This window comes from Oxyura jamaicensis, chromosome 26 (assembly GCF_011077185.1).
Source record: "Oxyura jamaicensis isolate SHBP4307 breed ruddy duck chromosome 26, BPBGC_Ojam_1.0, whole genome shotgun sequence".
NCBI classification, from domain to species: Eukaryota; Metazoa; Chordata; class Aves; order Anseriformes; family Anatidae; genus Oxyura; species Oxyura jamaicensis.
The window spans coordinates 372,689-440,811 of record NC_048918.1 but is presented as its reverse complement, the minus strand read 5'-3'; the positions used below and the strand labels follow the sequence as shown (position 1 = coordinate 440,811).

General features: G+C 56.0%; 2 protein-coding genes and 2 long non-coding RNA genes across 9 annotated transcripts in view; 3 read left to right on the top strand and 1 right to left on the bottom strand.

Annotated features, from left to right (window-relative positions):
• The window catches only part of SLC6A17 (solute carrier family 6 member 17), a 20,749-nt gene extending 1,098 nt beyond the window's left edge, over positions 1-19,651 (top strand). The window contains exons 2-12 of one of the 2 annotated variants that reach the window (XM_035347064.1): positions 5,452-5,858; positions 8,711-8,868; positions 9,135-9,261; positions 9,963-10,144; positions 11,238-11,348; positions 12,390-12,631; positions 13,125-13,317; positions 13,692-13,884; positions 14,079-14,238; positions 14,829-14,991; positions 15,424-15,792. In XM_035347064.1, the coding sequence (XP_035202955.1) occupies positions 5,573-5,858; positions 8,711-8,868; positions 9,135-9,261; positions 9,963-10,144; positions 11,238-11,348; positions 12,390-12,631; positions 13,125-13,317; positions 13,692-13,884; positions 14,079-14,238; positions 14,829-14,991; positions 15,424-15,792 (2,184 nt within the window). In that variant the 5' untranslated portion in view covers positions 5,452-5,572. Of the gene's footprint in view, positions 1-5,451; positions 5,859-8,710; positions 8,869-9,134; positions 9,262-9,962; positions 10,145-11,237; positions 11,349-12,389; positions 12,632-13,124; positions 13,318-13,691; positions 13,885-14,078; positions 14,239-14,828; positions 14,992-15,423 lie in introns of those variants that run through there. The other variant, XM_035347065.1, reaches the window with a different exon arrangement.
• A 3,263-nt stretch (positions 19,652-22,914) lies between these two features.
• Positions 22,915-47,596, top strand: KCNC4 (potassium voltage-gated channel subfamily C member 4). Of its 5 annotated transcripts, none has more exons than XM_035347177.1 (5): positions 22,915-23,228; positions 25,170-25,916; positions 32,531-33,467; positions 34,514-34,699; positions 39,975-40,111. In XM_035347177.1, exons 1-5 carry the CDS (start codon positions 23,061-23,063, stop codon positions 40,109-40,111), a joined length of 2,175 nt encoding a protein of 724 aa, XP_035203068.1. In that variant the 5' UTR covers positions 22,915-23,060. The 5 variants fall into 5 exon arrangements, with proteins under 5 accessions (XP_035203068.1, XP_035203067.1, XP_035203070.1 ...); XM_035347176.1 differs by lacking the exon at positions 22,915-23,228 and adding an exon at positions 23,849-23,995 and having other exon boundaries at positions 39,975-40,656; XM_035347179.1 differs by lacking the exon at positions 22,915-23,228 and adding an exon at positions 23,890-24,186.
• A 10,067-nt stretch (positions 47,597-57,663) lies between these two features.
• Positions 57,664-60,898, top strand: LOC118178572. The gene is made up of 3 exons (XR_004756200.1): positions 57,664-58,001; positions 59,563-59,709; positions 59,795-60,898. It is a non-coding gene; the product is annotated as an uncharacterized LOC118178572 (long non-coding RNA).
• A 3,273-nt stretch (positions 60,899-64,171) lies between these two features.
• Positions 64,172-65,356, bottom strand: LOC118178574. Its single transcript, XR_004756202.1, has 2 exons — positions 64,705-65,356; positions 64,172-64,504 (listed from the first exon to the last, which is right to left on the bottom strand). It is a non-coding gene; the product is annotated as an uncharacterized LOC118178574 (long non-coding RNA).
• Positions 65,357-68,123: the final 2,767 nt, after the last annotated feature.

Sequence of the window (68,123 nt, the reverse complement as noted above, 5' to 3'; positions counted from 1 at the left end):
TGTTGGGACTAGGTCAGGGAAGCTGGATGGTGGCTTGATTGCAGCTCAGCTGCTCGGAAGTGAAATAAAATTTGGGTCTGTCTGTCCTCCAGGATAAATTGGAGAGATGGCTCCACAGAAATCAATAGGAATAAATGGGTTTGGTTTAAATCTAGAGTGACTGGAGTGCCACTTCATGCTTGCACAGAGCAGGGAATCTGGAGTCAGAGCAGAGCCAAGCCAGGTGAGAGTCACGAGGATTAAATTTACCCCAGATCAGGCGCTGACCTACGCACATCCAGACTAAACCATTGCCTTGGGTGGAGGGGCTCCGGTTTTACCCCATCCTGTGCTGCATTTGGATTTGTTTGTTTACAAACATGGATGCTTCACGAACTACAGAGCAGTCTGCAGAGGGATTTAGACGCTGCCCATTTGCTGCCTTTCAGGATAAACCTGGGCTGCTTTTGGGTTCAGTCACTAACCTTCAGCCAGATCGGGTGAGCTAAGAGGGACCACTGAGAGCTAACTGGAAAAAGATCATCTTGTGAGCCTGGTGGAGCCCTGAAGGAATCATATGATGGTTGGCTTTGATATGGTGTCACACTGCTGCAGCTGATGTGTGTCTTCATGATACTAAATGAGACATGAAAGGAGACCAAATCCAAAGAATCAATGGGCTCATACACTTCCTGACAAACAAGGCGCTGAGGCTCCCCCTCCTCTGGTGTTGTTGTGTCTGTCTCATGACCCATCTGCAAAACTGCCCTTTCCGAGGGTTTCTGGCACCCACTGAAGACAAGAGTTGCACCAGAACCACAGCCTGCCGCCGGTAGGAGACCAGAGCCGGGCTGTGGGGAATGCACCCACCTCCAGGATGAGCAGGTGGCAAGCAGTGGCCAGGCTGTGGTAGCCATCCCTCTGCGTGCCTTTAAGGGAGCTGGGGACTATTTATAACATCTGGACGCTCCGGCTGTCGAACGGCACTTGGGTAGGTGTAAGACAGAAGCGGAGGCAGCTCTGATTCATCAGCGAATGTGAATCGATCCTGTGTCACGGTGCTAAAGCGGGTCTGAACGTTCGCACAGGAAGGATGGCGCAGAGCATCCCGCTCCTCCGGCAGGGACGTTCCTGGTGCGTGCTGCCGAGCTGCTTACGAACGTCTGCTGGGGCTGGAAGTGGGCTGTCCTGCAGACCTCCTCGCATGTGTGTGGTCCTCGGCTACCCTGTGCTGTCGCGTGTGCTCGCGCTGTCCCTGTCTGAATTTTGCACCTCCTCACGTGTGGGTGCGAGGGGTGAGCACCGTGGGACCCCGCGAGGCGGGGCTGCGAGCAGTGCGGGTGGTGTGACTGAGTCACCGCGTGTCGGCTCTGCGGGGAGGCAAGAGCCTGGCGCTAATTAGCAGGGATTGTTTAAGGAAGGGGAGAGAGGGAGCAGCCCTAATGAGCCCAGATGGCAAAAAACTTCCCTGTGGAGCCAGTGAGGATGAGCAGGGGAGAGGAAGGTCCGAGCTGGAGCTCTGAATTTCCTGGTTTGTAAGCAAGCCTTGGCACTGAATAGCTTTAAGATGGAGGCAGTTCTTCCTGGCCTCTGCTCATGGCAGGAGGTTTGCTTGAAGGAGACTGCAGAAAGGCCCCTGGAACAGGGCTAGGGGGATCAGGGCTGAGGTGTCTCCCTACGGGGCAAAAGTCTCTTCCTGGGGCTTTGCAGTGGAGTTCAGATGTTGCCTGGAGGGTCCTGCCCCTGGTTTCTTGCGGCCAAGGGGCTCCACAGGCCCGCACTGCGACACCTCACAAGAGAAGCAGTTTGCAGAGCTGATCTTGCGCCCAGCTGGGCTGCGCTCCCAGCCTCGGGCAGCGGTATGGGGCAGGCAGGGTCCTGGAGCTGCTTTTGTCATGGTTTGGTCTCAAAGCTGGGACATGCACCCCGAGTTCCTTCCCTTTGCTGCTTGTCTTTGCAGGGTACGGGGGAAGATGGGAGAGGTGTCTGCTCTGTCCTTCTGCCTCTCCTTCCTGGGCCCGCTGGCTCCCTGGGTGACCTTGGATTCGTCCCTTCCCTGCTTCAGCCTCCCCATCTGCACCAAAAAGCCCAGCCCTCGGTGCAAGGTTTCCCTGTCCCTGTGCATGTCAGTGAGGACAGGGAGCTGCAAACAGACGCTCAGATCTCACAGCCTGAACCAGAGAATGGCATTCCACCTCCTGCAGTTCCTCTGTGCCCTGGACCCTTTGCTCTCCCTTTTCCTAGCTCTGCGATCACGGTGGAGCAAGCTGGACCTTCCTAGGTCTGGAGATCCAGGGGCTGTGCTGGGAGCATCATCTCCTCTCCTTTAGGAGCTGCTGGGGTCTGGCCTGGGAGCAGCAGAAGGAGCAAAGGTGGTGGGGTAGGGAAGGACCAGCGGAGTGCCCATGGTTTAAATATTATTTTGAATTCACCAGATCCCAGTCTGTTCTTTTTTTTTCTTCTTCCCCTGTTCCTGATCTGTCTCTGGGAGAGGAGAAACAGGCACTAGTGCTGACCCCAGCACAAACTGGTGCCTTGCCTGGCCCCTCTCCGAGCACCCCCGCTGGGGGCATCAGCGCGGGTCGTGTCTGGGAGAGGCAGCCGGCCCTGCAGCGCAGGGGAGCTCTTGCAGCTGTGGGCTCTGGAAGGCCCCAGTCTTCCGTCTAAAGAAGGAAAAATGCACATTTAAGAAAATTAAGGTCATAGGGGCTTTGTAAACAAGCTGAATTTCCATCTGCCAGTGACAAGGGGTTTCTATCTTTCTTAAGCTGAAAGCTCCTGGTTGTCAGCTGATCTGCCTTGTCTTTCTTGCATCGTAGTTATTATTTTGGGAAACAATTTTATTTTATTTTTAAATTAAATTCCCCATTCAATCAAATGAATGTGCAGAAATACCTTTCTCAGATGGATTCGAACTGCACTTTCCAGTCTGAGAGGTGCAGGCCTTGGGGCTGGTGTAACATCCTGAGGAAATTAATAGAAAGGGCCCTGCTGTCCCCTGGATTGGGTCCCGGTGCCGTGCGGGGCAGCTGGTTCTTACCCTAGACCCAGGAGAAAAGCTCAGCACCCATTTGGATCCCCAAATCCTTTTGGAATGCTGCTCTTACAAGGAGCTGAGAGCCTTTGTGGCTTTGGAGGTGCCTGAAGCCTCCTTTTCCAGGACCACCGTGTCCTGATGCCCCGTGACTCCTGAGGATAACACTGACCCGAAGTGGGGGGGGAGAGGCAGAGACCCAGAGAGGTGCTGGGGGTTTGCCCTGTCCCCATCGTGCTGGCCTGGCTTCAGGATCTCTTCCTGGAGCTGGGCATCTCCCAGGCTTTGCTTTAGGGGGTTGAGTTGTCCCAGGAGAGCCATGGGGCGCTGAGCTTTGGGACTTGGCCAGCAGATCCTAGGGCTTCTAGGCTCAGTCCCTAATGAAAGAAGAGATTTTAGCCCCCAAGGCTGAGTCCTCCTGAGGGCTGAGTCACCCGTGGAAGGAGCTGAGCAGGCAGGGAGCAGCAAACTACTCATAGGCAGTTCCGCTGGGTGCCTAAATTCAAAGTCCACATTCATCTGCGCAGAACCTGATCCAAAATCGATGGAAATCCCGGCGATTTCCTGGCTGCTGGATGAGACCTTCTCTGCCCTCTGTTCCTGGTACCAGCAGCTGCCAGCCCCTGGCCAGGGGCTGAGGATGCTCTGCCACGGGCAGCCGCGTGCGGTAATTGCTGCTGCCGAGCTGTGAACAGTTTAGGTGAATGGCTCTTGTTAGGAAATTAAACATTGCTGGACCAGGCTGGAAAGAATAATTCCATCGGCTTCTCCGGAGGAGCTGATCCAGCCAAGGCGGTGGAGCCGATGCTGTTGCCTGGCGACGGATGCAGCTTTCAGCTGAAAATAGCTTTTGTAATAGGAACGGGGCTGGCAGATGGGGAACTTTCTTCAGGGTGAGAAAGCAGCAAGGTGAGGGAGGGTGAGGTGTCCTGCTGTGGCTGACGCTTCGCTCCCCTCTGGCACCAGGGCCGCTGGCTGGGGATCGGCTTTGCTGCCTGGCCTGGGCCCCCGCTCTGAAAGGGTTCAGGATTGTGAGATTTGCTTGGGGCTGAGTCAGAAAGTCGGGTGTTTCTGTGAAGGGGAGAGCTGGGGACAGCTGAGGGAACGCATGGGGGGGGGGGGGGGCTTCTTCCTGCTTCAGGATGCCACATGGGTGCTGCACCAGCCTTGAGCTACATGAGAAAGCCACCGGTGAGGGTGAAATGACCCCATGGCCAGCTTGGGGCAGGATGCGTCCCTGGGCACAACACTGTTGCTTTTCCAGGGACTGGTGACCATCCTGAGGTCCCTAGAAAGCTGAGATGGACAAGAGAGAAAAAGAGCAAGTGTGACCCTTTGGGAGAATCATTTTTCCAAGACTTGGGATTTCTTGTGGGTTTTTTCCATCTTCTCTCCAGCTGGTGAAGCTCCATGGTCCCAGCTGGGGCAGGAACACCCAGCCAGGCCCCAGTTCTTCCAGTATGGCTAAGAAGGGCAGTGCTTGGTGCTTTCCTGGGTTGGGGAATGGCGTAGACCTCCCTGATGCCTCACAGCTTTTCAAGGGGGACGAACACTGTGGGGCTAAGCTGGGCCATGGGCACCCTCCGAAATGCCTGCTGTTGGGGTTGCTCATGCAGCCAGAGTCACCCCTGGTGCAAACACGTGGGCTGTGTTTGCCAACACACCCCTCCTCACCTCCTGCTTGTCCCCGCACCGGCAGCAACCCCACGCTCACCCCACGCCCCCCTCTGTGGGTCCAGAAATAAACCCACCTGTGCCTGTCCCAGACCTGCACCCGCAGGGGCTGGTGCAGGAGTTGTGGGAATGAGGCAGGTGAAGTGGGGGGACAAACTGGTGTAGCTGGTTGAAGTGCACGGATCCTGAGGCATGGCGTTCTCTGGCCAAGTATGGCCCACAGTGAAGGCTGGGAAGGCAGACGGGCTGGGACGATCGATGGCTTTGTGTTAGCCATCGCTGTTTTGCAGATTTTATCTGTTGTAAAGCTGCCCAGGAAGATTTAGCTGCAGGTTCCCAGGCTTTTAAGCTGCTCCTGATAATGTCCAGGGAGGATGTTTGTCACTGTCACCTGCACGCTTTTGAGCCCTCGCAGGGCTGAGGCCAGGCTTGGCTGAGGGGCAGGGAGGGGAGATGGGGGCAGAGCCCTTGCTGGTGATGGATGCAGGATGGCAGAGCAGGGACCAGCCGGTGCTGCTGGCCAGGAATGGGGTTGTTAGAGGATAAAAGGTGTCTCTGTCACCTGCCACCATTCCCCTGTGCCTGGGGAAGGTCCCTCCTGAGGGTCTAGGAGGCTCTTCTCTATGCATGAAGAACCAGGGGAGTGGTCCCTGTTAGCACCCCCCAGCCAGGGATGCTAACCCTGGCTACATGGGGGTGAAGGAGACCCTGCTGTGCCTTGGGGCTAAACCACCTCCTTCTCTGTTGACCTCTTCCCCGTGCAGGTCCTGCTGATGAAGAGGAGCTGAGCGCTGAGGTGTAGCTTGCACGGGTGTGTGCCCTGTGGGACATTTGTCTTCTCCTCTTGCCCCATCCCGCCCCCCGGGGCCACACGGAGCCGTCCCGATGCCGAAGAACAGCAAGGTGACGCAGCGGGAGCACAGCAACGAGCATGTCACCGAGTCGGTGGCCGACCTGCTGGCTCATGAGGAGCCTGTGGACTACAAACGCAGTGTCCTCAACGTGACGGGGGAGGCTTGGGACAAGCAGAAGGACGGGGAGGAGGAGCTGGATGCCGAGAACCGGCCGGCGTGGAACAGCAAGCTGCAGTACATTCTGGCACAGATTGGCTACTCCGTGGGGCTAGGCAACGTCTGGCGCTTCCCCTACCTGTGCCAGAAGAATGGAGGAGGTGAGAGATGAAGCAGGGATGGGCTCAGGCCCTGGGTGGGTTTAGGCATGGCCCTGCCTCCATCAGGGTGCAGATTGCTGGGCAAGGAGGGAGCAATGTGGTTTGTTTGGGCTCTGAAGGAGGAAAGGGGCAGCTGGGAGAGCTGGAAGAGCCTGGTGTGGGTGCTGCTCGCTGCAGTGTGTATTGGTGCAGTGAGGCAGGAACCCCCAGGGTAGCCTCTTCTGAAAGGGTGCTCGACTTGCTGCCCAGCTTGCTGCTTTGCTTTCGCCTCGCGCTCACTGTATTCCTGGCACTGCATCGCTCAACGTGCCCCCAGCCCCAGCAAGCCCGCAGTGCCCTCAATAATTAAAACATCTCTGGTGTCATCTTTGTGATGAGTCAGCCTCCCAGGTGGACCCATGCTGTCCGGGCTGCCCGCAGCCCTCGCTGGCCTGTCCTGGCTGGGGCGCTGCGGCTGTGGCCAGCCCCTGCCCCCTGCATGTCCCCAGCACCTGGTCCCTGTGGCGAGGGGACACCCACAGCTCCCAGTGCCCTGCTTTGTTTCCAAGCAGAAGGTGCACGGCTGGGTTTTGGTGCAGCGCGGCTTTGCGTGATGCAGCCGCGGTATTGCAAAGCTTTGGGGGGGGGTGGAGGGGGCTTTTGCACATAGTCTCAGGTTGCAGCTCTCATCTGCAGGTGTGCGGGGCTTGAACGCATGCATTGGCTGCATTGCATGTGCTGGCACACGTCTGCATCACCTGCAGCAGGACGGGTTTTGTGCGTGGCACGAGGAGGTTGGAGGCTGAGCCTGGGGCGAATGCAGGGCTGGGATAGATTGATGGAGCACTGCTGCCTGGGGTAGAGAGCTCTCACATCTGTCATTTCCTGGTTTTCTTGATTAAATGGGATCAGGACCCAGCTTGGGGCAGGAGGTTATAAACCAGGCTTCTCTTAACCCATCCATGCCTCAGTTTCCACATTGCCACAACAGCCAGTAATTACCTGTAATTAGCACAAGGAATGAAATTTTCTCAGCTTACTCTGACATCCTGGGGTTTTAGCCTCATCCACCTCAAGTGCTGGCAAACGGGAGGGGCAGTGAGTGCTCCCAGGCTGGGGTGATTCCTAATCAGAATCACCTAGCAGAGCCAGAGCTGAATTTGCTGACGGTGTTTGGGGAGCACTAAGCAGCTGCTTTTTAGTCAAAAGGCCACATGGGATATGGTGTCAGGATGGGGAATTGTACCTCCGACAGCTGTGAGACCTGCTGTGGTGGAGATGGGTTTGAACCTGACTGCTTGGCCACATCCTGCACTGGGACATATGGGCACAAAGCCAGGCGGGTACCAGGGCAAGCAGCAGCTTTTAGGAGCTCCTTGCTATTGTATAATACCTTCCTGCAGCAGGTCTCCAGACAGGCTTTAAAGGCTGCCTCCATATTTTACAGATGGGGAAATTGAGGCACGGAACTAGGAACTGGCTTGAGCAGCAGAATGCTGAGCTCTCCTGAACCCCACTTTAGTCCCCTCAGCTTTTTGGACAAGTGGCACCATCGTGCCTGTTCCCTGGTGTGGATGTTGCTTTTCTGCCTTTCCTCCCCACCACATTTAACCCTCTTGGCCCCCGGGTGACATTCCTGCTGGGCAGGGAGCCTGGTGCCAGGCTGACAGCTGCGGGAGCTGGGCAGTGGTGGGCAGACCGCTTCTGGGCTGCTGAGGTGGTGGCAGTGGCTGTTTTCTCTCCCGCTCCCCTTACAGGCATCTGTGGGGGAGAGCGGCTGTGTGCTGGCAGCAGGATGGGTCGGAGCCAAATTCCCAGGACTTGGTGTGCTGGGAGCCACTGCAGGCTGGTGATGATGCATGGGCATGAGATGGTGCCCATCTTCCCAGGGATCACAGCAGGAAAATCTCTGATGTTGGAGAAGTTTGCCTCCAAACTTGTCCATCTCTTTCTTGAGTCTGCTGATGGGTTGGGGTGCAGATGCACCGGAGGGTGTTGTGAAGATGGGAAGCTCGTGCTTGTTCCCAGGGTCCAGCTCTGTGCTGCACTCTGCCTTTGCTTTCACCCTCCTAATCGCCCTGGGTGGCTGCATCTTGATTTACCTCCTCCCTGTTTGTAACGTCCATCCCTAACCTGCTGCGAGGGCACTCGTCCTGCGAGCAGAGCACGCTGCAGCCTCGTGGCACTACCGTGGGTTGAGCTGCTTTGCAGCGCTGCAGCTTGGTGGAGCATCAGAACCAGGTCCTGCCCTGGCCCAGGGCTGATGCCTGTCACTGGGGCGTAAATCCAGCCGGGAGCTTGCCCACAGCGCCCGGGCTCCAGCATGTGCTTTGCAGCCACGTGCTCCAAGCCCCATCCCGCAGCCCCTGGCAGCAGGCTGGAGTAATTCATCAGCCAGGCGCTGCAGCGTGAGTCATCGCATCCTTTACGGCCATTTGGTTATGCTTCATGAACTGCTAATTCCTCTCTGCTCTCCTCAATTAGGCAGAGATTAACCGCCTTTCTATTTTGAGCTATTTCTGCCCCTACCAGAGGACCTCGCTGTGCAGGGTGGCACGTGGCGTGGCCAGAGTTGCCGTGGGGCTGTTGCAGTGCAGGGGGTTCGGTTGTGCTCAGGCGTGTGTGCAGGCAGGACCCGTCGGTTTCCTGGTGTGTCCTGAGGTCTGCACGGGCGTGGTGTGCTGTAGGGGTGTATCCTGCACGTACCCACCCTGTCGGGGATGTTGCACTGTTCCCCTCCGTGTGTGTTTGTTACTGCGAACGAATGGACCAGACGGAGCCTGTCCGAGCTCTGCCCGTCCCTCCCTGTCTGTCCTTGGCTGCATGAGAGCAGGCAGAGACGGGTCCTTGATGAGCTTTCTCCCCCCTGCCAGGTGCCTACCTGGTCCCGTACCTGGTCCTTCTCATCATCATCGGGCTCCCCTTGTTCTTCCTGGAGCTGGCGGTGGGGCAGCGGATCCGCCGGGGCAGCATCGGTGTCTGGAATTACATCTGTCCCCGCCTGGGGGGCATCGGCTATGCCAGCTGCCTGGTGAGTGCACCCATGGGCCCCCTCCAGCCCCCACCTCAGGGTGCACGGGACGCTTAGCAATCTGCAAAGCGGGGGGTGGCCTGGAGGAGCCCAGAGTGGGCATTTGAGAGGTTGATGGCAGCATTTCCAGCTCCATCCGTGGGTCCAGGGCTGGTTTGGGTACAAGCCCATCCCTGTTCCCCTTTGGTCACTGCCCCACGGGCAGTGTGGTAGAGACTGTGTCACTGCCCCGTGACTTCACACCGTGTCCTCCTTACTCCCCCCAGGTCTGTTTTTTTGTCGGTCTCTATTACAATGTCATCATCGGCTGGAGCATCTTTTACTTCTTCAAGTCCTTCCAGTACCCTCTTCCCTGGAGCGAGTGCCCCATCACCAGGAATGGCTCGGTGGCTGGTGAGGATGGGGGAGGTGCAGCTGGGAGGGAACAGTTCCTGGGGAGGGGGGGGCTGCAGGACACTGGGGACCCCCGATGTCTGCATCTGTTGGAGGCTGGGGACACTGGAGGCTGGGGAGTCTCCTCGGGACATGGATTGGATGGGAGAAGGCACCACTGGGTCCTCTGCAGTCCAGGTGCCTTGGCCCCATGGAGATGTTTCCTGGGGTCAGACAAGTCCTGGCCATGCTTTCAGCTGGATTCTTTCCCCGTGGCTGGGGCCTGATGCCTGTTCAAGGACCCAGTTTGAGTCTCCCAGCTGCTTTGGTGCTTGGGGCCAGGATCTGTCCTGGGCTGTGCAGGAAACTGAGCTGGGGTTGTCTGGCTGCTTCGTCAGTGCCCGACCGAGACTCTGGTGGAAGTAGTGGTGCTCAATAGCATCTGAGCACCTCCTTGGGATGATCTGGGAAATTTTATAGCAAATGCAAATGTCTTCAACTGTATTTAACATCTTGTTTTTGACATGACAATGGCTTTATGCCCTATTCCCATTTTCCTGCTAAAAATCAGCGCTGTTATCCTGTCCCTCAGTTCCCAGGGATGCCTACCTTCCCTGGCCAGCTCTAGCAGGTCTTTGGCATTAATTGATGTTCATCCCCTAAAAGACAATGGATGACTCTCCCCCAGCCCCTCTCTCTCTGGTGCCTCTGTCCACTTGCAGTTGTGGAGGCTGAGTGTGAGAGGAGCTCAGCCACCACCTACTTCTGGTACCGGGAGGCCCTGGACATCTCCAACTCCATCTCAGAGAGCGGGGGACTCAACTGGAAGATGACCCTGTGCCTGCTGGTGGCCTGGAGTCTTGTTGGCTTGGCCATGATCAAAGGCATCCAGTCCTCAGGGAAGGTGGGTATCTGCAGTCCATCCTCCAGACCAGGCTTTTCCTATGACATGAAGGCAGAAACCTCCAGGTCCACACTCTCCTGCCCTGCTCTGGGGTGCCTGGAGGATGCCGTGTTCTTTGGGATGATCACACCTGCTCTAGAGCTGGGGACATCTCCTGGGAGCCCAGAATGAGATCAGAGAGGGTCACAGAGAAGGGGTTTCATCCAGCACACCTGCAGCAATGCCACCGCAAGCCAGCCAAAGCACGTGTCCAGGTCCCTGTGTCTGGGGGCCGTCAGATGTCCGGCCCATCCAAAGGGATGCTCTGAGCAGCATGAGCCTTGTAACTGAAAGAGGTGTGGAAGATCTGAATGAGGCAGCAGCTCCTTCCCTTGCAGATCCCATAGGACATAGGGGCGGGAGCAGAGCCTTCCTCCATGGGGGAGGCACTGGGACTGCACACCAGAAGCAGGGCAGGGAGGAGTGGGAAGCTTTGGGAGAGGGATGCTGAGACATTGCTGGAGTTGTTGATGTATTAAGGAAGGCTGTGAAAGAAGTGGGGTCAGGTGCAGAAGGGTACGGTCCCCCCGGGACCCTCAAACATCCTCATTTCCAGATGTGCTCTGCAAAACATCTGGCACGTCAGCAGGTAGCACAAGGCAAGGAGACTGCTGCCTGCAGCACTGAGAGCTGCGGGATGGGAATATAGCACAGGAGCGGGGCCAGGGCAGCACGTCCCCCCTGCTGAGGGTGAAGCCCCAACCACATCTGCTCTGCCTGCAGCCCTGGGCTGACGCTGGGGAAGAGAATGGGGTGGGGAGGCAGATCTGCCCTTCCCTAGTGCTTGCCAGACACTGGCAGTTGTGTTCAAGGGATTTTCTGAGCCAGTGCTGACATCTCTGCATTCAGCAGCCCCAGCAGATTTTCCTTCTCTCTCCTAAGTGTGTCCAAGCACTTTGCAGATCCACCCAGGCTTCAGCATTTGCAATGTCCTGCCTTGGACCATGCCCCCCTTCTCACCCCTGTTGTGCTGTCCTGTGGATGGATGGGGAGGGAGCTGAGCGTGGGGGGCAGTAAACGAGGTGGTGCCCACACCGCATCCCTCTTGCCCCAGGTGATGTATTTCAGCTCGCTCTTCCCCTACGTGGTGCTGGTTTGCTTCCTGGTGCGGGGACTTCTGCTGCGCGGGGCAGTGGATGGGATCATGCACATGTTCACACCCAAGGTAAGAACCCCGTGCCCAGGTTATCCTCTGGGCTGGTGACACCAGCTGGGTTTGCAGGGGGGAGGTTTAGCTGCCCCAGAGGCTGCAGTCACTTCCCTGTACCCCACAGCACACCCTCGCCGTGCCAATGTGCTCTGGTGCAAGCGAGTGTTGCATCCTCAGCTCTGAGGCTGGGTAGCAGCTGCCTGCAGAGGGCTCCTTTACCCTTCACACACGCATCATTTCACAGAACCCCGCTTTTCCTCTATGATCCCCACCTCAAAAAAACAGAGCATCAACCCCAGATGACCTCGCAGGTCCTGATAAATCAGCCAGGAGGTGTTAGCAGCACCCTGGATACAGCAGGACTTGCAGACTGCCATCCCAGTGCTGCTTCGAGCCTTGGCATCGCTCCTGTTGCCTTCAGGTGTCCAGGCACAGGGTGGGCAAGAGGGCCCCCCTAGGTGATGTATTTAAAGACTCCATGAGATGATACTGGCTGGCAGCAAAATCTCCACTGGTGTTATGCAATTAACCAACTAATTAATTAATTAAGCAGAGACGTAGATGAAACAGCTGAGCCAGGGAGGCTGTTACACTATATTAATTGTGGTCTCTTGATGAACGGTGCTTGGAGGCCTCCAGAAGGGCAGGGGGGATGATGTCCAGGGGATGGGCAGTTACCACCCCCCCAGCCCAGCCGCTGGGTTCCAAACGCTCCAGGCAATGGAGGTGGGCAATGGCAGGGGCAGGATGCGGCCCCGTTGCTGTGCAGCATGTGGCACCCTTGGTGGGGGAACTGGGATACTGGGTGGTCTGTGGTCCAAATCTTTGCTTGCCCTTCTCCATGTCTCAGTTTCCTTCTGTGTGGGAAATGGAAAAAGGACCTCCACGTGCTGTGTAATGCAGAACCTGATTGTGGCAGCACAAAGCCAGCCCATGGCTGCTCCAGAGCCAGCCCAGGTTGCGGACACAGCAGCCTTTTAGTTTAGCTCTGGCTCCAGAAGGATGAGTTATGGCACCACCAAACCACCTATTTTCTTCTTCTGTGTCCCCGCCAAGCTGGACAAAATGCTGGACCCCCAGGTGTGGCGGGAGGCAGCCACGCAGGTTTTCTTTGCCTTGGGCCTGGGCTTTGGGGGGGTCATCGCCTTCTCCAGCTACAACAAGCAGGACAACAACTGCCACTTCGATGCCACGCTCGTCTCCTTCATCAACTTCTTCACTTCTGTCCTGGCCACCCTGGTTGTGTTTGCCGTGCTGGGCTTCAAGGCCAACATCATGAACGAGAAATGTGTGGTGGAGTAGGTGGATTTGCTTTCTGTCTCTCTGGGGTGGGGAAGTCTGTGCTCCTGCCAGTTGGGTTTCCCTGGCTTTCTACTCGTGGTAGGGTCTCCTTGTCTGTGAGAGGTTAAGGAGCTACTGTGCTGTACCCCAAAAACAGCTGGAGGAAGGTGAATTTGTGCACCTCGTGTTATTGTTAGGCAGTGAGCTGAATCCATAAAAATCCTGACTGTGCCAAAGCAGGAGAGAAGCCACAACAACGTGTGGCTAAGCAGGGGCTGCAGAGAGCCTGTCCCCTGGTAGGGTCCCAGCTGCATCCTCTGTCATGGGGCATAATGCAGTGTCTGCTTGTGCAAATTGCTAAGAGGTTGGACAGCACATCGCGGCTGGGACCTGGGCAACGTGGCCCAGGCAGGTTTATCCTGCCTGATGCAAAGGACTCCCGTGGTCAGGCCCTGTCCTCCTTCCCAGGAGGAAGGGGACATCGGGTGACTGGGCTCTGCTCTCCCTTAGGAACGCTGAGAAGATCTTGGGCTACCTGAACACCAACGTGCTAAGCCACGACCTCATCCCTCCCCACGTGAACTTCTCCCACCTCACAGCCAAGGACTACAACGAGATGTACAGGGTGATCATGACAGTGAAAGAGGGGCATTTCAAAGAACTGGGCTTGGATGCCTGCCTGCTGGAGGACGAACTCGACAAGGTACCCGGTGGCATTCCTAACAGGAGAAGCAGGTCGCCTTGTCTATTGCCAGTCCCAGGTAGGAGCTACTTTATTTGGGTCGCTCCTGGCACATGGATCTGGAGAAACTGTTTCTGTAGACCCTCCACAGGGATGGGAATTCCCTTTCCCTGTGGTCTTCCCAGTGCACAGGGATCTTTCCTGGGGTGCAGAAATGGTCTGCCCATAGTGAGTCCGACAGGCACATCATCACTTCCAGGCTGGGGTGCAGGAGTGGATTTTTCTTTCCTCAGTAGTTGTTCAGTGGGACAAGAGAGCCCTGAGGCCTGCAGGGGCTTGCAGGCTTTGTCTCTGACATGCTTCTTCTCTCCTTTTGGCCTCTCTCCCCCAAACAGTCAGTGCAAGGAACTGGGCTGGCCTTCATCGCCTTCACGGAAGCCATGACCCACTTTCCAGCCTCACCATTTTGGTCTGTCATGTTCTTCTTGATGCTGATAAACCTGGGGCTGGGCAGCATGATTGGGACCATGTCAGGCATCACTACGCCCATCATCGACACCTTCAAGGTGCGGAAGGAAGTGTTCACAGGTGAGGTCTTCTGCATCCTCCTGGGGAGGGGGTGGAGGGTCCCCAGTGCTCTGGGGGTCATTCCAGAAGGGCGTGGATGTGGTGGAGGTGTACCAGGTCCTGTTAACAGAGGGAAAGGGCCACCTGGTTCCACAAGGGAAGGCCTTGCTTCCCCTTTGGGTGCTCTGCTAACCGTGCCTGTTTGCTCCCTGCAGTCGGCTGCTGCATCTTCGCCTTTGTGGTCGGCCTGATCTTCGTGCAGCGCTCTGGGAATTACTTTGTCACCATGTTTGATGATTACTCAGCCACGCTGCCGCTCACGGTTGTAGTGATCCTGGAGAACATTGCTGTGGCCTGGATATATGGCACCAAGAAGTAAGGCTTTTGCACAGGGAAAAGAATATCTGTGCTGTAACTCCTGACTAAAAAACAAAAAACAAAACAAACAAACAAAAACAAACAAACAAACAAAAACCTACCTTCCAGCTGTTTCCTGTAGGACTTTTTTCCCAGGAGGCAAGCTCTGATGGAACAAATACCCTGACAGCAGTTACCTAATAGAGGAGGGATGTTTGTTCGCTGCTGTTTAGGATCAATCCTCTGCCTGTCCCTAGGTGTAACACAGCCCCAGGAACACGTCCTTCTAGCGCGTATCTAGCTTTGGTTATGGTGCTCTCTTACTTGATAGTATGCTTTTGTCCGAGGCTCCTGGGTCACTCCCTAGGGCACCTTGTCTGCCCCAGTGCTGGCCGGAGCAAGGGAGCCTCAGGCTAATGTCAGGAGACCTTTTCCTTGAGAGGTTCCCAACCAGTGCTACAGGTTTGAAGGACACTGAGACACTTGCCTGGATCAGCTGGGCTCTTCTTCAGGCTCTACCTTGAGCACAACCCACAACAGGGTCTCCTGGGAGGGAGTTTCTCTATTGAAAGCAGGAGCACTGTGGTTCCATCTCTTTCCCTTGGCAGGTTCATGCAGGAACTGACAGAAATGCTGGGTTTCCGGCCCTATCAGTTCTACTACTACACCTGGAAGTACGTCTCTCCCATCTGCATGGCCGTTCTCATGACCGCCAGCATCATCCAGCTGGGAGTCAGCCCCCCGGGCTACAGCGCCTGGATCCGAGAGGAGGTGAGCACAGCCCCGGCCCCCACTGCTGCCCCCCCGGGGGCCTGGGCTGAGCAGGGGGGAGCTGAGGGCTGCAGACCACCCTGCTCTTCCCTCCTCTGCTCGTCTCTCCTCCCGCTGCGGGATGTCCTGTCTGAGGCTGCTTGTCCTCTGCAGGCAGTCAGGTTTCTCAATGCTGCCCAGAAGTCTCGAGCTCTGACCACGGGCTGAAGTTTGACCTTTGGGTTTTGGCTTGGTTCCGCAGCTACCCTCTGTGTGCAGGACCATGCCCTTTTTCCTGTTTTTAGCTTTCTTTCTGCTAGTTTCATGTGATGCCCCTGAAGATGAAGTCTGGCAGGAGGCAGCAGGGACTGCCTAGCACGCAGGATATATTGTACCTGACGTGCATCACCTTTGCTGTAACAATCCCTTGACACTGACCTCTCTCTCTTTCAGGCTGCAGAGAAGTTCCTTTTTTACCCAACCTGGGCCATGGCTATTCTCATCTCTCTGATCATCCTGGCATCCCTCCCTCTGCCTCTGGTTTTCATCCTCCGGCAGTTCCACCTCGTGTCGGATGGCTCCAACACACTTTCGGTCACCTACAAGAAGGGCCGGATGATGAAGGACATCTCCAACTTGGAAGACAACGATGAGACCCGCTTCATCCTGAGCAAAGTGCCCAGCGAGACCCCGTCCCCCATGCCCACACACCGTTCCTACCTGGGTCCGGGGAGCAACTCCCCCATGGAAATGAGCAGTGCCCCCAACGGACGATACGGGAGCGGGTACTTAATGGCCAGCACCCCTGAATCCGAACTGTGACAGTTGCCTGCCGACCACCCCCGTCGGGAGAGGAGGTCACTGGGGAGTGGATCCTGGCTTTCCAGGCAATGGGAAAATTAATAAAGACAAGACAAAGAAGAAACCCCTCTTAAAATCGTAACCCAAAGCAGCCATTTCCAAGATGACATCGGGAAGAATGGATTGCGGGAGGGGCAGGACTCCTCTGACAACCCTGGGCTGAATGGCAGGACCTCCAGGGCTTGCCTTCGGGGAAGGGAGGAGGAACAAGAGGTGATGCAGGACCTCTCTGAGGGTCCTTCTCTCGCAGCCCAAATCTGAAGCAAAGAACCTCTCTTTCTAAGCAGTTGATGGTTGGAAAAGGACCTGGTGTCAGGTGGAAAGCCAAGCACGCTTCCTCCTGCAACCCAGTGCTCTGCCCTCCCTGTCCATTGTCCTTCAGCCGGGAGGAGTCAGGGCCTTATTCCAACGAGCACAATTAACCATCGATGTTCATGGCACAAAAGGGTGCTGTTGTTGTTGCCATCGTTGTTGTTGTTGTTGTATCTCCTGTAGTTTTTATAGCTGTGGACAGATAACCCCGACATTTTGACCAGGGTTGGCAGGGAGCAGTGTGGGGCTGGCTGAGTCATTGTGGTGTGTGGGACTGCAGCCGGTGGATCCTTGGTGTCTGTTTGTTACCACGGGCATGGTGACGGTGTCTGCGGGTTGTTCTGAGACATGGAGATATCATGTCCATGGGACAACGTGGACAGCATGCTCTGTGGTTGGGCAGTTATTGTGCTGAGAGGCAGCAGGACCTCTGAAGTGAGTGATTTTGGATGTGTGAACATGTGTGAGGTCTGGACCAGGGTTACAGTGAAGGGTGTCAGGAGCATTCTCCTGGAGTGACTCCTGACGTGGGATGCTCTGCTGAGCCAAAATCCCTGGCATGGGATCGTCTGCTGTTGCCGCTTACTTTAGATGTCCCAGTGGGACAAGCAGAGCTGTGGGGCACCCAGTCCTACCACAGTTCCTGGTAGCTCTCAGGAAACCACCCCCTGACTGACCTCCCTTGCACCCACCAGCTGAGGTGAGCTGGGCGGGGATTATCTCTGGACATGTCTTCACCTCTCAGAGCATCGAGCCGGTGCCTGCATTGCCTCGCTGCTGCACCTCCGCGGGGGCTCACCAGCCTTTGGAAGGGGGTAACCAGCTTTTTGGGACAGCAGATGGAGGACATGTCTTCTGAGCTGCAATGACCAGAAGTCGGTGCCAGGTCCCAGTGTCCCTGCTAGCTCTTGATCCAGGCTGGTGAGCTCCTGTTAGAGCCCAGGAGCCTCTATCATGCCCATCCATGTTATGGGGACCAGATGGAGGTGATGCTACGTTGTTTCTCCCCAGGCTGTCTAGGAAAGTTTGGGGCCTCCCAGCTCAGAGTTTTTCCCACTGGGACTGATGTTTGTTTCCCTGAAGCATACATATAGCCAAGCGTTTCTGTCAAGGGTACCAGTATTACGTGGCCTTTTCCTCCTTTCCCAGTGGGTTCAGGGGAGAAGCAGCCTGCTCGATGCCCTGTCTCCCTCTCAGCACATTGCTACAGTCTCAAAAGCTGAGGGAGCTCCTTAGCTTCAGTCCTGCTGGACTTAGATGATGTGTGGTAGTATTTCAAGCTAGTTTGAAGGACAAGTTCATGGTTGCTTGTCCATGAGCCCTTCTCTCCTCCGCTTTCCTATCAATAGACTTTCTTCCACCTTGATTCTCCTTTTGGCTGAGAGTCAAAGGCAGACAGTATCTGTCCCATTTGCCACATCCTTGACTTCTCCTGGCAACCCAGGGTGCACAACGTCCCCCACAGTGACGTTTGTCTTGTGGGTTGTAATTCTTTATTTATAGTCCTTCTCCTTTCTGTCATGAGCTCAACTGGTGGCTTGGGGGCTCTGTCTGGGAGATCAGCACAGGACCTTCGTTAGCCATTTTTCCAGGTGGAAATGGAGGCATGGATTGAACCAAAGCAGCTCAGTCTTTGCTGATGGCTCTGAGAAGCACCATCCCCAGGATCAGCCATGCTCTCATTTCTCATCTAGCCTCTTCACCATCCTCTCCACTGTGAGTTTGGTCTTTCTCTCCTCCCGCCCCTACAGAGGAACACAGAAATATCCCCACTGCACCACCTCTGAATGGGAGAAGCACAAAACCTATGCATTTCCCCCCAGCGCCAGGCAAGATGTTCCCTCCCATCTCTTATTTCTCCCTCTGTCCCTGATTTCCTCCTCCTGACCAGCAGAACAGAGGATGAACCAAATCATTGCAAAATGTCACCTTCCTGATGCAAGTCAGACTCATGCCCCTGAGCGCAGGGGATTCCCACCGCAGCTCCCATGGAGTTACTGGGGCAGGACACCTCCCGCAGCCAAGGCATGTGGTTCCATCAGTTCCCATGGCACAATGCTCCTCAAACCCTGGGGGAAGGATCCGGCCCTCCATCTCTCCCATCACTATTCCCAAACCAGCCAGGGAGGCATTTGCTTTCCTCCCCTCTTCTTGCAGCACCAATAAGAGGCAAAGTCAATAAGAAGGTAACAAAAAGCTATATTATATATATATATAAAATATATACAGAGAGAGGAGATGGAATAATAACCTAGAGATTCTCTATTTCTATTGTATATTTATTCTGTAAATGTCACTGTAAATGATGTTAAATGACAAAATGTATTCCAAAGTGGCCCATGACCTATTTTCATTCCCAGTGCTGTACAGATCAATTCTCACTGCATATCAGACATATTTTTACCTTCTCATTTCCTGTGCGTGGTGGGTGGCCATCCCTCCCCCCGTGCCCCTCCCCAGCCCCAGGGGGTCCCCTAGCATGGGGACCCCGCAGAGAGGAGGAGGGGGGAGGAAGCCTTTCTTTTTATCTGTGGAAGTACTGTATTTCTGTGTGGTATTTGCTTGGTGTTAGGCACAGGGGTCTGTGGGGGGTAAGTTTTAGGTGATCCGTGTCGTGGCCGTGTGAGTGTGCGCATGTTCGTCCGTAGATGCTGTGCGTGGGGGTGTGTGTGTGTACGTGTGTGCGTATGTGTTTTGTTCGGGGTCACTTCTTGCTGTTCCTGGCCACTTCTGGAGCCTGCGGTGGGGCTTTGTCCCACCTGCCGGGGCAGGCTCTCCCCTCCACGCACCTTCTTGGGGTCCCAGGGCTGTGGATCAGGCCAAACCCGGTGACTTTTAGCCCTGGCAACCACTTCCCGCCCCCCTTCCCCAGAGGCACAGGGAATAGCTGCTAGCTGTGGGCACAGGCACTTTTCAGTTTTCATCCAGGCAGTCAGAGCAGGAGGGGGGAAACGCTGCCCATATTCCTGCCCCCTCCTCTCACTCCCTGCCTAGTTCCCAGCCTGGATCCTGCTGCTCAGAAGGGGACGGTGTCCTCGGCAGGGGATGCTGTCAGGAGGGGTTGAAGTCCTGACTGGGGAGAGGGGCTTACCCTCCTGCCCCCACACAGACCCTGGCAGCTCACATGAAAGCCCAGCTCCTCCTGGGAGCTGCTCCCGCTGCCTCCCTCCTGTCCCTGTCCTCCCCTGAGCCTGGGTCTCACCAGCCGGAATGGGGCACAGGTGGCAGGGCTGGGTGGCCTCAGTGGCACTGCCAGCCCCAGGGGACACGGCCCAGCCTGGGCAGAGACGTGGCAGCACACAGGTTGTGGCCGCTTTCCCTGTGGGTAAGCACAAGGCTGGCAAAGCCCTTCTGTACAGGTAAAAGCACAGATCTGGTAGAAACTCGTCCCATGTATCCTCGTAGCCAGTGTATTTAACACTTGTGCCGTGCTGGCCGGACTCTGGCAGTCGAGAGAAACCCTGTAAGAGCCGTAACAGAGTCCGATTAAAAGTCTCTTCTTACCAAGTCTCTTTGCCTGTTTCCTTTCTTGGGGTGGGCTTTGAGGTCTCTCTGAGGTTTGGGGTTGCAAAGCGCTAAAGCAATGGGCTCCAGGGCTGCCAGCACCCATGGACATAGATGTCTCTGTCCTCCCCTGTCCTGTCCAGCCACCCATATCGTCCTTCTGGCTCCCCTTCTCCTCTCTGATCCCCTTCTTGTGCTTCCACCAGCCCCTGCAAGGAGCCCGCTCTGGGCATGGCTGCCCACAGGCTCTCCAGGAGCATCACGGAGGTGATCTTCCACACTAGACCAGCTCAACCAGTACACACTAGCATTATGGGGCACATACACTGGTAAGACATATGTTCCTCTTCCGATGCCCTGCTAACATTGCTGGTGTCTCATTCAGAGCACTGTGGGTGCTGGGAGTCTGGAGAGCCACCTTGGAGAAGGACTGGAGCTTTCCAGCAGACCTAAATGACTTCAGCTGCTGGGTATCGGCTTAGTAACGAGCGTGGTGGGAAGCTTCCCTTCTCTTGCAACTTCTGTAGCTGCTTTGGCTTCCCCAGGGCTGATACCGGGGAGCACGGAGAGAGGTAAAAGAGCAGAGGCTGGCTGGGACCAGCTGAGATGTGCCAGCAGAGGGGATGCCAGCAGGGTACTTCACTGCTGTGAACTGTGCTCATCCCCTCTGTGGCGGCAGCCGCATAGGAGCAGGTCAGGTTTTCTGAGCATCTCCAGTGCTGCATTGTCTGGAGATGGTGGGGTGAGGACCTGCACTGGGGGCTGGAGGAGCAGCACTGCCCACGGCGGAGGCAGGAGGAGGCACACAGGTCCCTCCAGGACCAGGCTCTGGGGCAGCACATCCTGCAGGGCAATGGGACACAGAGGACAGCTCTGGCCCCAGCACAGCCCCACCTGCGGGAGCAGAGATGGAGATGCTCCCAGCTCCTCCCCAGCCCCAGAGACATCCCCAATGAGGCAGAGAAGAGAGGGATGAAGGAGTACGGGTGCAGAGCCCATCAAATCCAGCTCAGGGTGATGTCCGAGGCCCTGCGGTACCCACTTGTGGCTGCTCACTGCTGTGCTGAGCTGTCAGGCCTCAGCCTGAAGCTGTGCTCACTCTGCAGTGTGTGCTGCATGGTTATGGACTTGGGAAGAGGCTCAGACCTGGGGAGGGGACACATGTTGCTACTGCTGGGCTGTGTGTGAGCAGTGGCTGGCTGGCACGAGGGCCTTGTCCCCAGGCCACCCCACAGTGCAGAAAGGGAGTCATTTTGATTTATCCCCTTCTCTCTCAGGCAGGGACATATTGCAGCTATCTGCAAAAGCAAACCCAGGAAAAAAAACAAACAAACAAAAAAAAAACACAAACAGCAGCAGGTGATGATGCATCTCTGGGACTGCAGTTACTGCATGGGCTGGATGAGCTGCTGCCATGGAAAAGCCCCAGGCCAGGAGGGTGAGAGCGGGGCAGGCTTTGGCTTTGTTCACTCTGGGGAGTCCCAGGGCTGAAAGTGAGTTGGGGAGAGATGGGGGCAGAAACATCCAGCTTCTGATGCGGGGGCTCCACGCAAAACCTGCCTAAAACAAACTGCAAAGGGTGATTCTGGCCCACATGGGGCTGGAAAAAAGCCCTGGAGAAACATGGTAAATTTGAGCCACATGTGTGCTTTAAAAAAAAAAAAAAAAAAAAAAAAAAAAAAAAAAACTATTACAGATTCCCTGTGACAGTGAGGCACAGAGCCTGGCAGGAGGCAGAGGATGGTGCCACTGGATCAGGGGGTGATTTCTGGGTGTCCCACCTCAAAACATCCCTGGACTGGAGTGTGGACATGGGGTGGGTACAGACACAGTGCAGGGGTGCCCCTGTGAATGAGTAGAGTCTCGCCGTGGGTCTCTGAGTGGCGCTGGAAGAAATCCATAGCTGTGATCCTGGCTCTTGCAGACAGGGAAACCGAGGCACGGCACGCGGCCAGGAGCTGCTCGCAGCCATCCAGACGGCAGACGAAGGCGACTGGAGCACCGCTGCTGCTCCCGCTCCAGCCCCAGCCTCCTCCAGCCCCGAAATTGCTTTGACGGAGCAAAATTGCATCAGCGACGCCACGGATGGAGCCAGATTCGCCGCCGGCCCCAGCCGCCCTTCGCCGCCCGCTTTCCCTGCGCGGCAGCCCCGCCAGGTGGCACTTGTGTCACAGCGGCGCGGGGACACGAGGCGGGGGCGGGCCTGGGGCTGGGGCTGGGGATGAGCCGTGTCCCCTCCGAGGCAGAGGTGGCGGGGGGACGGGGAGGCAAACTCGGGGTGCGCTACCTGCTCTCCCAAGGGAGCGCAGCCCCGCTGTCCGTGCCCGGCCGGCGAGGAGCAAGTTTAGCTGAAAAATTCACCCCGACAGCGGTGCACGGCAGAGACGTACCTTGCTCACAGCCTGCAGTAGGTTCTCTGCGAAAACCCATTTCCGAGACAGCATCTTGAAAGTTTGCGTGGGCTCGCACCCTGGGGAGCTGCTCTGCGGTAGCAGCACCCTGGGGTGCTGTGGGTGCCACCACCCCCTGCCCAGAAGCTGGCCTGCCCCACCAAAAGCATGAAGGGAAGAGGGCTGAGACCCTGGGGCAACATGTTTTTCTAGTAATAGGATCCTAGTCTTGAAGTACATGGTGTGGTTGGTTTGTCCATCTCTACCCCAAAGCTGGATTGTCTCCCTATGCTGAGATGCAGTTCCCCTACCTCCTCTGTCCCTCCATGGGCAGAGATGCCACATGTTCCCAGCATCTCCCTGTCCTCTCCTGCAGGTCATGCAGCCCTCCGAGCACCCCACAGGCTGTCATGCCAGTCTCTGGGTGCCAAGCTGGGGATGTGCCCCTTTCACTGGGCTGTGGGCCCTGTGACAGTGCAGAGACCAGTTGGGGGAACCTGGGAACCCCTTACCTCATCCTTGGGACCCACCCAAGGGCTCTGGCTTTTCAGGTTGGAGCTGATCCTCCATGAAATCTGCCAGATCTTACTGATCCATCCCTTACCCGGAGGTTGTCTGCCAGCCTTGCAGTGGTGATGAAGGAGGTCCCCGCAGAAGTGACTCCCTCTCTCTCCAAAAAGACCCTTATTCATCAAGCACTTGCTATTTTTTCTCTCTCCTTCTTTTTTTTTTTTTTTTTTTTTTTTTTTTTCATGGACATTAAAAATCTGAAGGCATATTTAGAGAGCAGACAGATTTGGGCGGGTGTTGCTGGCTAAAAGATCCTTTCCTTCCCCAGATACAACCCATTTGTCTGCCTGGCCACCCCCTCCCGCCCCAGGAGCGGCCGTGCTTGGGTGCACGGCGATCTCTTGAGATTAAAGTCGCTGTATAAAATATTAGCATCAGGTCGCAGCTTTCCTTCCTCCTGGCCAAACTCACATTACCGATGATGAGGAGCTGAACTGTGATGCCTGGCCGGTGATGCAAGGCTCGATTTTTCCAGCACGGCTTTCCCTCGGGCTCTGTGCTCCCCTGCTGGTGCAGCCCCGGGTGGTTTGGGTGTGGAGCCGTGCCAGCCTCCACCCGCTCAGGATCCGGCCCTGGAAGCTGTGGAGTTGCAGCTACAGTTGGAGCAGGGCTTTCTTGGTGGTAAGATTTTAAGCGCGGCTCTGATGTCTCTCATGCCTTTTGGGTGGAGTGTCCGCCCCAGCACCCCTGGCAGGGGGGTGATCATGTCACTGAGGGGACAAACCCGGGCAGGGGGTGAGGAGTGGGCTCAAGACCCCGTGGGGACCCTCTGCAGAGCCCAGGACGGTGCAGATTGGTGCGGGAGTGGGGCAGTGTTCCCCACTTGCTGTCCCCTCACTCTGCACCGAGGACTCCCTTAGCCAGGTGCTGACCCATTGCTCAGTCGTGTCCCCCCCCTTCACCTCCCCCCCCCCCCCCAGTAACAAGCCTACGTTGGGCCCTGATCCCACTTATAACCCCAAAGCACCCACCTGCAGCCCCCTCCACCTCCCCCCCTCCACAACACCAGCAGTGCCAGTGCTGGAGTAAACAGCACTGACAGGACCGGGTCCCTGGGGTCTTTGCCTTGGTGACAGGCTTGTCCCTCTTCACCTCCTCCCCAGCCCCAGGAGAAGGAGCTGAGCTTCACCAGCCCCCGGGGGTGGAAGAGCCTTAGGGGAAGGGCCTGGGGGCTGGGGTGGGTGATGCCCTGCGTCCTGCGCTGTGCCCAGTCCCAGCACCCATGGGCACAGCTCCGGGGAAGGGACAAATTTCATGCGGGAGCCGAAGCAGGGCAGAGGGATGCTCGGGGAGAGGGTTGTGGGAGGGAAGGGCCGGGGCTGACTGGTGCTGCCGGGCTCCCATCAGCCGCGGATCCGCACCTGGGGTCGGTCTCTCCTGACCTCTCGGTGAGCGAGGGATTGCGAGCCAGGGAGGGATGGGATCTGCTCGAGCCTCTGCCAAGAGCTGGCTCCAGATCCGCAGGCAGCTCTGGGCTGCATTTCCCCTCCGGCGCGAAGCGGAGCTGGGGTGTCCGGGGCTCCCTCCGCACTGACACAGAGCCCCCCGAGCCTCGCTGCGCAGCGCGCCCCGCGGGGAGGTGAGCGGGCGGCTGGGGTCTGCCGCGGGGATGGAGGGGGGAGCGGAAGGGATGGAGGGACGGGCGGACGGACCGACGGACGGATGGGTGTGATGGGGGGGTGGATGGCTGGGAGGATGGAGGGAGGGATGCGGGGATGGAGCGTGGCGGGGAGGGAGGGAGGGAGGGAGGGAGGGAAGGAGGGCAGCAGCGGGGGGTGCCGGCGGCAGCGGGGGGCCGTGGGGCTGGGCGCTGGGGCGGGGGGGGTCCCCGGCCCCCCGGCGGGGCGGCGCCGGCTCCTGTAACCCCGCCGCTCGCTCCCAGCCCTATAAAATCCCCGGGCGGCGGCGCTTCCCCGCCGAGCCCCGGAGCTGCCCTTGCCGCCTCCCCGGCCGAGCCGAGCCGAGCCGGGCGGCAGCCTCCGGGGCGCAACAGGCCCCCCCGGGCCGGCCGCGCGGGAGCACCCCCCCCCCCCGCCCCCCCCCGCCCCCCCCCCCCCCCGCGCCGGCCGCGGCCCCCCCTGGGGGGGGGGGGGGGGGCGCCGCATCCATTCCCCCCCCGCCGCCTCCACCGGGAATCGGGGAGGGGCCCCTGCCCCTCGGCCCGGGGGGGCGGAGGGAGCGCGGAGCCGCTGGAGCGGGAGGGGCGGGCGGCGGCCCCCCCTCCCCCGCGGCCGGCGCTGCAGGTACCGGGGCTGCCCCCCCTCCGCCGGCCTTGGCGGTCTCCTCCTTCCCGGCCTGGCCCCCCCAACACTGCCCGCAGCTCCCCCACCGCGCCCCCCTCCCTCCCCACTTGTTGCTGCCCGGCGGGGCTGGGCTGCCTGCGGGCGGAGGGCGGTTTTATTCCGGGGGGGTGGTTTTGGAGGGGGTGGAGGTTGCAGCCTCCCCTGCCGGCCCCCGGCAGCCAGCGGTGTCCGGCTCGGCTCCAGCCTGCTCCCCCTCGCCCGGCACTGGGGCTGGCGGAGGCCGGAGTGAAGGCTGAGCCCCCCATTTTCCCCTCCCCAGTCCCATCTCTGCTCCCCTCGTCCGCCTCCGCCGACCCCCAGCTCCTCGCCCCGAGGAAGGGTGCGCGAAGCGTGCGTCTCCCATCCACCGAAATCTATGATCAGCTCGGTGTGTGTCTCCTCCTACCGTGGACGCAAGTCGGGGAACAAACCACCTTCCAAAACATGCCTGAAGGAAGAGATGGGCAAAGGGGAAGACTCGGACAAGATCACCATCAATGTAGGGGGCACCCGGCATGAGACCTACAAAAGCACCCTGCGGACTTTGCCGGGCACCCGTCTGGCCTGGCTCGCCGACCCCGATGCCCAGAGCAACTTTGACTTTGATGGTAAAAGCAATGAATTCTTCTTTGACCGCCACCCTGGGATCTTCTCCTATGTGCTCAACTACTACCGCACCGGCAAGCTGCACTGCCCGGCCGACATCTGCGGGCCCCTCTTCGAGGAGGAGCTGACCTACTGGGGCATCGACGAGACCGACGTGGAGCCCTGCTGCTGGATGACCTACCGCCAACACCGCGATGCCGAAGAGGCGCTGGACATCTTCGAGAGTCCCGAACCCGGTGGAGGGGCTGGTGGAGAAGAGCCTGAAGAGGAAGGGGGTAGGGAGATGGCCCTTCAACGCCTGGGCATGGAGGACAGGCTGCCAGGGGCGGCAGGGGCTGCCGGAGGGGGTGGCTGCTGTCGGAATTGGCAGCCCAGGATGTGGGCACTCTTTGAGGATCCCTATTCATCCAAGGCGGCAAGGGTAAGCTCCCGAAAAGTGCTGGCGGATGGGGATGGGGCCGTGCTGGGGATACCTTCATCTCCCCATCTCCGTGGGTGAGATGGATTCTCCACTGGGTGTCCCCTTACTGCCATGGGGCATGTTGGCCATCTCCCATCCTACGGGAAGCCTTTTCTGTCATCTCCCTGTCCCCTCCCAAAGCACTGCACATGGGCTGAGACTGGGGGCCACTTTCACACCCTTGGGTGCTGCCAGGCACCTTCTGGCCTGTCATGGAGGTGAGGGATTTTCTGGGAGAGCCTATGGCAGGGCTGAGCCCCGGTGGAGTTTTAGGATGCTCTAGGACAGGCAGGACTGTCTAGTTTCCTCTTCCTTGTATGAGTGCACACACCAAAAGCAATGTTTAATGACACAGGAGAGGGCCTATGCCCTGGCACGTGTGTGAGCGGGTAGGGAAATACTAAAATTGGGTCCTGAAGCAAATGGGATCCTCACATTTGTCCCCAAGGAGCTCATACCCCTCTTCAGGCCCAAAAGATGCCCCCTCCATCCCTGCCAACACCCTTGTCCCTGCACCCATGTCCACCACCATCACCACGTCGATGCAGCCCACAGGCAACATATGGTCCCCATCAGCATATCGAGCACAGGCTCGCAGCTGTGGTTCTCATACAGAAACACACCTTCACACACCCCTCTCAGAATCGTATAATCACAGAATGGTTTGGGTTGGAAGGGACCTTAAAGCCCACCTAGTTCCAGCCCCCCCTGCCATGGGCAGGGACACTTTGTCCTAGACCAGGTTGCTCAAAGCCTCATCCGACATGGGCTTCCAGGGATGGGGCATCCACAGCTTCTCAGGGCAACCTGTTCTGGTGCCTCACCAGCCTCACAGTAAAGGACTTCTTCCTATCCAATCTAAACCTTCCCTCTTTTAGTTTAAAGCCATTAGCCCTTGTCCTATCCCTACACCCCCTGACAAAGAATCCCTCCCCAACTTTCCTGTAGCCCTCTATAATTAGTGGACGGCCACTGTAAGGTCTCCCTGGAGCCTTCCCTTCTCCAAGCTGAACAACCCCAACTCTCTCAGTCTGTCTTCATAACAAAAGTGCTTCAGCCTCTGATCATCCTCATGAGCCTCCTCTGGACTTGTTCTAATAGGTCCATGTCTTTCTTGTGCTGGGGACCCCAGAGCTAAGCGCAGGGTCCAGGTGGGGTCTCACAAGAGCAGAGCAGAGGGGGACAGTCCCCTCCATCACCCTGCTGGCCACGCTGCTTTTGGTGCAGCCCAGGGTATGGTTGGCTTTCTGGGCTGTGACCACATATTGCTGGCTCATGTTCAGTTTTTCATCCCCCAGTACCCCCAGGGCCTTCTCTTCAAAGGATGTTCTCTTTCCACTCATCACCCAGCCTGTGTTTGTGCTTGGGATTGCTCCAACCCAGGTGCAGGCCCTTGCACTTGGCCTTGTTGAACATCATGAGGTTTGCCCAGGCCCACCTCTCAGTCCTGTCCAGGTCTCTCTGGATGGCAGCCCGTCCCTCCAGTGTGTTGACCACACCGTGCAGCTCAGTCTCATCAGCAAACTTGCCGAGGGTGCGCTCAGTCCCACTGTCCATGTCACTGACGAAGATGCCAAACAGCACCGGTCCCAGTACTGACCCCTGAGGAACACAGTTCATCACTGGGCTCCAGCTGGACATCGAGCTGTTGACCGCAACTCTTTGAGTGCGACCACCCATCCAGTTCCTTACCCACTGAGTGGTCCAGCCATCAAATCCGTATTTCTCGAATTCAGAGACAATGATATTATGGGGGACAGGGCCAAGTGCTTTGCACAAGTCCAGGTAAGTGATGTCAGTTGCTCTTCCCCTATCCACCAGTGCTGTAACCCCATCATAGAATGCCACCAGATTTGTCAGGCACAATCTGTCCTTAGTGAAGCCACGTTGGCTGTCACCTCCTTACTTTCCATGTGTGTTAGCAGAGTTTCCAGGAGGATCTGCTCCATGACCTTGCCAGACACAGAGGTGAGACTGACTGCCTGTAGTTCCCTTAGTTCCCTGGGTCTCCCTTTTTTCCTTTTTAAAAAGTGAGTGATATTCTCCCTCTTCCAGTCACTGGGAGCTTCATTGGACTGCCATGACTTCTCAGATATTATGGACAGTGGCTTAGCAAATTCATTCCACCAGTTCCCTCGGGACTTGCAGATGACATCAGGTCCCATGGACTTGTGCACCTTCAGGTTCCTCAGATGCTCTCGCACCTGATCTTCCCCTACAGTGGGTGGCTCTTCACTCTCCCAGTCCCTGCCTTTGGATTCTGTGACTTGGGCGGTGTGACTCTTCATCCATGCACATCTCTGGGGACTCAGTACAGCGTGTGCGCACACTGTGAGCACATGAAGGTGCTAACACCCACCTCATGACCCCTTTGCACATGCAGACAGTCCCTGTCCATAGACACCAATGTGCCTGGGACGTGTTCCCCATAACCAGGAACATCTTTGGGCTTCCAGCCCAGCCACTATCTTGCATGGGTGTCTCCTTTCGCAAATAATCCTTAGATCATCCCCAAAGTGCTGCCCACTGACCCTCAGACACCTGCCCACGCAGTTCCAGAGCCATCCAGTCCCATCCATGCACATCCCCCCTGTAACGCCCAGCTTTGAAATCTGCCACACACGCACGCATACATGCAGCATTTGGGATCTAAATGAATTCTGGATGCCTTTAGAGGTGTAAAAAAACATCAATGGTAAGAAATCCTGCAGGCATTTCACACCCACCAGCAGCTCAAAGGGCAGGGGTTCGGTTTCTCAAGGAGGTGTTTTTGCAGCTAACCTAAGAACAACACATACACACACACACAAATGTTCGGGCAGCAAGAGCTTTACTCATTTTAAAAGGGGTACCTGATCCTTTCCCCATCTTCGAGGGCTCATTGCCTCTGAGAGATGTTCTCAGCATTGAAATGCTTCAAATAAAACACAGAACAAAGCAAAACAAGCAAGCAAGCAAGCAAACAAACAAACAAAACAACCAAGAAGAATAATTCAATTCAGATTTTTCATGTTATTATTTGCTTCTGCTTTCAGTGCGCGCTGAGGCTGCTCTCAGAAAGGCATTCGCTAAACAGAAGCGGCGGGAGTGCGTCGGAGGCAGCAGGGAGGGCTGTGATGTGAGCTCTGACTGGGGAGATAATGGTGGGATAGAGTGGGACCAGGCTGCACTGGGAGCTCCCCGCTTGCTTCTGTTTTGCCTCTCTAGGATAAGGGCTCAGCTTGGCACTGCTGTGGGGATGGCCACCTTCAAGCCGCTCCAGCAGTGATGCCCTCAGGCTCTCCTGCGTCATATTTTCCATGCTGAGATATCAGTGTGGTTTTGCAAGAGCTTAGGAAAAATGCCTTGGCAGAAGGGGAAACTGAGGCACATGGAGGTGCACCCGACCCAATTGACAACAACCTGTCTAGTGCCCCCAGTTATTGGTGCACTAGTTGGGTGCACTGGTGGACTGTGGTGTCACTGGTTTGGTGTCACTGCCTGGCACAAGGATGCTCTGAGACCCACGAGCACCTCTCCAGGTGCAGCGTGCAATGAGCCACCCCATTTGGGAGTGGCTGAAATGGGACTTTTTTCTGCTGCCCCATTTCAGAGTTTCTCTGTTCTTTTTCCGAGCGGAAGCAGAGGGTCAGTGCCGACCATCAGCATTTGGCCTGGGGATGCACTGGGCCCTCCCCGGGGCAGCTTTGGAGCAGTAGATCCTGCGGGTGCTCGTTCTTGGAGCAGCCAGTCTGGTGCATCTTGCCAAATCTTGGCATCAGCAGGAAGGAGAGACGTCCCAGGTTGAGTGCATAAAAACCCTCCCTAGATCTTGTGACAGCAGTGACTAAGAGTCTCAGGGTTGATTTTCTCTGGTCCCCAGAGAAACCAGAGGGTTCTCTCCTCCCCAACCCCAGAGCAGCCCCTCGGGCCCTGACTCAGTTGGCTTGTGTCTATTTCCATCTTCCCCTCTTTCCAGCATCTCTATCCCTGCACCTCCAGACCTGGCAACTGCATGAGTGTGTGGTTAGAAATCCCCCCCCCATGTTTTGAACTGCTCTTCCTTGTAGTGTCAATGCCCATGGGTTCATTGCCTGCTTTATCTAACCGAGTCTCAGAGGTGCCAGTGAAAATACAGTGCCTGGTGTAGTTGCTATCCCAGCTCAGTGTAAAACTCTGCTGCTCCCCATTGGAAGCTGCTCTGCTTCTGGTGTTTGGTCTGCTTCCAGGCTCAGCTCATGTGTAGCTCCTATTTTTTGTTTTTCCCTTTGCAGCTAAACCTGACCTCACATCCATTGGGAATTCCAGGCTAGGGCCACCCTGTAGGGTCATGTTTTTTGGGAACACACGTCCCAAATGGTAGAGACTGTGTTGAGCCACCATTCAGATCATCAGCAGGTTCTGGAGAACTTCTTTGGTGGGATGTTTAGTGCTGTTTTGGTTACTGCTAGGTATAAGCATGGATTTTATGTTATTTTAAAGACGTTTTGGGGGGCAAGACAGAGGTTAGAGCTGATGTAAGATGTCTCAGATCAGATCTTCAGCTGACGCAAAACTGGGGCAGCACTGTCAGCTTTGGAGGGGGAACAGTGGTTGGCACTGGCTGTGAACGTGACTCTCCTATTTTTAGAGGATGCTGTTGCACCTGGGGCTAAATCAGCTCTCACCTCCACAGTTCACACAGCAGGGCTGTTTCATTGCCTGTGTGTTTGCTCCTTTGGGGGAGTGGCAGCAGGGTCTTGCTATCTTCCTTGGTAATTTTTTTTCCTACTTTGCTTTGAGCCTAAGTTTTTAATCTTTATGTGTCCTTGAAATTATCCTTATGGGCAAACTCCAGAACGTTACTCAGGATCCAGCTGAAAATTAGATTATTTTGGCCATGCCACCACCTGTGTAGACACTCTTGTCTGGTTAAAATGGCCTCAGTTTAAGATCCCACTTTGATTTGGTCGGATTTGCTTCCCCAGTTGTGCAGGGTTGGGCGCAGCTGGCCAGCAAGGGAGGCCTCACAGCGTGTGGTCCAGCATGCTTTGGTCTGGGGGGTACGAAGCATCTCAGCCCATCCCTGGGCAGGTGTCCATCATGGGGTGGGGGAGAATCACCTTCCAGAGACTTCTCCCTCGATTAGAGTCTGGCTTAAACTTCACACCTAACTTCTGGAGGAATGATTCTCCTACATTGGCTTGCCCTTGGGGACACCCCGTGAGGATGCTCTCACGTTACTGCCAGTGTCTGGGGCTGCTTTTTTCTCCAGCGTGACTCAGGCTGTCTCCACTGCTGAATCACTCCAGCCGAGGACCTGGGTTGTTGTCTCCAGCAGGCTCGTGGCGCGGCTGCCTGCTGAACGCAGCCGGACGGCTGGTCTGATGGCAAAATGAGCCGCGAAGCACTGCGAGCAGCGGGTCGCATCCCGCCCAGCGTGGGCAGCCTGTGTCAGCAGCAAAGGTTCTGCTCCTGAGAAACCAAAGCAACCGTGCTTTTGTACTGGAGGGAGGTAGAAGGAAGGTTTTTCTGCTCAAGAGGCTTTTTTCAGGGGCTCTTGCAAACAGATGCTCTGGGGAATGGACTCACCATGAGCTCATCCTGTTGGGGAGGAGAGGGCTGAGCAGGATCGATGGGGGGGACAACAAAGTGTTTTCTGTGACACAGCTGCATGCTGCTGGCCCCTCCTAGCTCACACCTGAGGCAAAGTGGCATCATGACGTGGGGAGGAGACCAAGGTCTCTCATGTTGGAGAGAGGGAAGCAATGGGAGCCACCGGCGTGTCACTGGGTTTGAGCATAAGTATGATGCTGGGCTGAGCTCTGCCAACTGCTCTCCGTGTTCTGCCCTCCCAGTTCCTGGGGCTGCTTGTGAGAACAACACCCAACACTGACCCACAGGGAGTACTGAGGGGGCAAAAGGACATACATCTCTGGTCCACGCCGAGACCTCCCATTAGAGTCATAGAATCTAAAGAATATCCTGGGTTGAAAGGGACTTACAAGAATATCTCAGCTGGGGGACTTTGGATGAGTGTGGGGGAAAGCTCTTTGAATCAGTCCTCTGAAAGTTGCCTTTCATGTGTGTTCCTTTTCATGTGCTCATGTGGAGGCTTGCTCCAAACACAGGCTGCTGCAGGTCTCCCTTCATTCCCATCCTTGTCATCTCCAGCACATCTCCAGCCGCAGCTGGAGCCCAGCACACCTTCCTGCATCCGTATCACAGCACTTGGAGAAAGGTCCTGGATCGATGACCCCAGACTCTGAGGTTTGCTGACAACTGATGGGAAAGGTCCAGGGAATGCTCCCCATTCTCTATCCTTGGTCTTGAGGAAGCAGGGACTGAGTGGATGGCAAGCAGCACAGCTCCTGGGGTGTCTGGAGCCTCATTTTTGTCAGATGAGGCCTTCTCCCATCCCTGCTGGTGCTGTTCACTTGCAGGGATTAAAAGAGATGTACCAAACACAGGTGACACCAGAAGTGTGCCTCAGCCTGCTCTGCAGTTACCATCATCGTGGTACATAAAATTACTGCTCTCCCCCACCAGTTGACCCAAATCTTCCTACATATTCCCAGGAAGTTCAGCTAATGGCCCGTGTGATTTAACTTTTGCAGGTAGTTGCTTTTGCTTCGCTCTTCTTCATCCTGGTCTCCATCACAACCTTCTGCCTGGAGACACATGAGGCCTTCAACATCAATGTCAACGTGACGGAGACCCTCGTGGTTGGCAACACCACGACAATCCTGCTGACGCATAAGGTGGAGACAGAGCCCATCCTCACCTACATCGAAGGGGTCTGCGTCCTGTGGTTCACCCTCGAGTTCTTGGTTCGCATCATCTGCTGTCCAGATAAGCTTCTCTTCATTAAAAACCTGCTCAACATCATTGACTTTGTGGCCATCTTGCCCTTCTACCTGGAGGTAGGTCTTAGCGGCCTGTCCTCCAAAGCTGCCCGGGATGTGCTGGGCTTCCTGCGGGTGGTCCGTTTCGTCCGGATCCTCAGGATCTTCAAGCTGACACGGCACTTTGTGGGCCTCCGGGTGCTGGGCCACACACTCCGGGCTAGCACTAATGAATTCCTGCTCCTCATCATCTTCCTCGCCTTGGGGGTCTTGATTTTCGCCACCATGATCTACTATGCTGAGCGGATTGGAGCTAAGACGTCCGACTCCAGTGGGAGCGACCCGACTCACTTTAAGAACATCCCCATTGGGTTCTGGTGGGCTGTGGTCACGATGACGACCCTGGGCTATGGCGATATGTACCCCAAGACCTGGTCAGGCATGGTGGTGGGGGCTCTCTGTGCATTGGCTGGGGTGCTCACCATCGCCATGCCTGTGCCCGTCATTGTCAATAACTTTGGGATGTACTATTCCCTGGCCATGGCCAAGCAGAAGCTGCCAAAGAAGAAGAAAAAGCATATACCCCGTCCGGCCCCACTGGACTCCCCTACCTACTGCAAATCTGAGGAGAACTCCCCCCGCAACAGCACCCAGAGCGACACCTGCCCCTTGGCAGTAGAGGAAGGGGTGGCTGAGCGGAAACGGTCAGGTGAGACCCCAAAGGTAGGGCAGAGGGAGCGGGAGACCTCTGGGAGCCCCCAGGGCTATGCCTGTGTTCCCCTGTGTCCCAGAGTCCCTGGGGATTTCCCCACTGCAGGATGTGGCTCCTGGCTCGCGGGGCGACAAACTCATGGTGCAGAATGGGCTGGGACGCCTGGGTACTGGGGGCTGTGTTGGTGGACCAGGATGCTGAAGATCAGGACCCTCCACCTGCGGTGGGCATGGCCCCAGGGGAAGGACCATATTCTGCTCTCCAGAAATGCACTAAGCCCCCTCGGTGTGATTCAGGGTGTCCCTGCCTTGTTCAGCTTGACAGAGATTGGACCATTGGCTCAATTCCCATCTGAGTTTGGCAAAGTCCTTGGGGTAGATTATTTATTTATTTATTTATTTTTACTTCCCATGACTGTAAATCGGGGCCAGCTTCACCAAAATGAATAAATCCATAGATATACCCTGGGGCCTGACCTCACCTTCCCATTGATTTTCTAGTAGATGGCAAGCCCAATGCTGCTCAGGCAGGAGCAAAATCAGCCTCTGTGCATTTTTTCTTTGTTCTCATGTACGGAGCTGAAGTCTTTTCCAGTCTTTTTTCTTTGGGTCAGGATGAGAGCTCCGAGCCCAGCTGTGGGCAACTGTTGGTGGGTAGCATTGCTTGGGCTGGGCTTGGGGGATCGAGGGAGCCTCTCCATGGTGTCTCTGCTTGCCACGGAGGCTGCTTTGCTGTGGGGATGGTTTTCAAAGACCAGGGGTGTTCCTTCCTGGCCAGCCCTGCTTGGCTTTGTGCAGGGTATATAATCCTCAGCAGGAGCAAGAGATGCTATTTGCTGCTTGGGATTAAAATTCAGCATGGTCCTTCTTCCCTAGTTAGCACATCCAGCTGGGACATGCCTGAAGTTTTGGGAGTTGCTCTCAGCCTTCTGCAATCTGGTCTTCTGCACCCCTGCATGGTCTAATCAATGCCCTCTGGCCACCCTGAGCATGTCATCCTGTGGGTTTATCAGCTGCTGATGGGTGTCTGCCACCTTCTTGCAGACTCCAAGCAGAACGGCGAGGCCAACGTGGTGCTGTCGGACGAGGAGCAGCCGCTGTCACCATCTGACGAGGAGAAGCGGCCCATGCGGCGCTCTAGCACCCGGGATAAGAACAAGAAATCCTCCACGTGCTTCCTCCTGGCCACGGGTGACTTCTCCTGCACGGCGGATGGAGGCATCCAGAAAGGTACGGCTGGTGCTGGAGGTATGGGCTGGGGAGGGCCAGATGGAGGAGGGTGGTGGAGGTTTACTGCATCTGTCCAAGACTGTGGTTCATCTCCATCTGCCCAGCTGGCTGTTGTTCTCTGTTCCCCCCAAACCCACTTGCCTTCCTGCCTTTCCATCTGCTTCATCCCTGTCCACCACATCTCTCTATGCTAGCTCTACCCTTTTTGTTTTCTCCTCCCCCAAGTCCTCCTCCCCTGGCTGCCACCATCAGGGATCTGTGACCTCAAGCTGGTCACACTGCCCTCCTCAGGGACAGTCCTGTCCCTTTGCTGCCCAGTGCTCTGGCTCTTCTCGTCTCTCAAACTCTGCTCCCTGGTCCTCACCCACCCATCTCAGGGTGGTGTTGGGAGGATGCCTCTCCTGAGATCGTGGCTGAGGCAGGTCAAAAGGTTTTCAGTAAGCAACGAGCCCACGGGCTTTTCTTTTTCTCTCCCTCTCTGATGTCTTTTGGTGGGTTTGAGCGTGGGGAACCGCGATGTGTCTGCGAACTGCTGCCTTGCCAAAAGCACCAGGTTGCCAGAAAGGCTGTCTCCTCCGGGCTTGGAAAGTGAGCTTTGTGAAGTGTTGAGGTTTTCTATGGGAAACTGTGGGGGAGACCAGTCAGGAAAACACAAAACTCTTCTACTTGTGACAAAATGACTGTCTTCTTCAGCTGGGAGCCTTTGCACTGCCCTCCAGCCTTTGGAGACCCCCTCCCAGCACCCCAGCCCCCAGGAGGATGCACCCACTGCCCACCTTGAGCTGCAGAATGTCTGCACCCTCATTTGCTAGGTTAACTCTTAGGACAAAGCTCAGTTCTTCAGTTCTGCAGTTTTCTTGCTCATTTGTACATCTAAGGTGGCGTGGGAAGATGCAGCTGCAGGTCTGACCTACTTCTGCCTCCTTGGCACCACCTAATCCCAGTTACTCCCAGTAACTAGTCCTAGCTACTGGGATCAGCGTGTGTGACCTGGGACCAGGCAGGAGAAAAGGTGATGCCCTGTATCTCTGAGCTGTGCTCTGGGGCCTCTTGGCTCCAGATGCTGGTGCTTTAGAGACCCTCCAGGGTTTGCTGCTTTAGTGTTGCTTGGGATGGTGAAGACTGGATGGGTTTAGGATGTAGAAAGGATCTTGGTTTTGGGTTTGTGACCTCTAACCTAGGTGCTCTGATCCATCTCATGGCCCCGGCGTCTTTTACACGGGAGTCACCTGCTCTGACGTGTGAGGCAGCCCGGCTTGACCCAGGCTTTCCTGGGCCAGGCTCTCTTGCAGTCCTGGAGTTGAGGGTAGGCATCTGGGGGCAATCACAGTAATTACATGAGCAGAATCAAATTGGTTGTGTTGTCCTGGGAAATCAATGATTCCCTTTGGTGTTCCTGCTCAGCCTTTTCCCTTAAAAAGAGGAGGGAAAAAAAAAAAAAAAAAAAAAAAAAAAAAAGCATTGTTCATCTTTGGACCGAAGAGTATTAAACAGATATTTGCTTGAAATACTTGTGTTTCCTGGAAGTACCATTTTCTGTCAAGTTGGTCTTTTCTTTTAATGGCTGCTGAGCAGAGTGAGGGGGCTCTAGTCCTGCCTTAGACCTGGGAAGGACACCAAGCTGGAAGGGCTGGGAGAGAAGAATGGCAGCCCATGCTGGTCTTTACAAGATGCTCGAGTCAGGCAATTCTTCAGCTGAAGTGTTTTATCTTCGTCCCCCTGAAACCAAGGGAACTACAGGAGATCTAACTGCTGAGGATCCAGTGCTGCTCTTGCTGGGCTCCCAAGTAACATTACTGGGTTGCAGAAGGCCAGATTTTTTATTTTTTTTTCCATGCATGGTGGCATCTACAGATATTCAAACAGGCACTGTAGTGATCTTTCCTGGCTTGTTCTGGTGTCCTTCCTGCAAACATCAGAGTGCTACATACCGTTAAGAACAGGTGTGTACACAGCTCACTCACCAGATAGTTTCAGCAAGGTAGGGGAGGACAGGTAGCTCTGGTGTTTAGAGGAGCCCAAGCAATGTGCAAGACCTTTTGGGAAGAGAAAACCTCGATATCTGCATCCTGCTTGTGCTGTTGGGGATGGATAGGTGGGACACTGCCCCAGGAGGTCCAACCTGATGTCTTCGCTGGTGAAATGCTCTGGTGTCATCAGGGTTAGGGGTGGGCAGCGATGGCCAGAGGGACAGAGCATCCTCCTGTGCTCCTGCCCAAAGGTGCTGGGAGCCGCAGAGGCGCCTCTTCCCTCAGTCCTGATTTATCTCCTGCTGAGGCTGTTTGTTCTGGTACTGGGATCTTGGCAGCTCTGCAAATTGAGATGAGTTTGGTTCTGAGCCCGATTTGCTGATGGCCATCTGTCAGATCCTGGGACAGGTACCGATGTCTGTACAAGCTGTGGAAATCAGGAGATGGGGCTGCTTCAGGAATATGCTGCAGATCTTGGCATCCATCATGGTTTGAGCCTGATGCCAGTGGTTGGTTTCTCTGGGGCAGCTTGAGGAGAAGAGCTACCCCTGCCCACTACCCCTTGGACATGGGCCCTGGAGAGGACTGGGCTGTACTGCAGCATGGCACCTGCACCATGGCATGTGTCTCTTGTCCATTGCTGCTCATAGTGGTGTCACCTTGCTCCCCTGCTGCTGGGGTCTGCTTCACACCCCTTATCTCCCTCCAGCAGTCAGAGCCTGCTCAACAGTTCCTCCAAATGCAGTGGGGTTAAATGGAGGGAAGGGGATGTACCCTTCTGGCCAGTCAGGTCTTCCAGCACCTCCCTTCAACAGCACCCAGCATTGTAAAGCAGCAGTTCTTTAGCTTGGCTGCCAGAGCCCAGTGCATCATGCAGCTGATTTTACTCTGTTGCTTGCTATTAGTGCAGAGTCGTGACCAGCATGTGGATGGCACGGTGCGGGATCGAGTGCAGGAATGCTCATGTGAGCATCTGCCAGTGATGCTTTGCTGGGAAGGAGCAGGGACAAACCCACATTTGCATGGGGACATGCGTGCAAGTGTGTGCAACCAGCAGGCGAGTGCCAGGCCGCCGTTATAAACACACACGTTTCTGGGCAATGCCGCCCGCTTGCATTACCCCATCCCCATCTGCTGCTGGCTCAAAGCATGTGCGAGTGTGCACGTGTGCTCGTGCGCCGCAAGTGTTTGCAAAACGGGGAGCGCAGCATTGCCAGCCCCGGCACACAGGCTGCCCTGCCACAGTTTGTGAGATGCCTCCACACAGCTCCTTGGCAACAAACCTGTTTTTAAAGCAGTCCTGGTGACCTCCATTAGCACCTATGCGAGTTGCTGGGATACCAGCTCTGCTAACGAACTGCACCGGTGGCAATTAGCAGAGTATGGCCCTTCGGCGCTTTGCAGCTTGACTTCTTAGTGGCACCTGGCCTGGAGCTTGGTGGAAAGCCATGACAGCCTTCAGGGTTGAGGGACGTCATCCTGAGCTTGTTCTCAGGTGCTTGTGTATGGCTCTGGGTGTTGGGAATAAAACTGATGGGGAAAATGAAGTGTTGGGCTCGGGGCAGGTTTGCCCTTGGAATCATGTTTCAGGGAGGCCCTGGAGCAATCAAGCATCTTTATGAGGTGTGGCCCCAAACTGTGATGCTTAAGACTTAATCAAAACTGGCAGCATGATTTTGGCCCTGGTTCTGTACACCCTCTCACTTTTTTTTTTTTACTTTTTTTTTTTTTTTAATCGATAATCTGATCAAGAGGGCAAACAACATCCCTAGAAAGTGCAGAGCCACATCAGTGGGGTCTTGCATTGACAGGGCAGTGGCCAGTAAGCCCCAGCCCTGTAAGGCCTCTCTGCCTCTGTTGTTGGGGTGGTACACCCATCACTTACCCCGAGCTTTTGGGGACTGGCTGCAGCCAGGCACGATCACTTCCCAGGGGCGTTTCTCAGGATAGAAAGCAGGCAGAGAAATGCGTGAGCAGCTCAGAGAGCCTCAGCACTTCAGGGAGAAGAGCAAGGTTTGCTGAAGGATGAGCAAGGTTTGCTGAAGGATGAGGGCTGTGGTTAGGGAGGTGTTTTGGGGCAAGCGGGCTCTGCATTGCCTGCTTGCTGTAGGTGGGAAACATCCCTTGCTTGTCACGGGGCTCCCCCCAGCCCAGGGCTGTGCTCGCTTTCCCGCTGGCGTGCTGCGTGGATTCAGACCAGTGGCTTCATGCCAAAACGTAAATAAGGAAATTGCTCTTCTGCTTGGAGGCTGCTCCTGCTTCCATTGCAGGAACTACAAAAGCTTTGCAGGAGTCAACAGCAGGTTTAGGCAGGGCCCTTGTCCCCTGCCTCTTCCCTGCCGCTGGGGCACGGGGGGGCTGCCTGATGGGAAGGAGTAGAAAGCTCCTGTGCTGGCTGCTGTGGTTGGGGGAAGGCTGGGGAAGTATAAAAGGGGATAGCATCAGGTGTGAAAGCCCCCGAGGTTTCTTTCCTAAAGAAAAGTGACTTTTGACCTGGAAGAACATTTGTTCTGGCTGTTGCTTTTCAATATAAGCTTGAGCAATTTCTGGCTTTTGGGGGGAGTGTGAAGGGTTACCATGCTTAAAGAAACAGAAATACTTGCTCTTCAGAGCAATTTCTCATGGAAAATCTCAAGCATTTCTACCTGCTCCTCTGCATACAGAAAGGTGTCAGCAGCAGCTTGCTGCTACAGCAGGCTTAAAAACCAGAGCCGGGGGAATAACTCCTTCCAAATCTCACATTTGTTTGAATTCTGCTGTTTCCCTGTTTGCTTCAGCCCACAAAATCCCCAGACTCATGCCTCATTCAGAGAAATCTGGGAAACAAAGCTTGAACCCCCCCAGGACCAGCATTGGGATTACTTGTTGCCCTGACATCGGTGCTGGTGGATGTTTGGCCACTGGTCCAGGAGCAAGGATCCCTCCTGACCTCGCTCTGGGGTAGCTCCTGCCTTGAAAACCGGGGTGGCCATGGGGTGGGGGTGGGGGGGAAGGGGCCGGGGGGCGGCAGGGCCCCTCGGGCTGCGTTTCTGGCAGGGAAGCCCTGAGCTGAGTGGGGTGCATACTCTCCAGTCCTGGATCTGGCCAGACCCCCTTGACTGTGCAGGGAGCCAAGGGGAAGGGAGGGGGGCTCTGAAGCCTGTTAGGATCTGCAGAGACTGGCTGCACTCAAAGGCCCAGCACTGCCCTTTTTGGATTCCTTCGGGGGTTGAAGTCAGGTGAGGGGCTGGGTGATGCCTCCCCTGGCGCTCTGCGCTCCTCCCTCCCCAGCTCTAACCTCACCTCTGTCCGTTTTCTTCACAAAGGCTATGGAAAATCCCGGAGCCTAAGCAGCATAGATGGTGTGGCAGGATCCACGGTGGGGTTGGCTCCCCTTGCGTCGCGCTACAGCTCTCCCTGTCCTCTGCGGCGCCCCTGCTCTCCTGTCCCCTCCATCCTCTAAACGCCGCCTGGATCCTGCTTTGTTGTGTCAGCCACGTGCTCCCTGTGTCGCTCTGTCCCCCCCCCACCCCGTGACGCCATGTCCCCAGCAGTGCCCGTGCCCAGAGGAGACCCGAGCTGGGACGTCCCCATCGCTGAGAAGTGGGCTCTGACCTCCAGCCGAGCGCCGCAGCTGTGCTCCCCCTGCCCGTTTGCAGGACATGTCATGTCTCCATTGACCTCGTCGTCTCGTGTCCGTGTGTTTGGGACAGCTCCCGGGGGGGTGGGAGGGTTGCTCAGTGGTTTTCTTCCCCTGGAAACTTTATTCATCCTAAATAAATTGGGCTAAGGGCATGCGATCCCCTTCGGTGTCAAGCCCTCCTTCCCATGGGCTGTTTGCACTTGGGCAAAGGAGGCTGAGAACACAAGAGGGACATGTTGACATAAAATTATATGTCATTGTGGTGGAAAATGGCTGAGTTCATATCATTTTAGGTTTTCTTTTAAATCAGCCTTGAATTTCTGGAGGCAACAGATGAATAAATCTCTATTCCCTGCCCAGCAGCAGTTCCCCTCTCGTTTTGTGCTTTTCTCTGCCTAAATCACACTCTCTGCTTCCCTGCTTGTGTCTGCTTCTCTGTCTCACCTTGGGGATGGTCCCAGGCCAGTACCCCGTAGTTTTGCAGCCCTAAATACCAGCCCTGAGGCCCTATCAAGGTGGGAGGGTGCAAGGCCCTGGGATGGGGGCATGTGGAGGCTGGGATAAAGCATCAGTAAATTATGTCGGTGGGTGTTCCATAAAGAGCTGGGAGATGACGGGGAGGGAGATGTGCGTCCGTCGGAGCAGCTGGGAAAGCTGCTGCTGTTGAGCAGTGGGGAAATCGAAGAGTTGAGACAAAATGAGGCCCGAATGGATGGGAGAAGTCTTCTGAGATTGGTCCAGGGTGGTGGGGCAGAGCAATCCCACGTCCGATGGGATGGGAGCTGGATGTGACCTGGGTCCTCCCCCGTCCTGGGAGGGTGATGTCTGAATCCTTGTTGCGCACTGCTGTTTTTTTTGCTCGTAAATCGATTTTCAGGGTTTTGAATGATCTCGGGTGTCCTCCTGAGAACAAAACCTGCAGTCCCCTGAATTTTGGCTTGTTTCTTGCTTGGCTGCTCTGGCTCTGCCTCCTCAAAGGTGGCTGGGTCCTGGGTGGGTGGGAACAGAGCAGTTCCGTGCCGGCAGCCCTGGCTCCGGCCCTCATCCCAGCACACCCTCATCCTTTTTCCTTACTCTGAGCAAGTCCAGCTTGGGGTAACTGGAGCCTGGGGGCTTTCAGCCAGAGGATAGGGACCAAAGTTTAGCCTTGGCTATGTTTAAAACCCATCAAACAACAACAAAAAAAACCACATGGATCAAGCCCGTTTCCTTCATCACAGCCAAGGCAGTGCTCATCGGATGATGCAGAGTGAGGATCCCTGTGGTGCAAGGCTGCTTCCTAAGGAATTTTGGCAAATGCTGCAGCCAGGATGTTTCTGCTCCTTCCTGGGCTCCCCGTGCCTCAGTTTCCCTCTGTGTAGAGAAGAGGCTAACAATGAGAGCATCCTGCAGTAACTCTTGTTGCCACCACAGTGTAAGAGATGCTGCACAGGGAGAAACCTAAGTGCCTCTCCCGGTTTATTTTCCTTTCCATCAAGTTGAATGAGCTGACAGGAGGAGCCAGTCACCACATCCCCCTTCATTTGGGAAGAAAGCAGACCCCTGTGCAGCTGACAAGAAAGCCTCACCTTTCATTTTGCTTTCCTTCTTCCTCCCTGCCTTCTCCTGCCCCAGCCTCGTCAGCAGATTAGGGAGTTTCAAAGGAGGGAAGAAGAAAAGAGGGGGAAAAGCTCAGCTCAGTGCTGAGCCCGCCCCCCCCCCCCCCCGGGAGCCTGAAGGCAGGACTGGGCAGCAAACAGAACTGGTGCTGGAGTTTAAGGGTGAACGCCATCCGCTGCTGTCCACCCCAGCGTGTCCCTCAGGGTTCCCCCTGTGATGAGCCACCTCTCACCGGCAGCGCATGGGCTCGTCGTGTATGGTTTGTGTAGCTGCACTCATTGAATTCCTATAATTAAAGTGCATTCATGCACCCAACAATTTGGGTAACTCCACAGGTTTGTGAGTCACGCAAAAGGCATGTGAGATGCTGCATCCTCCCCTTGGAGTGGGCTCCTGCACTTGGAGCAGGAGGAGCTGAAATTTCCTGAGTCCGTGTGAGACAGAAGGTGACCCTCCATGCTTTCCCCGGTCTCTGAATCATAAATGATAAATGGGTAAGACCCAAGGTCACATGCTGGCTTTGGAGATGAGCCAGGCCCCAGAAACCAGCCCTGCATCATGCAGAAAAGCTTTGGGTTTGGAGGCACTTGCAAGCAGGGCATTAACCCCGCACCAGGTACAGCCACAGGTCCAGTGTGGAAAACCCTCAGTGGACCACGAGATTTCTCCCTGGTTTCGTATTAGAGCTGACATGGAGCTGTGCTTTGTAATTTTTAGATTTGGCGTTATGCAACTCAGTGGAAAGCATGACTAATGTGCAAAAGCTCCTCTAAAACAACAGAGCCCCGAATGGGAGACAGAGGCATTTCTGTGGGAGGCACCAAACTGTTGAAAAACCCACCGCATCTTCGCTCTCTTCCCCCTGCCTTCCTCTGAATAAGTGATTTGGAGGATGCAGGAGGGGGAAAAAGAAATGTTATTTTTAGGAGGGGTTTCAGTGGGCTTGGGGGGTGAGTTAGCAGGGGTTAATTGCTCTGACAATGTAAGAGGAGCTGTAGCAGCTCAGGAGAGCATACTAAACCTCTCTGTAGCCCAGAGTCTTATCTCAAACAGCGGCCAAAATTGGCTGCCTGGAGAATAGGATAAGAATAGAGCAAGCGAATACGATACTTCCCCCGAATATCCTCCCAGCCACTTATCTATGTTTAGGGATCTGGAGAAGAGTGCACGTTCCAGCTAAGGCAAAACGCACTGGGAGAAAGCAAGGTTGTTTGATTTATTCTTGACGAACTGAATAAATCAATAGGAGTACAGCTGCCTCTGCCCAAGTCCTAAAACAGCATTTAAAAAATAAACCAGTGTGCAGTGATTGAGCTTGCTGCTGCCCTCCTGGCCCAGAAGGCAGAGCTTTGGCATGATTTGAGGATGTGGCTGGTGCTGGGATGTGATGTTTGCTCCCGTCAGAGCTGCTGTCCCCGTCCCAGCAGGACGCTGAGCACGAGCACCCGGCTCGGTGTGAAGCACTGCAAGCCCCTGCCGTGGGCACCACGTGCACGGGGCTCTCGCCTGTGTAGGGCATGGCACCAGGGAGAGCTTTTGTGCCCCGTGCTCCTCTCCCCATTGCAGGTGCAGGTGATGCTCAGTACTGAGGATGGGATCAGAGATGCCTCTTCCTCCCTGCATATCTCCGGGCTGTTATTTGGAGTCCTTGCATCCATCTGTCCTGTATCCATGTGCATGTCTGTCTGCTGAGACCAGCAAAGCAGCTGTGAAAGGGGCAAAAGCAGCTCATTCTTTGGAGCCAGGGAGCTTTGGGGCAATTCACCAAGAGCTGCCTCCTGCTCCTCCTCTCTTTTGCCTGAGGCCCCCCATCACCGTTCTGTGCTGCACAGAGGCTGCGGTGAGAGCCCGGGTTGCGTGCAAAGTATTAATTGTTATTGTTGCAACAACCGCTCTGTTTCTCAGGAGATGCCTGAAAGAGCTGAGAAAATAGAAAGGCCTCTCTGTCAGCTGGGCAGGAGGTTAAGAAGTCAGGAGAGTAATTGCTCTACCCAGAAGCAGCCTGTTTCTGACTTCCCCAGCACTGCCAGGAAAAATCCTTAGTGCTTATTTGATGACAATAAAATTAAAAAAAGGCAACCCTATTCCTTGCCCATGCTGACGAGGAATGTAGAGAGCAGAGGCAGATGCAAAATAAGATGTAGCTGAGCTTAAAAATAGGAGCCTCCAAGCTCCCAGTCTGTTACTTCGTTACCTCCGCTCAGGCGATAGATTCTTGTTAGAAGAAAGTGGTGGCTTCTGGTCCCTGCCAGCAGGCGATGGCCACAGTCCTGCCCCAGTGGGGAGGCTCAGATCAGTGCCAGGCTCACCTGAGAGCTCGGGCGCTTCTTCAGGCAGTGGCAGCGCTCAGTGATGACCCCACGGGGACGTTCTCGGGGCTGTCCTGATTGCGTGGATGATGTCCGAGGTGGCTTTGCAGAAGAACAGCCCCATTAGGCAGCACCTCTCTGCCCCTTGCAGCAGGGTGGCCGCAGGCTTTTGCTCCATCTTCATGAAAGCCCCGGCTTTTTGTGGCTGGTGGAGATGGGCACTGCGTGGCAGGAGGGGCAGATGTTCGCTGGGAGGTGTTTCATGCCAACTTCATGGGGACCGGGGTCCTCTGCCCACTCTGCAAATCCCCCCCATTGCAGTGGCAAAAAGAAGAGAGACCTGCAAAGGTCTCGGGTTGGGTGCAGGAGCCTTCAAAGGCAGTCAGGGACCCAAGCGGAGCTGTCCCAGCGCTGCCCGTTGCCCCAGTTACCGCACCAGTGACCGCACCAGTGACCGCACCAGTGACCGCACCAGCTCCTCCGTGGGACCAGGCAGCGCCCAGTACTGCGGCAGTGCCTTGGCTTTTAGAGATTTCTTGTTCAGCACCACCTCGGCCTTTTGTATTCAAATGGATCTTACAATGGGAAGGAGGAAAAACAAACAAAAAAAAGGAAATCCACCATCAGACCAAACAGTTTTAGTGTAGAACCTACCCAAATGCTGCACCGGAGCAGCCAGAGGCTGGCAGCCAGTGGAGGCAGTGCTTGGGGCTGTTTGGGGAGATGCTTATAGGGGGAGAGTCTCTGTCCCTGGAAATTTCTGAGGGGTGGCCTTGGCAGCACCGCCAGCAGACCTGGGGGATTCGGGGTCTAGGCTGTGCCGGGTCTGAGCTGCAGAAGGGCCGGTTCATGGTTGGCTGTGAGGGTGAAGGACTGGAAACCTGCTGGTGGTGCGTAATCGAGCTGGGAATGATGAGCCAATATAGGAGGGCAGATTTCTCGTGGTGGCTTTGTCTGGGGATAGAGATTAAACAAAATTCTCTGCTGTTGTTATTTATTTTTAGTCGTGCTAATTTCTCTGAGGCTGGGAAGCTGCTTTCCAAGGCAGGTCCCTGGGGGATGTGGGCAGCAGGTCTCAAGCTAGCACACAAAATGGCTTTGAACAGGGAGGAGGAGATGGAAGTTAAAAGCCGAGTCGTGTCCCTGGTAAATCAATAGACCTGACGGGGAATGTTTCTGGCCAACCACGAGACCTGCAGTGAGCTTTTAGCTGTTTGCAGGAGTGATTGAACCAGGAGCAGCAATATATTTCAGCAGCTGCTTTGTGCATGGCCAGTGCTGTCTTTTCCCAGGGTGTATCAGAATCCACCCCAAATTACTTAATGGAGATGAATCTGGGTCCCCCAAACTGGTTCATCATTGGGGGACAAACTACCATGGGTTTTAGGGACTGTAATCCCAGGGGTTTTGCTGGGAAGTGGCTGTCTGGGGGCTTGCAAAGATTGTGTGTGGGGAGTGAATGTCCAGTCTCTGCAGTGGGCAGGGAGAGCCCATTCCACAGCAGTGATGCTTGACAGAGGATAAAACCTTTCTTTTGGGGAAACCAAGCTGATTTTGGAGCTGTGGAGGGGAAGCCAGGGTGAAACCAGCCATTGGAGCTCAGCATTGGGTTTTGCAGCAAAACTGCTGGCTGGAAAGGGCAGCTCCATGGCTTATCAGGTGGATCAGGAGCTGTCTCCCTGTCTGACAGCCCCTCGCCTGGAAACCTGGCACATTGGTAGAGGCAGTGTTGTGACTCAGAGTTCCAATCAATGTTAATTAATTCAATGATAACAAATGAGAGAGAGAGAGAGGGAGGGAGAGAGAGAGAGAGAAGAAAAAACACTGTGAGATATTAATGCAGTAGGCTTGGCTTTGGGACATCTGTCTTGGGGTTGGATTGGAAACTTTTGGTCACAGGCAGCTTTCTTGCAGTGAAACGACTTCTTTCCTCTGTTCTTCATTTTTACTTTCAAAGTTGCCTCAACTCTGGTTCTGGTTTCTCCCAAGAAAGAAAAATGAGGAGAATCCAAGGAGACATGGGAAATGTCTCCACCTTTGGGGGGGGGGAGGGGGGGGGTGCTCTAGGTCTATTCAGAGGCATTTTTAGCAGTTTTGCCTACTTGACTGATAGAATAGCAGCCCTTTTTCCCTCCAGAGAAGATTGTTTCACTTTGCAGCTCCTCTGTTTTCTGCACCCTACAAAGTGTTGGTCCCCATGAAGCTTGGTCTCTCTCTCCCTCGCTTTCTCTTTCTCCACAAATAGCTGATGAAAGCAATCTCTAATGGTGTGTTTAATACCTCTGTCTTTGATTTCAGACACCTGCCAAGATGTCCTCTCTTCCAGTTACCCCCAGGGTGAGGTGGTCACCTTCTCCTGAGCCCCGGCTGGATGCAGGCAGCACCCCGGCGAGGGATGTGTGCCCCGAGGGATGCTCTCCCCGAGGGATGCTCTCCCCAAGGCAGAGGGACGTGCACCCCAAAGGATGCTTTCCCTGAGGCAGTGGGACGTGAACCCCGAGGGATGCGTTTCCTGAGGCTAAGGGATGTTTTCCCAAAGGGATGCTCTCCCTGAGGCCAAGGGATGCTCTTCCTAAGGCTAAGTGATGCATCCCACTAGGGATGCTCTGCCCAAGACCAAGGTATGCTCTGCCCAAGGGAGATGCTCTCACCAGTGCCGAGGGATGCTCTGCCCAAGGCTCAGGGGTACGTTCCCCCAGGGGTGCTCTCCCTGAGGCCAAGGGATGCTCCCTCCAGTGAGCTTTGCCTGCCCAGTGCAGCAACCCGAAGCTCTGGCTGCCCCCTCTGTGTCTGGGGGGCTTGGCAGCCGGGTTCCCTGCCAGAGAGGGGCAGCAGGGCCAGGAGGGGAGGTCGGGGGACTGGGGGCTGCCCTGCTCCCCTGCCTGCTACCAGCCCCTCTGCACACACTGTCCCCTCCTCTCGCCCGTGCTTTCGGATGCATCCCCTGGCCGCTGCTGTCCTGCTGGAGAGACCCGGCCGGAGCCCAGCCTCCGCCACGGAGCCTCGTCAGCTGCTCGCCCCTCGCTCCCGCCCGTGGCTCCATCCATGCTCTGACCATCTCCGTCGTCAAACTAGGGGCTCTCCATGATTTCAGGTGCCACGAGGGGGTTGCTGCACCATCGCCCCCCTGGTGGATGTGCCCCAGGCAGAAGGGGGCAGACGGGGTTGGCTGGGGCACGGGGACAGGGCCAGGAAGCAATAGCAGTGCCAGATGCGGGTGCCACGGTGGGGTGAGCCCGGCTGGCCTGGAAGGGTCAGTGTCTTTCTAATGCTGTTACATATCTCTGTGATCAAGGCAATACTACTCCCATTTCCTTTGTCCTGTACGCATGCCTCTACCTGTCCAGCCGTAGTAGAGTTCTAATAAAGACATCCACGAGCTGAGTCAGCTCCCGTACCCTCCTGCCTTGCTGTTTCCTCTCCATGCACTGCGAAGCCCCAGGCCCATGTGTCCCTGGCAGTGAGGATCGCAATTCCAGCAGCTGTGTTGCCTGCATGTTGTGGCCAAGCTCCTTGCGTTCCTGCACAGCTTGGATCAGAGCCCTCTTGGAAAGCCCACAACAGATTGATTTCAACATCCATGCAATCTTCATTTGTTGAAGAAAAGGCACCGCAGAGCTGACAAATGCATTGGCTCTGACTAGCAAAGATGAAATAATTAACGTTATGGCCATACTGGTGCCATCCTTAGGTTTCAGAGTGAACGCTGCATTGAGGTGAAGGGAGCGGTGCTCCCTGAGCTGCCTGGGCAGACTGGCAGCAGAACCAAGCAGACAGCATGGAGCTCGTTTGCGGGTGTACGGCTGCCACTTCACACCCTTCTGGAGCTGGGTTGCTGCTGGTGTCACCTCCTGAACGGCTCCACAGATGGCTTAAACCCTCTGCACCCACAGGTGCTGCGTGAGCCCCCTGAATGCTGCAGAGGCCTGGCATGACTGCTGCAGTGAGCTGGAGGGGCCTCAGCTGAAGCCCCATGGAGAAAGACGGTGGGATGTATCCCCCTGGGACAACCTGCCCAGGTTATTTGGGGCTGGTGGTGCAGGGGGAGAATGGAAGGTTAAAACCAGCGGAACCAAAGAGCTGCTGCTACAAAACCTAAAAGAAAGCAGTCACAAATGTGAGCAATCAGTGGCTGGTAGCCAAACAACAATTACAGAGCGAGCCTTCCTCTGAGGCTGGGAGAGAGATGCTCTGCTTCCCGCTCCGGCTGGAGAGAGCCATTTGCAAACGCACACGGCCGCCGTGCCCCTGAGGATGCTGCACACTGTGGCCCTTCTCCAGCGCTGAGGTGGCTGCGTGCTGGGATCGATGCCGAGTGCTCGGGCTGTCTGGTCAGGGATGCTCATTCAAATGATGTCAGGCACCTGCATCCCCCTGGGCTGCGCTCGCACAGAGTTTGGAGACTGGGGTGGTGGCAGGAGTGCTCAGAGCATCTCGGTGGTGCACAGGGCGCAGGTGCAGCCTGGCCTGTGGGAGGTGGGTTTGGGGACAGGTGGGCACGTGGTGGGCAGATGGTCCAAAGCTGGCTGAAGATGCCCCTGTGGTGTCCCTGGGCAGCGGGACAAGGTCCCTTCTCCAACACGGACAAAGCCTCTTCCCATTGCTGGTCCATGCCACAGCAGAAATGTACAACCTGTTTCTTGCTGACTCCTGTGCACAAATTAATCAGGAGGCACACACCTGTGGGTCAGGGACCTGTGGCTGATCCCCAGGGATCAGCAGCACCCTCAGGATGGCTTCATGCTGCTGATTTAGGAATCGTCTGGATTTTTTTCCCATTTGCTTCTAAAACCCTGAGATCCTGTAGGGACCAGTACTTTCCCTGCGAATCCCAGTACAGCACCATGGAGGCATGGGGATGGCGCATCCCAACAGCTCTGCACCCTGCACCCCTTTCCGTTGCAGCTCTGATGGGGATCTGATGGGGCTTTGGAACCTCTGGGCAGGTGAGCAAATGGCACGGGGGGTGTGGAGGGAGAGCAGAGAGCCCAAGGCTGGGAAGCTGAAGGACAACGCTGCCTCTGGAGCACAACCAGTGACCAAGACACGTGTGTGGTGGGCAAGACGTCAGCCAGGTGAGATCCTTCCCCCTGGGCACCGTGGGGGTCTGAGTGGAGGTGGGCAGATAGGCCAGGGTTGTGCCAGGGGGTGCAGCCCCTTGCCCACCCCCCAGCTCTTCCATGGGGCTGGGGCTGTGCACCGGGCTGCTGGGCATGGCCACGGGCACCCCCACTTCTGATGGGCTCCCGGGACCCAACAGGGTCAGGGCAGGTGGAGGGATGGAGATGGGAGAGGCCAGGCCTCTGGGGAGGCTAAAACCCTCTTAGGGGGGCTGATGCCAGGCATGGAGGAGCAACAGCTCCTGGCTGAGCAGAAACGTGGTGGGGAGCAGGAAGGAGGGTTCACTTCTGCTGTCCCCACGAGGAACTGAAACCTTTTGCGAAGAGAGAACAGGGAAGGGATCCAAATGTCACCTCCCCACCACTGCCACCAGTGGCCTGATGCTCCCCACATCTCCACGAGTTGCTCATCCCAGGTGGAGCCGTCGCTAGCACTGCTGCTTGTTGGGAGCTGCCTGTGATCTCCTGAGCACAGCTGCTCCTCGCAGCAAGGCTTGGATTCGGGCGCGCTTGGCACGAGTCCCCTCCTGGCCGGCGTTCCTTGGCTCATGGCCCCTCTAGGTACAAACCCAGCACGAGCCAAGCAGGAGGAGGGCGACAAGGGATGGGGAAGGGGTCTGGCACATCCTTACACCCCCTGCTTTCCCTTCACAAATAGCTCCCTGCCCCCAAACTCCCTGAGCATTTTTGACACTTTCTTTATTTTTGAAGCAAAGAACAGAAGGGGGGGGAAGGCAGGTGGAGCGGGGAGGGGGCACGCAGCAGGGCCTGCAGGCCAGGACATGGCAGGGAGGGAAAATGGGCAGAAAGCCCCAGTCTGGGGGGGGTCTGTGACAGCATTGCTGGCCTCGGGGCTGGGATCAGCTGGCGGGTTCACTTAAAGGAATTTTAATCAGCCGAAGATGGTGCTGTCAATAAAAACAAGCAAGAGGCTCTATGGTGCCATGCCAGCGTGATGGGCGCATTACTTTTAATCTCGGGAAGAAGGCTGGGAGCAGCGTGCGGCCGGGCAGCGGCTGCTGGGGTGCTGGCCGAGGGGCTCCCCCTGCCCCCCGAGCCCAGAACCTGCTGGGGCCCCATTGCAGCGGGAGGGGGCTGGGGGTGCTGCAGGGCAAGGCGAGGGGTTGCAAAGGCAGCGAGGGGCTGAGGGCCCAGCCTGGGGCAAAGCCCAGGAGAGGGGAGCGTGGGCTGAGCCTCGTGGCTGTGAGCTGATAAACGGGGCTGAGCATCGCCAGAGCTTCGTGCTGCTGCCCTGTCCCTGTGACAGGGCTGGAGGTGGTGGAGCCTATTCAGAGCCAATGTCCTTAATCATCACTGGGGGAAAGCTCTAAGAGCCCACCAAAAAAAAAAAGAATGACCTAAAATGTTCTTTTTTCCCTCCTCCCTACTTGCACTCCTGTAACACTGCTGAGAGAGCAGACGGATCACAGGGAGAGCGTTGGGAGGCGATGCCTGGGGACGGCAGGGTGTCCAGGTGCCAGTTCCCCTCCCTGAGCCAGCAGCAAGGAACCCTGTAGCAAGTTCTCCTGTCCCCAGAAGTGGATGCCTGGATTATTTATTTATTTGTTTGTTTGTTTGTTTGTTTGTTTTAACTGGGAAAATGATTTTTCCTGCTCTGGGCAGTGCAAGGGGGGAACTTTCCACTACAATGCCCTGTTTATCACCCACCTTAAATCCACCCACTGTGAGCTGAGGATGGCATTTCTGCCCCTTCTCTGGTTCCGAGTGAAAGCAAAGGATTAAAGCGCCTTCCCCTAGGCCCTGGGAATGCTGGCTGTTTCTCCGTGCCAGGGACAAAAACAAATGTACAAATGCAGTTCCCCCTGAAACAGCAACTCTACAGCCAGTTGCTGCATTGGATGAGTGTCCTCAGTGCTGTTGGATGTGGGCTCATCCTGCTGCTCTGTGCTTTGGGAGCCTTTTGTTTAGAAGGCAGAGCTAATTGGGGTTAGCAGGGTGCTTGTGATGCGTGCAGGGGTGTTGCAGGCTGCAGTGGCTTTGGAGGCAAAGGGCAGCATCTGGGGCATAGCTGAGGATGTCGGGAAACCTGGATTCACTCACAGCTTTCAGCCACGTTTCTGTGGTGCTGAGCAAGCAGGCTTGTGCCTCAGTTTCCTCATCTGGGTGTTACTTCCCAGGGAATGGCGTACTGCTGCGAGAAAGCCTTTAAAAAAGAGAGGTGTTTGTGTATTCTGCAAAAAGATGTTCTCGGAGTCAGCTGAGGACAGCCTCGACTAACTGCAGAGAGGAGAGCACGCTCTTCTTTGCCTATTACGGTCCCAGTAGTGCTGGGCTGACGTGCAGCTCGGGTGCAGTGAGGGCACTGGCAACGTCCTCAGCCCCAGTGTCCCCATCCCCAAGGTTTCCATTTGCTTGACCCCAACATCTTTTTTGCAAAGTGATGATTCGAGTGAGAAGGGAAAGCACTGTGCCAGGCTGCCATTCACCAAGGCCACCCCCACCCCCCAGCCCACCCCGAAGCCCCTTGCTGGGGACAGGTGGCTGCATGCCACAGCCCACATTTGTGCTACATGTTGAGCCTGGCATGTCAATTAATGCATTGCACTCCCAGCTGGCTTGGGACCGAGGGCAACCTTGTTTTCTTGCCTTTGCCCCTGGAAAGGGGCATTTTGGAGAGGTGAAACAACCCCCCACAGACCCATGTGGTGCAGAGCCTCCCATCTCCTGTTGAGCCTTCTGTTCCATCCCTCGAGCAGGGACATGCTTCCCCTGCTGCAGCAAGGGTTGAGACCCCTCCATCACCTCCCCCATCTCCCTTTTTTTAGCTGATTCATGAAATTTCCACACTGGCAGTGCCGTGTTGCTTTAAGCTGTTTACGCGAGCTCAGGAGGCGACAGTGTGCGGGGTATTTTTAGCTCGCCGGGTAGCAGAGCGGGATTAAAATGCAGTCAGTGTTACAGACGCTGGGGCTGAATCAGTATTCCTGCACAAGCCTCTCTGTGCCAGCATCTTCCATTGAGTGTCTGAAAAGCCCGAGTTTCCATGGAGACCCAGCTCCAGGGCAACCCGTTTCCTTGTAAAAAAGCAGCAGGTAGGGAGCGGGCACAAGGCACGGCCAAGCTCCAGCTCCAGAAGGCAAATGGTGGCTCTAAGTCCTGATCCCTTCTCATCTGGGATGCAGAGAGGAGGCCATTAGGCTGCAAAATGGTATTAAAAGGTGGATGGGTGCAAGCCAGGCTTTTCATCCCTTCCCATCCCTCTGCTATGTGTTTTTCTGGGGTTGGATGTGCTTTTTGGGGGGATTTGCAAAGTTGGTGGTGGCTGGCAGAAGCTCTTGGTGTGGGGAGAGGGAGTGATGTGGTGCCCGGGGGAAGATGGGTCTGGGTTTGCCCTGCTGGAATGGTGGAGATTTGTCCCCCACCTCCAGCAGTTTGTGTTAAATGAGTTAAATTAGCAAATTATCTTCCTATGTAGAATGAGCTGAAACCCAACGAAGCTGCTTGGGACCACGTGTAGCTGCCCCAACAGAAGCAGAAACCATGCAGTAAAAGCGTGGCGATAAAAGCACACAACAAAGCCCAGGGCTTGGAGTGGCCAGCCCCATCACCAGCTCCTTGCGCGGGGCTGCTGGGTCCGCAGGGGCAGACAAGCGGTGGTGTGAACGCGGTCTGGGCAGCGCGGGCACGGATCCGGCGCTCCCGGTGAGCTTCGGTGCCGGTGGGCTTCGTGGAGGTGGAGCAGAGACCTCGCAGCAAGGCCTCAGGCAGACCCAAGGTAGCAGCCCCCTCAGCCGCCACGGCCTCTGAGGCACGGTTTGGTGTTTTGTTTTTTAAACCAGTCGAGAATAGCCATGGAGGAACAAAGTTGCTCGGTGTTCAAAGCGGAGTTTGTGCTTTCCCATCTTTCACCTAGGAAAAAAACGAAATCCTGTCTGCAGAAAAACGTCTTCAGTTTTTCAAAGCCTTTTTCAATAAAAGGCAAATAGGTGTTTAAAACCTCATGTCCTTGAAATAAAATCCAAGTTGAGAACTTGTATCAAAAAAATGATTTTTTACAGCAGCATTTTTTCAGCCTGATTTATTAACATTTTTGCCCAGACAGAACATTTTCTGTGGATCGGTTTCTTTTGATCTAGAAACAGTTGCAATTGGCTTTTTTTTTTTTTTTTTTTTTTTTTTTTTTTTTTTTAAATTGAAAACCACTTCCATTTTCATTAATAGCTGTTCTGCCATCCCTAGGCTGCACTCAGCATGCCTGAAACAACTCCTGTCCAATGGGTTATTCTCCAGCACTGGAAGCAACAGACACGATGGGCTCTTATCTATGCTCATGGCATACTTAGACAGACTTGCTACTGTGCGGGCTCTGTTCAGAAAATGGTGTGTTTTCCTTTTTCCGGGTAGTAAAATGGAATAAGTCATATTTCAACTCAGCTCCTTGAGTTTGTGTGGTCCTGGAGATTTTCTGTGCCCATGGAGTCAAGGGGATGCTACTAGAGGTACGCTAGCAGCTGAGGCTCTTGCTTCAGCTCTTGTCACTTTTCTTTTTATTTTTCTTTTTCCTACTGTTTGCCATTGGTTGGTAGAGGACCCCCATGATGTTGTTGGGGTTGGGGTTCAGCCGGGCAGAAAGGTGACACCCTGCTGGGTGCTGGGGTACAGCGCCACAAGGAGTCCTCTGTGTCCCTGGGGTCGGGGCTGTGTGATCAGGCTGTACTCTTCCCCCTGCCAGATGATCATGGTGACAACAGCCTTTTCTGAATGCCCATCTCGAGGATGTAAATGAACACATGTAAATGAATTGTCTCTTACCACCGCCGCCCGGCCAGGCCCTCTCCGTCATTAGTCTTTTGTTTCTTCCTGGGGTGAGCTATTCTTCATCTTCGCTTTCTGCTCACAGAAAAAGATATTTGCTCAACAGCTGGCAGGAAAATAATAACATTTTTTTTAAAAAAGCAACACTCCAGATATCTATTGACACTAATATTTCTGTAACGCCTAAATTCTCCATCATGCAGAGAATCTGGGGGAAGAGGGGGACGCCGCAGCGATGGGAGGCAGGGATGGTTGGGCAGGGCATGGGATGGGGAGTATCAGAGAGCTGCAGGCTTGAGGCCCTCTGGGAACTGCTGCTCTGCAGCACGGCGTCGTGCTCTCCTCGTACAGGGGGACCACGGGAGGCTTGGCCAGGGGAAGAAGGGAGAACCCCAAGAGCACCTTGCAGTAAGGATGCTATGGTTACTTCCAGCTGGGTAAATACCGCCTCCCTCTCTCCAGTTTGCAAGCAAAGGGGAAGTCAACCATGTCCGAGCAGCTTTGGAAGGCTGCAGCAGCGTCTCGCAGGGCTGGTGCCGGCATCGTCCCCTTTAAATGCTGCAAATTGTCTCGCTGAGCCCCTTCGCAGTGCAGACCTCCTGTTCCCTCTCCGTGGGACCCCAGTGCTCCAGCCTCTGCTTTGCATTTATAGCTGCCGGTTGCAGCTCTTTGTTATTTTCTGATGTTAATTTAAAAAAAGCAGCTGACACTATCTCACTGTTCACGGAAGGAAACTATTTAGGGACACAACCAGTGGGTTTTGGAAAACTTACCATAATGGGAGAGCTGCAGTTCCTTCCAGCCTCACATCTGCCCTGCTTCGCCTGCCAGCTCACCCGGGGCCCTGCTGAACGGGGCGATGCTAATTGGACGTTAACGGCTCTGAAAATACCGCTGCCAATTTCTGAGCAGAATAACTGGGAGTCAGCTGGAGCCGGGGGCTCTTCGTGCTCCCCAGGCCTTTGTCCCTCTCAGAGAAGGACGTCACATTCCTGTAACCGGTTTAAACGTGTCCTCAGTGCTGACTGGTGAGCCAAAAGCCAGCGTGTGCTGCTGGGCTTGGCAGGGCTGGGTCTGGGGGAATAAATGGGCTTTAAGAGTCTGGGCTGAACTGGAGCAACCCCTGCAGAGCAGATGTGGGAAGCAATTAGGGAGAGGCTGGGGGAGACGGACAAGTCCTCCCTGGTCTTAGTGGTGGCTTTGATGGGAAAACCTGCTGGTCCTGCGTGGCAGAATGAGGGTTCCTGCACAGAAAATGTTGGGTATAAATGGAGGATGGATGGTGAGGCCCCCCCTGATGTCCCCCATCCTCTGCTAAAGCCCTGGTCGTGGGGCTGCTGCTCGGCTTGCAGGCAGTGTCCACTGTCCCATGATTGCAGTTCATAATTTGGGGCTTCTAAATTTGTCTCTTTTTGGTTGGGAGGTGTAGAGAGGAAGGTGTATGGTGGGGAAGGAGGACAGGGAGAGTTTCTCCCTCTGGCTCCATTGTCTCCCCACACTTCCTTGCTGCTTTTGTGCTCCAGGTGTCCAGACAGCAGAAGAAAACTCTCTGTGACTCCCCTACCTCCCCAGCAGGTACCTTCCCGTCCACCCTACCCCACGTTCCACCTCCATGCCCCATTGCTAATTGCATCTCAGGAGCTTCCCAAAGACTGTTTTCTGTTTTCTTCCCTGCGGAGGATGCAGGTGGATGGGTTTCTCCTGGCCTGATTGAAATTCGGATCAGCGGCAGTGAGGCAGCCTTGCTGGCTACCAGCCCCGCTCCTCACCGCCCGCAGCCACCGTTCAGAGCAGCTGCTCTGCACAGAGCCGACACCGAGCCGCTTCCCCAGACCCCCACAGCCTCGACTGAGCGACCCGCCAGGGCTGGGGGCGGGGGCTAATTAGGGTAATGGTGGAGAAAAGTGCTGGGGGGAGATGGGAGTAATTCAGCCACATTTGGCACAAGCCCCTTGCACCCAAGGCAGGCTCATGGTCACAGGTGGGAGGGCAGCAAGGGGCTGCAAACCTCCAGCCCTGGCTTCTGCCATCGATGCACTTTTTAGCCGAGGGCACTCATTTAACTCCCAGACTCAGCTTTTAAATCCCAAATCAAGGCTGCCAGCCCTTCAGACCATGCTCTGCCACCTCCAGAAGGCTGCACTGGCTTTTTCCTTGGATTATTATTATTTTTGTGGCTAGAAGAGAACCATTGTGTTCAGCCACTTTGACTTCCTGCATTAGACAGGCCATGAAATGCTGCGTGGTGCTAAGCTTTATTATTAGCGTTTATTACTGTGGAGGGAACGAGCGCAGAAAGCACAACTCCATGGGTGGGTAGCTTTTTAAAGCAATCACCTACGGCCATGCAACCTGTTATGAAAACTCTCTGCATAACCGAGATGGATTTGTTATGTGCATAGGGGATGTGGGTAATTATAGGAAAATCTCCGTCTCTTGACAGATAAGATCCTGCCGTGTTTGTTCTGGAAATTACGGGGGTTGGTGCAATTGTTGTGGGTGTTTTCCCCCTCTCAGGGTCGCAGGAGGGGATGGCGGTGGTCGACGATGCTGGCCTGGAACAGGGCTAACTGCCTGGCTCTCCCAGTGGGCGAAGGGAGCCGTGCTGGGTTAATACCCAGGTAGGAAACGGCAGTGCTGAACACCAAATGCTCGATGACAGCTTTGCTGATTATCCTCCGTGTTCTCCTGTGGGCCCTGGCAATGCTATCAGCTCAGATCTGCCTCCCCACCCCAGCTGGCCCTTGTGGCCGAGCGGAGCTGGGATGTTTCAGCCCTGGCAGGACCTCGCCGTGAAAGGGGCTCAGGGGGACGAGATGGGACCTGCGTGGCTGAAGCTTGAGCAGGCTTTGGCTGGGGTGGAAGACTCTGAGATGGGGAAGAGCTGGGAGCACAAAGAAGCCTCAGGCAGAGGCAGAGCTTGAAGGGGAGTTTTGGAAGGGATTCGTGGGTGTGTTGCCCGTTGGGCTGACCCCAAGGAACAGAACAGGTGAAGGAAGGGATTTAGCCTGGTGCAGCATAGGGGCTGCAGTCCCTTGGGTCTCTGTCCATCCCTTCTTCCTCTCAACAGCCTCCCCACCACAGCTGGTTCATCCTTAAATCTGCCTGCTTGGTCTCTATCCCCACTGCTGCAGGACAGTTTCTGTCCCTACAATCCTTGGGGCACAAGCTCTGGGTGGCCGTGCTACCCCCTCTAACCACCCTCATGCCTGCTGCCAGCCAAACCAACCCCCCCAGGTGAAGATCTCCAGGGTCTCTGTAATCCAAACTGAGCTGCAAAAGGGCTTGGGGATGTTGACTTTTGCTGCACCTGGATTTTTCTTCTTCCTCCCGCACAATGAAGCTCAGGGAGGATGACAGGACCCAAGGAGCCTTTGGGGCTGGATCCTGGCACTGGGGGCCTTACCTGCTGCTGAAGAAAGGTTGCATGGGGAGGGGGAGGGAAGGGAGAACAGCCTGAACTCATCAAGGCATTCACAGCCTGGCTTCCCTCCTCTCTGATTTTGTTTAAATTAAGCCATCTGCCCACATTAAATGGTAAATTATCTCAGCTGCTGCCTGTCTCCCTGTGGGGAAAGCGGCCGGAGGAGGAGGAGGAGGAGGAGGAGGAGGGGAGAGAAGGGGGGATAAAGGCTGCAGATCTGCCCCCCCAGCTGGGACCTGGGGTGTGTGAGGCTCTTGTGGAGGTTTGTGCCACCTCCCATTCCGTGTGCTGGAGGTCAGCCCCTGGCAATCTGGAGCCGGTCACCTTGGTGTGGTCACAGCCCTGCTCCACTGCCCTTGGCGGAGGGGTAGGAATTGGTCCTTAATCCATCTGATGGAGGAGAGTGAGCTGCAGCACGACCGCCCTCAGCTCGCGTCCTTGGGAGTCCTTCTCTGGGTGGCAGCACAGCGCCTGCCTGAGCGGTGAGCTGAGAGCCCTCGCCGTGAATCTTTGGCTTGGAGTGATGAGGGCATCCAGCGGACCGGGACGGAGGCAGCAGGGCTGCCAAGGGGGATGACCAAGACAGGACCTGGTTTGGGTCAGCTTGTATGCTTGTTTTTTTGCAAGCAGTGCTCGCAAAGGGATGGCTTTTCACCATGTTGTTGAGCTGGGCAAGACCCTTCTGGTTCTCAGGGGAGGTCTGCAGAGATGAAGCCTCTCTGGGTGCTGAGGTGCTGGGTGGGCTCCACCTCCCCTTGGGCAGCTTGGAGCCAGTCTCACACCCTGCAGTGGGGCTGCAGTGATGGATATGGCTTTAAACCAGTCCCCTCTGCTCCTGCCCATGCTGGGTGGTGGCAATGTCACCTCCCAGCGATGTGCATGTCTGCCACCTCCCCACAATGTGGTGCACAGTGCTGTGTCAGCACCCCAAGAAGAGCCACCCTCGCCATGCAGCTGGTTGGATGCAGAAAGGACGTAGCTTTCCATGCCAGCTCCTCGCTGAGACCCAGCTCTCGTCATCGCCGTACTGTGGTGTGCGGCCTGTCTTTGAGCAGGTCCCCGGGGTGGTGCTGGGGACGTGGGTGGTTGGGCACAGCTCGCCGTGAGCCACCCTCTGCCCCCAGCACCCTGCAGGGGCCCTTTGCAGGAGGAGGGGAGCATTTGAAGAGGAGGGCTGAGTGTGGGAGGTGTGGGAGATCACCAGTGCTTGGAAAAGGATTGGGGTGACAGAGGTGGGCAAGAAGGAAAAGTAATGTGAGGCAGAGGGGACAGTGAGGGCTCCGAACCGCCCTGTTTTACAGCCTATACATACTTGGGTTTTCCTTCAGGAGCCAGAGACAGAATGCTGGGGGATGCTGGTACTTCAGGGAGGGACCTCCCTGCTCTGCAGAGCCCCAGCTGAGGTTGTGTCTCTAGCACTGCTCTGGGTTGTTCCCACAGAGTGCCTGTGTCCTGCAGAGCTTCTCTATCCCACCATGCCCCCAAATGCTGCTGTTAAGCAACAGCAACCTCTGATTCCCCTGAAATGTAAAGGGTGACAGCATCATGCACAATATTTTGCTGTCCCTCACTTAAAACTGAGTAAACAGGGAGAAAATTGTCCCCTTCACTCTGTCTTTCCATTGCTCGGCCTCCTGCAGCAACGCTGTTGAAGCTCAGCCGGAGCCAGGCCGAGGCAGCGCAGGTCTGCTCTGCGTGCCCAGGTCTGGCTTGCAGGAGCTCGGGGTGTCCTGGACCTGCACCAAGAGCATCTGGAAGCAATTCTGCCACAGAAGCTCTTGGCAGGCAGCTGCAGCCGTGCTGGCCAGTCTGTGGGCATGGCCCGGGGATGTCCCAGCCTCAGCAGCACTGGGGCTGCCTAGCTCTCGGCAGTGGGGAGGCAGTGGCTAGGTCTGGTGTGCAGGTCACGGCACAAGACTCTTCTCACTTGGTGTAATGCATGGTGAAGCTGTAGGGTCTCCTCATTGCAGTGGTCTCCCGGGGTCAGGCTCCCCCTCCAAGAGGTGTTTTGGGGCATCTCAGCTCATTTGTACTTGTCACCAGGTCTGCTGGGTTGTATGTAGTATGTGGGTGCTGCTGAGCTCCTAAGAGAGAAGGATCCTGGATCCGTCCTGTGCTGAAATGTGGACGCAACCGTTTGTGAAGCATCTCCAAGACTGAAAGCACAAGAGGGCTTTCAAAGGACCTGTAGTAAGAAGTGGGCCATGCAGTTTCCCCTGTTCACAGCTATGTCCCACCTCCCAGCCATTATTATTATTACTATTATTTTTTCCAGCAAGCAGACAAATATTTGCAGCAGCTCAAGTCTGCCTTTGACTGAGGTGTGAGAAACAACTGCAGTGCCAAACTCCTGAATGTGGTGCAAGCACCCAGGGAGGAACAGGCTGCACCAGCTCACGCAATGTAGCTTGCGATGAATGCACCGAGAGTGTCAGCAGCGGTTATTGCATCTCGGCAGAGTGATGGTAACCTGATTACTGGCAGCCTCTGCCCCGGGGTCATTAAACACCAGGGAAAAGCAACTAGAGTCTCATAAAGCTTTCTGGAGAGATTTGGATCAAAATCTAAGCTCTGAGTGTCCTTGGGCTGTGAGATGTCTGTTCCCATGTCCATGCTCCTCCACCTGCCTTGCGGGATGGTTTGGAGGAGTCTGTGTGGGAAGTCCAGGCTGGACCCCAATGGTTAAATCTCACTGCTGAAATGCAGGCTTCAGAACGGGGCTGCTCACCCAGGATGGTGCAGACAGGGGTTAAATCCTGCTTCAGGCCTGGGGAGTTTGATTCCCTCCCTGCTTTACTACCTGCTCTTGTCTGCCTTTCCCACAGGGAGCCTGGTCAGTCTGCGCCTCGCAGACTGGGGGCACCTGGAAGTGCCTGAGCAGCAGGGGAACTGCTGGAGGAAAGCAAATGGCAGGCTCCGCGTGAGGAAGTCTGGGAGGGAAGACAGCAATGGAGAGTCACTGCGAGAGAGCAGAGGAGCGTTTCTCCCTTTTCTGCTGGAAGCCATCAGGCAATGCTGCTGCTTCCACTAAACCCACCCAAAGGAGTCAGGCAAATGTCTAAGAAATGCACAAACCGAAACAGTCGGGGTGAGGGGAGGGAGGGGTAGAGCTCAGTGCTGGAGTTAACGGCCTGTGAACAGAACTGGTGGCACGGGCCATGGGCAGAGCCTGAAGGGCAAATCACACCTGCAGGGAAGATGAACGAGCGTTTGCCTGCGATGAACAAGGGCAGGAGGATGGGGCAGGGCGCTGCCATGGGGCTGAAAGGGTTAAATAGTTTCTTGGCTTTTTCACTCATTTGTGTGCCTCTCCTGGCAGCACTTAGGTGTAATAAATCCACATGTGTGTGTGTGCACACCCAGTGCCCTTCCCTGAGGGCTGCCTCAGAAAATAACCTCTTCCAGCTGCGGGGCCGGGTGATTACCCGCAGGTGTCCGAGGGGGGAGCCCCGGCTCGGAGCAGGAAAAGGCTCGGGCCAGGCGGGGAGAAGGGAGAAGGTCGGCGGTGGGGCTGCAGGGCTGCAGGCAGGGCTGCGAGCGGGTCTCGCGCTGAGCGGTTGCGATTCCTCTCCTCTGAGCTCGGAGAGGGGCCGAAAGCCTCTTGCGTGCCTGGGCAGGGCTGCAGAGGGGTTCTTCACCCTGGTTGCTCTGGGCTGGACCGGCCCCGGGTGCTGTTCTCCCTCCGCTCTGTCTGCTCTTTGTCGGACTGGCTTTTGTCTGCAGTCAGCCAGGCTCCTCGTCGCCCAGACAGGAGAGATGAAAATGAGCTCTCATCCTCTGCGGAGGAGAGGATCAGGGAGAGAGACGGAGGAAAAGTGAGGGAAATTAAGCAGAAATAGCTGCAGGGGTCATTTAAAAATATCCCCACGACTCCCTTAAATATATATTTAGCAAGAATTCATAGTCCATGGCTGAGGGAGCTCCAGGCACCAAATGTACAGAACGGTTTTTGATGAAGACCCATGGGATCCAGTGCGGGTTGGAAGGACGGAGGCTGCTGGGCTGGAGGAGGGGGAGACGTGGGGCAGGGGTGGTGAGGTGGCTCCCAGCCACCTCCCCGTGCCCGTCAACTGCCTCGATCAGCATGCCACATGCTGGTCCTTTGGGGCTTCCAAAACAAGGTCATCTTCCTTCAAGGTCCATCAGCAGGCCAAATCCAGCACACCTGCTGGGCAACCACCCAGTCCATCGCGGTTTTTCTCCCCCAGGAGTAATTCTGCCTGGGTGAGAGCTGCCCATCTTTGCTCCTTGGGCCACAGCGGCTGGGAATGGCCACAGAGGTACAGGGCTGAGCCTGGCCCTTCTGGAAGGGAACCAAAGGAGCTGCTGGTGGACCAGGAGGGGTGGACATGCACGGGATTGAAATGGTCCTGAAATGCCTTCGAGGAGAGAGAAGTGCTCGGCATGGTTCCCCCAGGAGGACGGTGTGAAGCTGCTGTAGGGCTGATGCTCTGGGACAGCCGGGAGCAGCACACTGTGCTTTGCTTCTGCTTGCCCACTGGCTCTGAGATCCCCAAGTGTTTTTCAGCCCCTAGTGCTTCAGGTGTAGGAAGGTCCCCTTGTTCCTAGGAGCATCTTGGGCTGAAGGAAGGATACAATCCCAGGGCTGCATGATCTGCCAGAGTCCATGAATTATTCACTGCTCCTCCAAGTTGCAGAGGATCCCGTTATGCTGTGCAGAAGGGTCTCCTTGAGCAGCAAAGCCTTGCCCACAGCTGCCAGCTTGGAAACCCAAGGGTTGGAGGGAACTCACCTCGCACCTTCCTTCCCGAGGGCCAGCACTGCTCCAATAGCAAAGTCAGGCAGGCTTTTGGCTTCGTGGCTCTGCCTGAAGGTTGGTGGGTGTCTCCTTGCAGCCCTGCTTCATGGATTGTCTCCTGCCTGAGTTCCCACCCTATTCAGATTGTAACTGCTCCGTGATGACAAATGGGGCTGCCAGCCTCTGATTGATTTTAATTGCCATCTTCCCTTCCCGCTAGCAGTGCAGAGGCACAACAAACCTGGGCTGGAGTGCCTGAACTGGGAGGTGCTGGGGGCATTTTGGTGATTTTGGGGGAACTATCTCGGTTGGAGAATCCTCTTTCCGCACCTGTCTAGCGCAGGAAAAGCCCTCTCTGAACACCCAAAGCATGGGAAAAGCGAGGCACAGGAGGTGCTTAGGAGGAGGTGGGAACCAGTGCCTGGGTGACAGCGAAGAGAAACCAGCGTCAGGCTGCCCGTGTGTAGCAAGGGCTGGGGAAGGAGGATAAATGCAAACAAAGTCTGCATTTTGTGGTGTCCTCAGACCGGAGGGCTCCCTGGCACTTTCTGGCCTCCTTGCCTGCCGCATGGGCGATGCCTTTCAGCACAACACCATTTTTGCTTGGGAAGGTGTCAGAGGGAGGAACATTTTGTGAAGATTTGGTGTTTTCAACTGTAGGCCTGCAGACAGAGGTGCCCTGAAAGGACAGGCTGTGCTGGAGGAGAGGACATGCTGCTCGGCACGCTGCTCTCCACTCCCACCCGTGGAGCATGGCGCGGGGAAGATATGACACAGGGCACCCTGGAGACTGTAGAGAGGGGTGACTTCTGCATGTGTGTGGCAGCGTTTGGCACCACAGAGGATGAGGTAAGGATGCTTACGAGGGTGGAGGAGAGGTGCAAGGTGCCTGGGTGCAGGCTGGCTCATGGGGCCATCTCCGTGGTCCCCCCATGCAGGTGCTGGGCTCTGCAAGCTGCTGCTCAGCTCATCCCTTCCCAGCTGCTTGTGCAAAGGGTTGAGAACTACCTTCTGCCACAGGCTGCGTCTGTGCTCTGACCCCACTGGGACAGCAGGGAAAGGCCACAGGTCCCAGCAGCTCGGAGCAGGGCTGGCTTTCCACAGCATCCCTTTGCACTGCTTCTCCTTCTACAGCAAGCCACTCATCCCACAAGCACCTCACACTTGGTGACACTGTAGCTCGCAGCAGGGGTGGTGCCCCCCCCATATGTCCCCTGTCCCTACCCAAGAGGAGTCCTCCCCTGCCCAAATTCCCAAAAGGCTCCTGACTGCCCTGGCTGAGACTGAGCCAGATCTCTGGTGTTTGGGGCATTTTGGGGCCCCGTGATGATGTGAAGTCCTCCTCGTCTGGAGCTGCCACCTGTTTGCTGTCTGCCCAGCAGAACACAGCTCGTGCAAGGCTGCTGCGGTGCTGGCTCCTTGTGTCACGGCGTGGCAGCGTGTCACCGTGCAGTGACATGGCCATGGCTGGAGCGGAGGATCCAGTGCTTAAAGATGCCGGGAGAGTGATGAGTCTCCTCTCTTGGCGTGAGCGCAGGTGCATCGAGTTCTGCTGGGATGGGTACCCAACATCTGGTGCCTCCATCCCATATGGACATTGCTGTCCAGAGGGGGGGTGTCCCCAGCATGTCCCTGAGGAGGGCAGCTGGGGACAGGGAAGGGCAGGAGGCCAAGAGCACAGAGGAGCCCCAGCTGCTCGAGACTTTGTAATGCTGAACGCCTGTGACGGGTGTCCTCTGGGCACTGGGCTTCGGTGCAGGATGTGGCCCTGGCTCCCTGATGCTACCTGAATCCTCTCTCTGCTTTGGGTTTTTTTTCTTCACTTTCCATTAATCTCCGATTATTAGGTGGAAAGTGAACAATTACTGTGCTAATGGCTCCATAAATTCCTTCATTACTTATTAAACCCGTGCATTTCCTCGCGCAGCGGAGGAAAACCACTGAAATAGGGTGCGGAGGGACGGGGAGCGGATCCTGCCGGCAATTCCTGGGCTGCCGCTGCCCTCTGCCGGCAGCGGGGCTGCGCTGGGGGGCTGCGGGGTGCCCAGGGACGCCCGAAGATGCCGTAGGTCTGCGGCATGCAGGGGGGCACCTTGCCTGGGGAGCTGCTGCCAAAGCTGTCCTCGGAGGCGGCGAGGTGGTGCCGAGCTGGGCTGAAGCACGGGGAAGTGGGTTTGGCTCTAGCTGGGCAGTTACCAAGTGCTCCTGACTGATTTTGGAGCTGAGCTGCACTGGGAGGAGAGCAGGGGGAGGAAAATCAGGCAATGAGGGACCAGTCCCCACGGGGACCATTCCCACACCAGCACAAACCAGGAGTAAAGCCCAGGCCAATTCCTCAGGGCTGAGATGTTCACGGACTGTCACCCCTTGGCGCAACAGGAGAACCGAGCCAAGAGCTGGGGCAGGTTGAGGGGTCTTGAACTCACCCCCATCTCCACACTGGCTCCCCAGGAGGCTGCAAGCAAACCCCTGGCACCTCTTTTTGAGCTGCAGGAAGGAGCCCCCTCTCTCCTGGCTTTCCTCGAGGTGCTGGGAGCTGCTTTGCAGTTTGCTGCCAAACCTCACTATGATCCTGCAGGGTGGACGTTCTCCAGCTTTTTTCTGCTGGCGAAGGCAGAGATCATCGCGAGAACTGCAGCGACTGCGCGGGGGAAGCTTTTGCCTCCCTGTTGTGGTGTTGAGGGTCAGGGTGCAAGCCAGCTCGCTCCTGTGCTGGCAGCCTGGCTCCTGGGAGGGCTCTTGTAGCCTCACCTAAGTGAAGCTAATGCATTTTGACATCTCTAACGGCCAGCTGGGATGCAAGTGCATCTCCAGGAAGAAAGGCAGCTTGTCTGAATGCAAACCTGCCAGCAAGCAGTCACCTCCCCAGCTGAGATGCTCGCAAGTCTTCGGCCCATGTCAGTCAGGCTGTGGGGCTCAGCATCCTGATGGGAGCCCTCCTTGCCTCTCCTCCATCAGGCTCACCGGCTCCTCTGCCGTCATCTCCACCAGGCTCTAAGAAGGAGCCGCATGCTTAAACTCCAGAGAAAGGTTTCTGCAGAAAACAGCAAGTTTCTCTGGTTCTGCAACACCCAAGTATCCTCCAGGATGAGCCCAGCTCGACAGAGGGGCCTCAATGCCCAACTCCCACTGACACCAAATGTAATTAGACGTCTCTAGGCCAGGGGCTCCAGGGCCATCTGGCTCCTTAATTATTCATACACGTAAATAAACAGAGTGCTTGTTATCTAGCCTGGGCCTGGGGAGCGATTCCTGTTTATTCAGGACCATTTCTTGGGTCTGTCCATCGTGCTTTTCTCCAGAGCTCATTTTGGGTGCTGCGCTGCCTTTCCCCGCTGCCAAAACCCTCTCCCAAATGCACCAGTGCTGCCAAACTGCACGTTAGATCTGCATCTGCTGCTGGCTGACACAGAGGTGGAAAAACTCTGGAGATGTCTGTGCTTGGAAGGAGCAGGTCTGGAGGACAGAAATCAGATGAAATGCCTGTCAGGAGAGCCTGTCCCTTCAGCGATGTGGCCCAGTGCTCCTCCAAGGTGTCTCTTAAACCGTGACTCATCAGCGGTGGAATTTTAATTTGGGTTTCGCTAGCAACCTGAGGCACCACAAGGAAACAGTTCGAACCTCGGCAGACAGAAGTCTCTATCGCTAGTTGTTTAAAGTGATGCATTTCCTCTCCAGCCTGTGGAGCTGTGCTGGGTTTTACCAGATGTAGCCTCAAAGGTGCAGCTGAAATATGGCAATATAAGATTTTCCCCATATTTTTTATCGTGACTGGCCAAGGAGTGCTTCCTCTGCTCTGACAGACGCCATGGGATGCACGGGAGAGGTACTGGCAGGGAGGGTACCTGCATGGAACCTGGGTGTCTGTTCCTAAACAAGGTGATGCTTCTTTTTATTTCCAACTGGGATGTTTTGTTTCCCAAAGCATGCTGTGCCAGGCAAGGTCTCTTTCCTGAGGCAATCCCACCCTAGGCGCCAGAACCCTTTCCAGCAATGCTGGCCTTGGAAGTGAGGCATTTCTGTAAAATGGTAACACCCTCACAGAACAGCGATCTTCCTATTGGAAAAAAGTGGCTGTGTTTTATCCTTCCCATGTGTCTCCCCAGGAAAGCAGCACGGATCAGACGAGCAGCGGTTGCGCTAAGCCTGTCTGCCAGGCTCCTGCACCATTCTCCGTGTCTCGCTCACCCACTGCTCTTCTGTGCCCGCGGTGCTGCCCCTCCCTCACATACCTTTGTATCATCTCGTCCGACCCACACCCACACAACCCTGTCTGTCTCCCATATGCTCTACAGTAATTATATCCACGTGAGCTATCTCCTGTGTCATTGTGGGTCTGTCTCCAGTGCGCCTGTTAGGTTAACTCAGTGTTGTTACATAGGAGGAACTTGTTTTCTAAAGCTCAACATAAATTTCAAACACAATTTCTATCGCTCCTAGGTCTGTATTTAGGTATCAGCTATTTACCCACCATTCAAAACCCACCCACGGTTTCAGGAGCCTCCGCGTACCATCTCTGTCAGGAGATGACAGGGAGAAATGCAGCCTAATGGTCTGCTATTAAAAAACCTGATTCAATTCTCCCTCTGTTAGATTAAGACGTTCCTGGGGAGAGATCTTATTTCCACGGGTGACACAGAGCTGCAGGGACATTTAGGGACATTTAGAGCAAGGGAACATTGTGCTTTCTGCTCTCATTTCAAACCACTTACAGTGATTATAAAACACGGCTCGGGGGGGCCGTAGCCTTGCTGGGTTAAACCAAGTTCCTCCCACTGCAGCGTGCTCGTGGGGCTCTTTTCCTCGGATCCGTCTGCATTTCACGGCGCGGGTTTGGTGGCAGCAGAAGGGGCGATTCTCCAGCACAGCGCAGGGCACGCTCAGCGGGGGCTGACCTGCGGGGCGCACAGGCCGCGGTCAGGGCCCGTCGCCGCGGCGTTCCCACCCTTTGGGGCCTTTCTCTCTCCCACCCCGCGGTCGGCGGGGGGGTGGCACAGAGGGGCCCGCCCCAGCCGCGAGGATCAGCGATGCCGCTGCCCCGGGGGCTGCGTGCCCCCGGCCCTGCCCGCTCCCAGCGGCTCCGGGCCCCAGCAGAGCGCCGAAGCCGGAGCCTGCCCTCAGCTGCCTCCTGCTGCGGGCCAGAGAGGCGGGCGCGGCGGGGGGGACGGGACACGGCCCCAGCGCGCTCCGCCGGGCCTCAGGCGGGCAGCGCGGCACCAGGCCCGCGGGGGAGGCGAGGCAGTGACGGGCGGCCGTGGCTGCCCGCCGGCCTGACCACCGCCTGGCTGCCCCGCCGGCCCGACCACCGGCCCGACCACCGGCCCTGCCGCCTGGCTGCCCCGCCGGCCCGACCACCGGCCCGCCCGCCCGCCTGCCCCTGGCGGCCCGGGCGCGTTCCGAGCCCCCGGAGCCGCCCCGCCCGGCGCCAGCCGCGCCCTCCTGCCGGGATCCCGCCCTCCTCCGCGCAAAGACCAATCGGAGGCAGAAAGCGCGTGACTGACCGCCGCTATAGCCTATCCGCGAGCTATCCGGCTGCGACCAATGGGATGCCGGAGGAGGTTTTCTCGCCCAATGGTAAACGAAGGGCGGGGCGCGAGCAGCAGCCCGCGCTTCTTTAGGAGCGGCAGAGCGTTCGGCCAATCAGAGCAGCGCGGGCTCGTTCAGCGGAGGCCAATGGGGAAAAGGGGCGGGTAAAGCGGTGCTCGCGAGAACTTGAGAGGGACGATGGGAACCCGCGTCTGGGCGAGTGGACCAATGGGGAGTGGTGGGGCGGGGCCTCGGCGGGACCGCTGCAACTGGCAGGTTCGAAAACCAATCAGAAGGAAGGGATCCGTTCGCCCAATGG

Coding starts and splice junctions, on each gene's coding strand:
- KCNC4 (XM_035347177.1), top strand. CDS start 23,061: ATGCAAGGCTCGATTTTTCCAGCACGGCTTTCCCTCGGGCTCTGTGCT. Junction 23,229..25,169: donor GGAGCAGGGCTTTCTTGGTG/GTAAGATTTTAA, acceptor TCCCCTCCCCAG/TCCCATCTCTGCTCCCCTCG. Junction 33,468..34,513: donor GGCTGAGCGGAAACGGTCAG/GTGAGACCCCAA, acceptor ACCTTCTTGCAG/ACTCCAAGCAGAACGGCGAG.